Genomic DNA, 72,089 nt, shown 5'->3' with positions numbered 1-72,089 from the left:
CGAAGTCAGAATTCACATTTACTGAACTCTGCATACCACTGTTTCTCTTGCAAATTCTACAACAAATGCAATCATTTCCAATACATTAGGTCTAAGAAGTGGTCGTGTGTTTTGTTAATTCAAGCGGTATTACCAAAAACTCACATTGTTTGTATCTAGTTTGGAAAGCAATCTTCGATACTACAACTTATAACTCCGGGTTGACAACAATCTAATAAAAAATCAATCTTTCAAAATACTGTAGCTCCTTTGTACTAATCAAACACGTCAGTTATATGAAGTATCATGTACTTATTCTTTATGGTGAATCTATTCAACTATTTGTAATCAATATACAATCTCATAGCTTCAGTTTTCCTTTTGAAAAATAACATTGAAACACTCCAAGATGACACGCTCAATCGAATAACTTATCTGTCTAATAATTATTACAACCATGCTTTCAATTTTTTCCATTCTGTTTGTACCATTTTGTATGGTGCAATAAAGATCGGAGCAATTTTGAGTGCCACTTCAATAACAATTTCACTTCCCTTTCAAGTTTCAACCTCGAAATTCTTTAGAAATCACATTAGTAAATTCGTTATTTGTCAAAACTTGTTCTATCTTTGATTCTGGTACTTTGGAATCTAAAATGTAGTAGAATACACTTTACAACCCTTTCTTTTTAGTACTCGTGTTAATATTGATGATATGATATTAAGAAAACAATCAAGTCTGTTTGTCTCAACATTAACCAACTCACCATTCTGATGCCTCAACACAATTTGTAGCCTCTTTTTTAGATCGAACAACATAAGTTCTAACTGGTGCACGAGCTTCAGATCTTATCATCATATCTTTAGTTCTATCTTGACTGGTTCCAACAGTATTATTAATTATTAGTTTCTTACTTCTATGTAAAAATTAACATCGATTTAACAGTCTGATCACTAACATCATTTGATTTTATCAGGCAATCCTTCATCAAGCGCTCGGTGAAGTCACATCTGAAACATGTTCTCATTGTCACTCTATATTTTCTTGAAATGATTTTTGTTGCAATTTTCATAATTTAGTTTATTTGTGTTCTAAACACTACTCGTACTAACCGCTGATATAACTTGAGGCTTCGGATACTCTGTTTAGACATATATTTCCTCAGATTTCCTTTAGGGCGAAGGATAAACTTTTGAAATCTCTCATCTGCTTAGATAAAGAGTTGGGGATGATCTAGTCACATTGTGTTTTTTTCAAATGTCTCAACTTTTTTACTTAACTCAATCTTTTCCATTTCACAAACTTTACCATCTCTGAGCTCACTCATACAGTACAACAAATTCTTTCAGCTCTAATATCCTTACAGTTATTCGGATGTCCCTTGTTCAAGTCTCATTCAACACTAATGCACATACCGATTTTTTGGTATCACTATTGTTAGGGTTACCCACCAGTATTACACTTCTTTTTTCCATAACAATATTGTGCATTTCAACTTGTAATTCTTCTATTCCTCAATTACAAATTTTACCGATTGAGGTCGGTTAACATTTATCAAATTTAGGTTTTGAGGACAATGGGGTGCCACAAAAGGCACAATCGAGGATGAAGGTTGTTTTAACGATTGTGGAGCTAAAATGGTAGCTTTTAAGTATTGGGTAGACCATTAATTTATCAATTAGAAGAAGGCATTTTCTTGCCTCATTCCTTAGAACTTGTGGAACGAACACTCTATAACAATTCCCTAATTAGAATTAGGAACATATCTATTTACTTACCAAATATGACTCAATTTAGTTGTAACACCCCTAACCCGAATCTATCACCGGAACAGGGTTACAGACCATTATTGGAGTTTACAGAATAGATAGACAAAAATTTCACATCATATAATATTCATGTCAGAAATCAATCAAAATCATACATAGTCCCTTATATGAGCCCTTGAGACCAAAATACACACTAAAAACAAGTCGGGACTAGATCGGGTAATCAAAGAATTTTTTAGAAAATATTTAAAATTTTCAAAGTTGCAGGGAACACACGACCATATGACTCACATGGTAAATAGACATGCCCATGTCTCAGGCCGTGTGGACATTTGAAATAGGGACACACGGCCGTGTCCTAGCTCGTATCCATGCCCGTGAGAATATACTGACTTGGGTCACACAGCCAAGCCACACGCCTGTGTGTTAGACCGTGTGAGCAATTTAAGCATGATGACTTGTGCAAATTAAAAGATACAGGGGACACATGGCTGAGACACACATCTGTGTCTCTGCCCGTATAGACAAAAATAGGCCATCTTCAAGCCACGTTTCTTACCCAATTTGACATTAACCCGAACAAAACAATTTGCACATCCACAAGCCATATCAAGGCATTCCAAACAAGTCAAAATCAAGCCTTAAACATGAATTATCACAACATACAACGAATGTGCCCTTAGGCACCTCAAATGAAAAATTAATAACATGTCAACCAAATATTCATATTTACCTAGATAACCAAATGCATATATGCATAATTTTACGAAGTATACTATTTCAAACTAATCATCAATATACCTATAAGTTTTTCATCATTCAATCATATCAAATACACATTAAATATGATATGGATGGCTAGTCTCAACAAAACATTTATATGCCATTACTGGCCAAAATAACCTATAGAAGCCATTATAACCGAAATTAATTTATTAAAAGTACCAAAATGGCTGATGGATAGTGTGAAATAACTCCGACCAGCTTCCAACTCGATCAATATTTCGATTTACTATAAGACACGAGAAAACAACACAAAGTAAGCATTTAAGCTTAGTAAGTTCATATAATACAAAATTTAACTTACCATTTAATAACATTTAAGGTAAGCATACAAGACATATCCAAACCATTTTGGCCAAAAGCTTAAGCACATATCCTCAACATGTTAGCCATGTAATTCACATGTAAGATTTAACACACATTGAGGAAATCATCAAGTAATCACAATTCATGAATTTCATGTATATACCGGTAATTGTTCATATCAAAATCATTTAATTTCATAAAAGACTATGCCCATTGAACCATTTAGAATATCGTCGGATACATAGGTAGTACACACGAGGTGTATGGAGCTGTAATCCGTCAATTCATATTCATGTATTGTGACAGCCCAAAATTGACCCTAGTCGGGAAGTGGTTTCGGGACCGCTAAACCGAGTCGTAAAAATAATTAACCGTCATAATTGATGCTCATTATATGTACATGTGCATGTGTGAAAATTTCGTGTTTGAATTTTGTTAATTGTAAGTGAATTTCATCAAATAGGACTTATGTGAGGAAATTTTAAAATGTGATAGGTCAATGCGTAAGGACCTATTAGTGCATGTGGAAAAAGGGGGACTTGCATGTCAAATTCCCCCCTAATGAGTAGTGGCCGGCCATGACAAGCATGGTAGACCAAGTGTGATGGGCAAGACATGTCATAGACATGTTGTGTTAGTGCATCATGAGTGGAAACATGTCACAAACATGTTATGTTAGTGAGGTATGTTAGGAAAAATAAAATAAGGAGCATGGGCATAAAATAATGAAAGGGAATATGATGGAAACAAAAAAAAATGTGTGTGGTTGTCTTCCCCCCCCCCATTGCCGTGAGTTAAAGAAAAGAAAGGAGAAAATTTTGTTCATCCTTTTTCATCTTCATTTGGCCGAAAATTCTAAGGAAGGAGGAAGGAGTTCTTGCTTCATGTTTGATTTGGAAGAGGATTAGGAGGAGGTTTGGCCATACTTATATCTAGATTAAGGTATGTTTGAGGTTGTGCCATGAGATTCATGCATGTATTTAGTTGCTAGCTTGAGTTCTAATTAGCCCATGGTTCAAATCCTTGCTATGTCATGGGGATGATATTCGGCCTAGGTGGATTTTGTGTTAATGCCATTGCATGCTAAATATGAAGCTTGTTAATGATGCATGTGATGGTGGATTGATGATTCTTGAATCTCCTTTTTAGTATTTTTGAGTGAGCACATATGTGCATTGGTTGCTAGATGGGGAAGAATCGGCTAGCAAGTTGTGTGCTAAGGCCGAATATAACTTTTGTATGTTAATGAGCAATGCATGTGTTAAATTGATGGAAAGGGAGAGGATGCTTTACTAGTGTATATATGTGTGTATTAGCCAAGTTTTGAACTTGAAACAAGATGATATTTATAATCAATACAAGTAACCATACTTGTAGGAAGTATTAAGCATATAATCGGCCCCAACATAGACATGCATATTCGGCCATAGGAAGAAGATTTGGTGTTGCATGTATTCGGTTGGAGGCAAGCATATTGATGCTTTTGTCTTGGCTTAGAAAATTCGGCCAAGGGGGAAAATTAGCTAAAATGTTGAGTTTGATTCATGATTCCGTACATATGTGACTTTAATGTCTAATGTATAAATATGGGCTAAGTGCCTTGTGTTCCTCTTTTCGATGCTCAAATGATTAAATCAATTTATTTGTTTAATTAAGCTCAAGAGCAAAGGGGAACTAAATCCGATAAAGGGAAGGAAAAAGTGGTCGAATAGCCATCGGAATCGTTCGACAACATCCGAGGTAAGTTCTTGAGTAAGAGAGCTTAAATTAAGATTTGATTAGATCATGTTTTAAGCAAATCAAAATCATGCTCTTTGTGTGTGGCTATTGAGCCGAAATTACAAGAATGATAAGTGTCTTGTGTTTGAGTTTTGCTAACGAAAATGAAATATGAATGTGCCATGATTTATTGTTAAATGTGCATGGTTATTTGAATGATGTCCAGGCTAAGTCCCGAAGGCTTTGTGCTAAGTGACCATATCCGGACTAAGATCCGAAGGTATTTGTGCGAGATACTAATTCCGGGCTAAGCCCGAAGGCATTGGTGCGAGTTACTAAATCCGGGTTAAGTCCCGAAGGCATTTGTGCGAGTTACTAAATCCGGGTTAAGTCCCGAAGGCATTTGTGCGAGTTACTATAACCGGGCTATGTCCCGAAGGCATTTGAACGAGGAGCTATGTCCGGTTAAATTCCGAAGGTACGTAATTTGGGAATGAATGATCTTGCTGTAAAAATTTCAGTTAATACTCTAGAAACATCCCAACATTGAGGTATTTTTCGTATGTGCTTGAATTTAGTTGAGCCCTTACAAATAAGTATTCGCTCAGTTGATAAACGAGCTACCGGCCTTTGGCTAAGTTGATCTTTTGTGTATGTACATAAGGGTTGGTAATGTGAAGCAAGTATGATATCGAAAATTTGTGCATATGAAATTATCCGTTTAGCTATATGAATGCTATACTTTTGTTGTGCTGGAATTCCTTGCTCAAAACTTACTAAGCATAAATTGCTTACTCCGTTTCATTGCTCCTCTGTTTTATAGATTTGGTTCTCCAACTATCGGACTCGGGATCTTGAAGTCAAAGTCGCCCACACTATCAAAGCCCCCCTTTTGGTACAATTTTGGTTGAACTTCGAAATGGCATGTATAGGACTACCCGTTTGTTGTGGGTCATGGACCCTTTGGACTTGTATAATTTTGGTTAGCCATGCGAAAATGGCTTATATATGTTTGAGTGTAATGTTATAATCATTTGGTATGGATATGGTTATTGAGAGGTGTGGATAGGCTTGACAAGGATTGGCCATGGGAATGGTTAATCACTATCATAAATTGTGCTACTTATGCAAAAAGGGCTAGTTGAATCATGGAAACTATGAAATAGGTAAAGTCTACCTTAAAGGCAGATGCTGACAGCAGCAGTGATGTAGATTTGGAAATTCACTAAAAATAGTAGGAATGGAATTAAATATTGAATAAATTATGTAAACGAACCTTGATGAATGTATTTTCATAGGAAAGTAACGAAACAATCATACGGACAGTATATTAAGAGATATTCAGGTTCTCGTGAGACAGGGCCAGAACGGTTTCTGGATTCCCTGTTCCGACTTTGGAAATTCATTATAAATTAACCAGAGATAATTAGAAGTCATGCCATATATGTATAGATTCCTCTATGAGTCTAGTTTCTATAGAAACAAACGGCATCAGTATTGAAGCTCTGTGCAGGGAGATATCCAAGTCGTATTGCGCAAAGGTCAGTGTAGTCGATCCCTGTAACATGGGAGACTTTGACTAATAAACTGTACTAATTGGCCATACCAAAAATTCTAGAAAAAAATATGTAGATGGGAATATGAGTCTAGTTTCAGGGAAAAATCACAAAACTGATTTTCGAGTTGTGAAACTCAAGATATGATTTTTAAAGCGACTAGTACGCAGATTGGCAGTGTCTGGGAAATATTTTTTTATAAGGGGTTTAAAGTCTGTTAACACCTCGTGTTCGATCCGGTGTCGGTCTTGGGTTCGGGGTGTTACATTTGATTGGTATCAGAGCTACGGTTTAGTCGATTCTAGGACTACCGTAATGCGTTGGGTCTAGCTATACATGCCATTTTATGTGATTACTTGATAGTGTGGTGATTTCTGACAATTGTAAATGTGTTTATTTATGGTAATGGATCCCGATCCCGACCGAGAGGTAGCTGATGATCTTGAGAGTGTAGCGCCTGCTCCCGCACAAGGGACAGCGCCGGCGGACTCTCAACCTAATGCTAGTAACCCGAATGATGAAGCTAGACAAGCTTTCTATAGCGTGATGAATGATTGGTTCAACCAATACATTCGAACTAATACGGCTATTCCACAACCTCCCTTCCCGACTAATACAACCCCCGCACCTACAATACCTCCGGTAATTGACCAAATAAGGTCAAATAAGCCCCCAGCTGACAGAATCCGAAAACATGGGGCTACTGAATTTAAAGCTACGGATAGCGACGATGCCGAGCAAGCTAAATTTTGGTTGGACAACACTATCCGGGTACTCGATGAGCTATCTTGTACACCCAATGAATGCCTAAAGTGTACTATCTCCTTGCTACGTGATTCTGCCTACTATTGGTGGAGTACTCTGACTTCTGTTGTGCCCCGAGAGCAAGTAACTTGGGAGTTTTTCCAAACTGAGTTTCGGAAAAAGTATATCAGTCAGAGATTTGTTGATCAAAAATGGAAGGAATTTCTTGAGCTTAAGCAAGGTTCCATGTCGGTTACTGATTACGAGCGAAAATTTGTTAGACTTAGCAAATACACTCGGGAATGTGTTTCGTCCGAGGCTATCATGTGTAAACGCTTCGAGGATGGGCTGAATGAAGATATAAAAATGTTCGTTGGCGTTCTTGAAATACGAGAGTTCGTAGTACTTGTCGAGCGAGCTTGCAAAGCCGAAGAGCTTAAAAAAGAAAAACAAAAAGTTGATGTGGAAACTGGAGAGTTTCGTAAAAGATCTTCGGGAAAGTCTCTTCAACAGGCATCGAAGAAATTTCGAGATGATGTGGGCTGGTCGAGAGGCACTTCGGGCCTTTTTAGACGAGATCATGATCGACCCCCTGTGGGTACACGAGGCACTTCGGTCGCCAGTGTTGGGAATGAACGTCGAGACAGAACGAAATGTCGATATTGCGGTAAATGGCATTCAAGGAGTTGTAGATTCCCTGACCGCTCCTGTTACAAGTGCGGATCAGTTGACCACTTCATTAAAGATTGCCCGAGGTTGTCTGAACAGAATGTAAATCAGAGTGGGAAACCGGGTGCTACCACTGCTCGAGGTAGACCATCTGGAAATACGGGCAATGCTAGTGGTGGTCAGAGAGGATCTAGAGATGCTACGACCAGATCCGAGGCTCGTGCGCCTACTAGAGCTTATGCTATACGTGCCCGCGAGGATGCTTCTTCGCCTGATGTTATTACCGGTACTTTTACTCTCTTTGATACTAATGTCATTGCTTTGATTGACCCCGGTTCTACTCATTCTTACATATGTGAAACCTTAGCATCCAGTAAGACTTTACCTATTGAGTCTACTGAGTTCGTAATTCGAGTGTCAAATCCCTTGGGTCGTTACGTGCTTGTCGACAAAGTGTGTAAGAAATGTCCCCTAGAAATTCGAGGTTCCTGTTTTCCGGCGGACTTGATGCTTTTGCCGTTTGATGAATTTGATGTTATTCTTGGTTTGGATTGGTTGACCGCGCATGATGCGGTTGTGAATTGCAAAAGCAAGACTATTGATTTGAGGTGCGCAAATAACGAAGTAATCCGAGTTGAGTCTACGGACTTGAAGGGGATGCCAGCTGTAATATCAGCAATGTTGGCCCAGAAATATGTAAGAAAAGGGTGCGAAGCATACCTTGCGTATGTACTTGATGACAAAGAATTAGAAAAGAAACCTGAATCTGTGCCAGTGGTTTGTGAATACCCGGATGTTTTTCCTGAAGAATTACCGGGTTTACCACCTGTTCGGGAGGTAGAGTTTGGTATTGAGCTTGTACCTGGGACTACGCCGATTTCGATAGCTCCGTATCATATGGCACCAACCGAGTTAAAAGAGTTTAAAGCTCAGTTGCAAGAATTGACGGATAGAGGTTTTGCTCGACCAAGTTTCTCACCTTGGGGTGCACCAGTATTGTTCGTGAAAAAGAAGGACGGAACCATGAGGTTGTGCATTGACTATCGTCAACTGAATAAAGTGACGATAATGAACAAATATCCGTTACCGCGTATCGATGATTTGTTCGACCAACTGAAGGGAGCCTCAATGTTCTCAAAAATATATCTGAGATCGGGCTATTATCAGTTGCGAATTCAAGAATCGGACATACCCAAAACTGCCTTCAGGACGAGATATGGTCACTACGAGTTCTTAGTGATGCCGTTTGGGCTCACTAATGCCCCTGCGGTATTTATGGATTTGATGAATCGGATCTTCAGACCATATTTGGATCGGTTCGTAGTTGTGTTCATTGATGACATCTTGGTCTATTCAAGAGATGAGACCGAACATGCTGAGCACCTGAGACTGGTGTTGCAAATTTTGCGGGATAAGCAGTTATATGCTAAGTTCAATAAGTGTGAGTTCTGGTTAAGAGAGGTTAGCTTCTTGGGTCATGTGGTATCGGCATCGGGTATTCGAGTTGACCCGAACAAAATTTCAGCCATACTTAACTGGAAGCCTCCAAGAAATATTACCGAAGTTCGGAGCTTCCTGGGGCTCGCCGGTTATTAGCAACGATTTGTCAAAGGTTTCTCGATGATAGCCACACCAATGACGAAGCTACTTCAAAAGGATGTTAAGTTCGAATGGACGGAGAAATGTCAGAAAAGTTTTGATCAACTAAAAACTTATTTAACTGAAGCTCCAATTTTAGTGCAACCCGAATCAGGCAAAGAGTTTGTCATTTATAGTGACGCATCCCTACTTGGGTTGGGTTGCGTATTGATGCAAGAAGGTCGAGTGGTGGCCTATGCGTCGAGACAATTAAAGCCACATGAGAAAAATTATCCGACCCATGATCTTGAACTAGCTGCCATCGTATTTGCTTTAAAAATATGGCGACATTACTTATTTGGTGAAAAGTGCCATGTATTTTCGGATCACAAAAGTCTCAAATATTTGATGACTCAAAGAGACTTAAATCTGCGACAAAGACGTTGGCTTGAGTTGTTGAAAGATTACGAGCTTGTCATTGATTACCACCCGGGAAAGGCTAATGTGGTTGCAGACGCCTTAAGCCGGAAATCATTGTTTGCTTTACGAGCGATGAATGTGCACTTGTCTGTTCTACCCGACAATGTGTTAATAGCTGAATTAAAAGCCAAACCATTATTGATTCATCAAACTCGTGAAGCCCAGAAAGTTGATGATGAATTGGTTGCAAAACGGGCTGAGTGTGCTCCGAACAAGGAATCGGAGTTTCAAATTGATGATGATGATTGTTTGAGGTTCAGAAGTCGTTTGTGTGTTCCAAGGAATTCGGAACTCATTTCGATGATTCTGAACGAAGCCCATTGTAGCCGAATGTCAATTCACCCGGGGAGTACGAAAATGTACAACGATTTGAAACGTTGGTTTTGGTGGCATGGTATGAAATGAGACATCTCCGACTTTGTTTCGAGATGTTTAATATGTCAACAAGTGAAAGCGGAACATCAAGTGCCTTCAGGATTACTTCAGCCGATCATGATACCTGAGTGGAAATAGGATCGAGTCACAATGGACTTTGTGTCCGGACTGCCATTGTCAGCAAGTAAGAAAGATGCGATTTGGGTTGTTGTCGATAGGATGACTAAGTCGACTCACTTTATCCCCGTGCGTACGGATTTTTCATTGGATAAACTAGCTGAATTGTACGTTTCTCAGATTGTGAGATTACACGGGGTACCTATTTCTATCGTGTCGGATAGAGATCCAAGATTCACCTCACGATTTTGGAAGAAATTGCAAGAAGCTTTGGGTACCAAGCTGCATTTTAGCACTGCTTTTCACCCCCAAACCGACGGTCAATCCGAGCGGACAATTCAGATACTTGAGGATATGTTGAGATGTTGCATCCTCGAGTTCAGTGGTTCATGGGAACGGTATTTACCTTTGATTGAATTCGCTTACAACAATAGTTTTCAATCAAGAATTAAGATGGCACCTTACGAGGCTTTGTACGGTCGTAAATGCCGTACACCATTGTTTTGGACCGAGCTCGGTGAAAGTAAAATTTTCGGAGTTGATTTGATTAAAGATGCCAAACAGAAAGTAAAGGTAATCCGTGAAAGTCTGAAAGCAGCCACAGATTGTTAAAAATCGTATGCGGATTTGAAACGAAAAGACATTGAATATCAGGTGGGAGATAAAGTGTTCCTTAAAGTTACACCTTGGAAAAAGGTACTCAGGTTTGGCCGTAAGGGCAAGTTGAGCCCGAGATTCATTGGGCCGTACGAAATCTCCGAACGAGTTGGTCCGGTTGCGTATAGATTGATTTTGCCCCCTGAGCTTGAAAAGATTCACGACGTCTTTCATGTTTCGATGCTTCGACGCTATCGATCTGATCCATCGCACATAATTAGCCCATCAGAGGTTGAAATTCAAGCCGATATGAGTTATGAAGAAGAACCGATGTGTATCCTAGCTCGTGAAGGGAAGGAGTTGCGAAACAAAAGGGTTCCGTTAGTGAAGGTGTTATGGCTCAAACACGGGATCGAGGAAGCTACTTGGGAAACCGAGAGCTCAATGAAAGAACGATACCCAAACCTATTTACCGGTAAGCTTTTCGGGGACGAAAATTTCTTAAGTGGGGGAGAGTTGTGACAGCCCAAAATTGACCCTAGTCGGGAAGTGGTTTCGGGACCGCTAAACCGAGTCGTAAAAATAATTAACCGTCATAATTGATGCTCATTATATGTACATGTGCATGTGTGAAAATTTCGTGTTTGAATTTTGTTAATTGTAAGTGAATTTCATCAAATAGGACTTATGTGAGAAAATTTTAAAATGTGATAGGTCAATGCGTAAGGACCTATTAGTGCATGTGGAAAAAGGGGGGACTTGCATGTCAAATTCCCCCCCTAATGAGTAGTGGCCGGCCATGACAAGCATGGTAGACCAAGTGTGATGGGCAAAACATGTCATAGACATGTGTTAGTGCATCATGAGTGGAAACATGTCACAAACATGTTATGTTAGTGAGGTATGTTAGGAAAAATAAAATAAGGAGCATGGGCATAAAATAATGAAAGGGAATATGATGGAAACAAAAAAAAATGTGTGTGGTTGTCTTCTCCCCCCCCCCATTGCCGTGAGTTAAAGAAAAGAAAGGAGAAAATTTTGTTCATCCTTTTTCATCTTCATTTGGCCGAAAATTCTAAGGAAGGAGGAAGGAGTTCTTGCTTCATGTTTGATTTGGAAGAGGATTAGGAGGAGGTTTGGCCATACTTATATCTAGATTAAGGTATGTTTGAGGTTGTGCCATGAGATTCATGCATGTTTTTAGTTGCTAGCTTGAGTTCTAATTAGCCCATGGTTCAAATCCTTGCTATGTCATGGGGATGATATTCGGCCTAGGTGGATTTTGTGTTAATGCCATTGCATGCTAAATATGAAGCTTGTTAATGATGCATGTGATGGTGGATTGATGATTCTTGAATCTCCTTTTTAGCATTTTTGAGTGAGCACATATGTGCATTGGTTGCTAGATGGGGAAGAATCGGCTAGCAAGTTGTGTGCTAAGGCCGAATATAACTTTTGTATGTTAATGAGCAATGCATGTGTTAAATTGATGGAAAGGGAGAGGATGCTTTACTAGTGTATATATGTGTGTATTAGCCAAGTTTTGAACTTGAAACAAGATGATATTTATAATCAATACAAGTAACCATACTTGTAGGAAGTATTAAGCATATAATCGGCCCCAACATAGACATGCATATTCGGCCATAGGAAGAAGATTTGGTGTTGCATGTATTCGGTTGGAGGCAAGCATATTGATGCTTTTGTCTTGGCTTAGAAAATTCGGCCAAGGGGGAAAATTAGCTAAAATGTTGAGTTTGATTCATGATTCCGTACATATGTGACTTTAATGTCTAATGTATAAATATGGGCTAAGTGCCTTGTGTTCCTCTTTTCGATGCTCAAATGATTAAATCAATTTATTTGTTTAATTAAGCTCAAGAGCAAAGGGGAACTAAATCCGATAAAGGGAAGGAAAAAGTGGTCGAATAGCCATCGAAATCGTTCGACAACATCCGAGGTAAGTTCTTGAGTAAGAGAGCTTAAATTAAGATTTGATTAGATCATGTTTTAAGCAAATCAAAATCATGCTCTTTGTGTGTGGCTATTGAGCCGAAATTACAAGAATGATAAGTGTCTTGTGTTTGAGTTTTGCTAACGAAAATGAAATATGAATGTGCCATGATTTATTGTTAAATGTGCATGGTTATTTGAATGATGTCCAGGCTAAGTCCCGAAGGCTTTGTGCTAAGTGACCATATCCGGACTAAGATCCGAAGGTATTTGTGCGAGATACTAATTCCGGGCTAAGCCCGAAGGCATTGGTGCGAGTTACTAAATCCGGGTTAAGTCCCGAAGGCATTTGTGCGAGTTACTAAATCCGGGTTAAGTCCCGAAGGCATTTGTGCGAGTTACTATAATCGGGCTATGTCCCGAAGGCATTTGAACGAGGAGCTATATCCGGTTAAATTCCGAAGGTACGTGATTTGGGAATGAATGATCTTGCTATAAAATTTCAGTTAATACTCTAGAAACATCCCAACATTTAGGTATGTTTCGTATGTGCTTGAATTTAGTTGAGCCCTTACAAATAAGTATTCGCTCAGTTGATAAACGAGCTACCGGCCTTTGGCTAAGTTGATCTTTTGTGTATGTACATAAGGGTTGGTAATGTGAAGCAAGTATGATATCGAAATTTTGTGCATATGAAATTATCCGTTTAGCTATATGAATGCTATACTTTTGTTGTGCTGGAATTCCTTGCTCAAAACTTACTAAGCATAAATTGCTTACTCCGTTTCATTGCTCCTCTGTTTTATAGATTTGGTTCTCCAGCTATCGGACTCGGGATCTTGAAGTCAAAGTCGCCCACACTATCAAAGCCCCCCTTTTGGTACAATTTTGGTTGAACTTCGAAATGGCATGTATAGGACTACCCGTTTGTTGTGGGTCATGGACCCTTTGGACTTGTATAATTTTGGTTAGCCATGCGAAAATGGCTTATATATGTTTGAGTGTAATGTTATAATCATTTGGTATGGATATGGTTATTGAGAGGTGTGGATAGGCTTGACAAGGATTGGCCATGGGAATGGTTAATCACTATCATAAATTGTGCTACTTATGCAAAAAGGGCTAGTTGAATCATGGAAACTATGAAATAGGTAAAGTCTACCTTAAAGGCAGATGCTGACAGCAGCAGTGATGTAGATTTGGAAATTCACTAAAAATAGTAAGAATGGAATTAAATAGTGAATAAATTATGTAAACGAACCCTGATGAATCTATTTTCATAGGAAAGTAACGAAACAATCATACGGATAGTATGTTAAGAGATATTCAGGTTCTCGTGAGACAGGGCTAGAACGGTTTCTGGATTCCCTGTTCCGAATTTGGAAATTCATTATAAATTAACCAGAGATAATTAGATGTCATTCCATATATGTATAGATTCCTCTCTGAGTCTAGTTTCTATAGAAACAAACGGCATCAGTATTGAAGCTCTGTGCAGGGAGATATCCAAGTCGTATTGCGCAAAGGTCAGTGTAGTCGATCCCTGTAACATGGGAGACTTTGACTAATAAACTGTACTAATTGGCCCGACCAAAAATTCTAGAAAAAAATATGTAGATGGGAATATGAGTCTAGTTTCAGGGAAAAATCATGAAACTGATTTTCGAGTTGTGAAACTCAAGATATGATTTTTAAAGCGACTAGTACGCAGATTGGCAGTGTCTGGGAAATATTTTTTTATAAGGGGTTTAAAGTCTGTTAACACCTCGTGTTCGACTCCGGTGTCGGTCTCGGGTTCGGGGTGTTACATGTATTCTCATACGAGCTACAAACGGGAAGCTCCTCCGAGCTGAATAACGGGAAGCTCATGTGAGCTGAATAACGGGAAGCTCTGCGAGCTATATAACGAGAAGCTCATAAGAGTTTTGGTGTGCCCGCGACACATGTAGGACATCAACCAAAATCGATAACCCTAATGACATTGCCATTTGTATCCTATGAATTTCTTAAGGTTCAAATGAAACTTGGTAATTGTTGGATATACAACCGATAATTATTCATGGAAATAGTACAATTCACAAACAATAATTCAATTTAATAAATATGAATGTACAATTTAAATACATGAACTTACCTCGATAAGTATACGTAGATATGGAGGTAACTAATCCGATATTTTCTCTTTACATCGATCTAGCTCTGTATGAGATCTATCTAGATCTATATGAATGAATTTAACTCAATTAAATATAATTCATATTAAATTTAGTCCTGCACATATTTTTGGAAAAATTACTATTTTACCCCTATACTTTTAATTCTTTACAATTTAGTCCCTAGACTCAAAAAATGACTTTTATGAAATTTAGTTCTTACTTAGGCCTAGCCAATTTTCATACATATTAATAGCAGCCTATGTATTTCACAAAATTCAAAATTTTACCATAAATTTAATATCTTTTCAATTTAGCCCCTAATTGATAATTTCATCAAAATTCTCTTTACAAAAGTTGTTTATCTAACAACAACCTTTCATTTTCTATCATAAAACTTCAAAACTCAAGTATGCTAATCAATGGAAAAACTCTATCGGTTTTGCAAATTAATCCCTGAGATAGCTAGATTAAGCTATTACGATCTCGGAAACATAGAAAGCATTAAAACAGGATAAGAATACATACCTAATTGAGCAAAATAAGTTTGCTAATACTCAAGCTTCCATAGCTAGGGTTATTTTATGGTAGATGATGATAATAGATTTTTTTTGTTTATTTTATTAATTTATTATAACTTTAATCATCATTTTCCAAAATTAACCTTAACATTTCATGAAATTTCCAATGATGACTATTCATGCTTATCCACTAAGCATTTTAATGGTCTAATTATCATATAAGGACCTCCAATTTCAAATTCTATAGTTATTTAATACCAATAGCTATTAGAACTCAACTTTTGCAATTAATGCAATTTTATCCTTTTCATCAAATTAGGTATGTACATGATAAAATTTCTTAACGAAATTTTTATACATTATTTCTATCATACTGTAGACCATATAATAATAAAAGTAAATTTTTTTCAACTCATATTTGTGATCCCGAAACTATTGTTCCGATTTCACTGAAAACGGGCTATTACATTAATCCAATCATCATAATACATAAAAATAGAGTCAACTCAGATCTGAAGACATCACACTATCACAGGTTATTATGGCATGTATTTCTAGAATCGATACACACTATGTTCAGTCCTAGAATCGACTGAACCTGTAGCTCTGATAGCACTAAATGTAATACCCATCACCAGGTCCAATCGTCAAACCCAAACTATGAGATGCTACGAATAATTTTGGAATAATCACATGCAATTTCAAACATTTAATAATCATATTAATACACACATTAATTATTACAATTGAAAAAAAAAACTAAATCGAGCTTTAAAATACAATAGATTGGATTCAGGAATGAAAAAGGACCAAACTATAAAATTTTAAAACTTTGGAACTAAGTATTGACACTAAAGGAATAAATATTGATACTTTTATGGTAAGTATTGATATTATAGTAAGTATGGATACTGTTTTGGCAGTCTGCAAATTTGAAAACACTGTTCATTTGGTCAAGTATTGATACCTTGGTCCCTTGTATCGATACTTTTATCGAGATGATCAAAAATTAAAAGTTTGAAAATTCATTTCATGCCCAAACCTATATCTTAGCTCATAGATACATATAGGTACACAATTAAACTACAAAGAACTTATTCAATCCATACAAACACACAATTAAACTACAAAGAACTTATTCAATCCATACAAACATACAACCAATATGCCAAAACATAAGCACCTACTAATTCCTATGCATAACATAATCTAAACTTTTCCACAAAACATCAATCATTTAGCAAGTTACCATATATGCCTTTATACATGAATAACTATACCAAAACACACTCATTAACTTGCAAAAGCATAATCATCCTATTTACATATTACCTTATATCACATATTTATAAACATGTTATACCATTAACCATCCATCACATATGTTTCAACCACATTAACCAGATTACTCAACCATAATTATTTTCATGATATATCATTTGATAGATATATACTTCAACTATGCCATTCAAGCATTACAATTTGACATCAAAACATATCAAATTTACTTAAATAAACTCAACCTCTTCAACCAAGTCTTTTATCCATAACATAACATCATATAACCTATGTAATTGTATTGTAATAACCCGTTTTCAATGAAATCAGAATTGTGGTTTCGGGACCAAAAATTCAAGTTGGAAAGAAAATTTATTTTAAAATTATTGCATGATCTGCATCATGATAGGAAAGATGTATGAAAATTTCGATAAGAAAATTTTACCAATTTCATGTTTAATTATGGAAATGACCAAATTGCAGAAAACGTAAAAATTGAGTTCTAGTAGCTATAAGTATCAAATAGCTATGAAATTCAAAACTTGATATCCTTATATGGAAATTAGACTATTAAATGGAGTTAGAAGATATTTTTGATGAATAATCCATGAAAAATTGGAAAAAGAAAAGGACTAAATTAGAATTTAGAATAAATAAAGATGATAATAGTTTAATATCATCTTATTTCATCTTCATCCCCAAATTAAAAATACATAGAAACCCTAGGAAAGAGAGAGAAATTCAAGCAAGCTTTCTTGGCTTAATTGGGTAAGCATTCTTGTCATGTTTTTAGTAATTTTATATTTTCGAGTTCGTAATAGCTTAATCTATCTATTTTGGGGATTAATTTGTAAAGATATCAAAGTATAAAAAGTTTTTCATGGATATAAATGCTGAAATTTTAAAATTTATGGTAGAAAATGAAAGGTTGTTGATAGATAAACAACTTTTACGAAGAGAATTTTCATGAAATTGTGATTTAGGGACTAAATTGTAAAGATGTAAAATTCATGAAAATTTTTTTATTTTTATGAAATATATATGTTGTAAATATTATATGTAAAAATTGGTTAGGATTGGAATAAGGATTAAATTGCACGAATTTCATTTTCCGAGCCTAGGGACAAAATTGTCATTTATGAAAAGTAAAAGGGCAAAATGATAATTTTTCCTAGGATGTGAATTGAATTAAATTGAGTATGAAATGGATTAAATTGACACTAAATTCATTTATATAGATTCAGAAAGACCTAATACTGAGTTGGATCGAGGAAAACAAAAAATATCAGATTAGTAAATCCTTGTGTACGAACGTTTATCGAGGTAAGTTTGTGTAACAAAATTGTGTACATTTATATGTTTGAATTAAATGTTAAATATGTGAATTGTATAATTTCCATGTATATGAAATTTGATTGAATATCTGATAATGCCCGATAAATGTTAAGTCCCATTTGAACAAATGAAAATCGATGGATACAAGTTTTCCGTAATGGTTATGGTCTTGCATATGTTGCAGACACACCATAGCTCAAAAGAGCATCCCGTTAATAGCCTTCTCAAGATTACCATATATGGTTCTTGCGAGCTTCCCGTTATATCTCTTCGGAGCGTTCCGATAGGTTGTGATGTTACATTTTTTGTGGACACACCTTAACTCTTATGAATATCCCGATTATAGGCTCTTCGTTAGCTTCTTGTTAAATTGGCTCTGTGAGCTTCTCGATAGTGCTCACTTAATCTTCTTTATATATGGCTATCTAGAGCTTCCCGTTACATGGCTCTTTGTAAGCTTCCTGATAGGCTCTTCATAAGCTTCTCGATATGGTTCTTTGTGAACTTCCCAATTATGGCTCTTATAAGCTTCCCATTATATACCCCAGATAAGCTTCCCGATAGGCTCTTTATGGGCTTCCCAAAATGGCTATGTGTGAGCTTCCCGTTACAAGGCTCGAGAGTATGCTTCCCGGTTATGTGCCCCAATGGTCACCCCCGTATATGATTTTGCTTCCCGGTTATGTGCCCTAATGGGCACCCCCGTATATGAATTGACGGATCAATGATAAGTACATCTTATGTGTACTACTTGGTATCTATCAATATTTCAATAATTCAATGGGCAAAACTCTTGATATGAGAAAATATGAGAATTAAATGAATTATATCTTGAATATCCCTAAAATACCTAGAAATGGATGCATGATGAGCTCATATCTGTTTTCTTGATAATCATATAAAACTTCATGACTAACTTGTTTGGTAAGAGCATGACATAGTTTTAGATGCATATTTGTATGCTTACTTTAAATGAATATGATTGGTAAGTTAATTTCCTGTTATACAAACTTATTGAGCATTTGAAATGCTTACTCGATTTTCTTTTCTTTGTTTCATAGTGCTCAAAAGCTTATAAAGGTTGGAATTGGTCGGAGCATCATCACACTATCCTTCAGCTAGTTTTAGTATAAATAACAAACTTATTTTGGTAAAATGACATGTATAGGCTAACTTGGCCAATGTTGACATGTAAATGGTTGTTTGTAATCTAGCTATTGGAATGGGTAATAATGGTATATTTAGTGAATACATAATTGATATTATAATATGGTTAAAATATGTGTGCTTGGTATGGTTAGATTGAATTATGGTAAACATATATGTCTTTCAAAAGGTAAGTTTGAATACATGTGAAGATATATCATGAATAATGTTAATGTTGGCTTAATTTAAATGTCTTGAATTGGTTTGGAAATGTGTTAAAATGTTAATGTAGGTACAAGGAAAATTTTGGGTGAAAAATAAGGCTAGAAATTGGCCTTATTTTGTCCACATAGGCAAACACAAGGGCGTGTGTTTTAGACACACGGCCATGCGCACGGGCGTGTAGTTTGACCGTGTGTCCCATGTATCTTAAAATTGAGAAGTAGAATACTTAGAATTAGTCACAAGAGTAGAGACACGGGCATGTGTCTTGGTCGTGTGAAACCTGTACCTAATTTTTTAAAATTAAATTAACCACACGGCCCAGCACACGGGTGTGTGGCTGACCGTGTGACCTAAGTCAGAGAGTTAGACAGGTATGGATACATGCTGGGATATGGCCATGTGACTCACATCGAATGCCCACATGGCCTGAGACATAGGCATTTTATGGGTCGTGTGAGCCACACAGCCTGGCCACACAGGTGTGTGTCCTTTGTATTTAAGAAAAACTTTAAAATTTTGTGAAAAAAATTCTGAGTTTCTGGTTTAGTCCCGATTTGATTCGAACGTGTATTTTGGACCTTAAGGACTCAATTAAGGGAAGATATGATTGATTTTGAATATGAATATTAAATGACATAAATTTTTGGTAATTGATCTGTAAACTCCGATAATGCTCCTTGACTCTGTTCCGGCGATGGATAAGGGTTAGGGATTTTACATGTATACTCAAAATACCATTTTAAATACCAATTGCACAATTCAACCATTTACTAATGCATATGTTTTCAACAAGCATATTCTTTACCATAATCACACCAAAAAGAATTTCAAGGCATACCACTATATAAGTAAACCAAAACTACTTCTAAGTACATGTCACAAATAACCAAGCCTTAATATGGTCAAAAGACTACAGAATCAATACCGAGATAGTGTGATCTTTTTAACGATCCGCTTGACACGTTTAGCAAGTTGACACTACAGGGAAAAAGGAAAAAAGGGAGTAAGCATTACAATTGCATAGTAAGGTCATAGGCATTAAAACCAATTAACTTACCTCCGGTTATAATCATACACTACATGTTACTTAGCTTGGTAAAGTTTGTCTATCATGAAAAAACACATATAAAAAAGGTGAGTTCAACATTTATCATACTATAAATTAACTCAATCATATAACATTTCAATTCACTTAATTCAACATTTCAATTCACTTATTCAACATTTCATTATCATTCATAAAAAAAACAATCAGTTAATCATTTCATTATCTTAATCATATCATACAATCTATTTGCCCGTAATACATCCAATTTCAAATTAATGCCAAACATTATTTTTCATTTCATAGTTTAAATTCTCAATCAAATTCATATTAAATCATATAAAATTTATTCTCATTTTATATCATTTCATCTTTATACCAAATATATATATCAATTGTCAATTTAATGTCAATTACTATTTCATTCCATAATACGAATTACAAAATTACATTTCATCTCAATTTCCAAATTCATGGATTCATTGAACATAATCAATCAATGTTCCCAACTCATTCCACAATTTCATATTTCATTTCACATTTCACTTCAATTTCATATCATTTTCCATTTCAAATATTAGATATTTCGTTTTTACCATTTATTTCCCTATTAACACGACTCAATCTCAGACAGATATATTGATCCAACCAATACATTAGTTTGGCATCCAATGCCTTATCGGATAAATCTAAAGCAAATAGTGTTCCCAGCGCTATCAATAAGGTTGACACCCAGTGTCTCATCGGTATAACCAAAGTAAATTAGCACCGAGTGCCTCATCGACTCGTAGTTGAAGAAACCCTGAACTCTTCCTATCCTATGGAGCCAACTATATTCGACTCTACCCGAACAATTAATAAGGTATTCATTTCATATTTCATTATCAACCAAAACTCTATTCATATTTAATTTCATCATGAGTACATTTATCTACATATGAAAATAATAAATCATCTCAACATATGTTTAGTTTCATATTATAACATTATATTATACTTTCACATATATTCAATTTAGTCATTATCACTATCAACCAGTCTAAATCAAAGCAATTCATCTCATTTCATCACACCATCAGATAACATATTCTATTTCAATTCAATTTAAGGTCAAATCTATAATTATTTTAATTTGTAATTCATCGTATTCAATTTAATCCTCTCACCCACCTTTTTGTACCGAATTGTAAACAATTAAAATTTTAATTAAATATCAATTTAGTCTGTAGCATGACACGTCTCTGTTTGCTGAATAGACCCTTTTATTGGAATCTTTGAAGAGTATGATTATAAACAAGTGAAAGGGGGTCTTACTTGCTTTATGCGAATCAGGGTAAAAGTGTATATAAGATCCCCTTTGAAATGTAAGAAGAAAATCTAGGTTTCCACTCAGAACCACAATTATGTTCGTTTTTGTTATGAAAAACTCACACTTTTTTATTTTCTATATGGGAACCTGGGGCACAGTGATAGTCTTTGCCTGGTTAGGCTTTAGAGGGATATGGATAAGTCAGATTTGGGATTTGGATATTTCAGTTTGGATGCCGGGAAAGAAAGCTACCACAGTAAAAAGCATTTGGTTGGGCAAAGGAAATAAGGACGGTTTATAAGGTAGCTCTTCTCATAATCAGGGAGAAGCTGGAAATGTTAACAATCGTCTCTTTAGGAATCCTTTGGAAAGAGTAACCCCAGTGCTAGGAGTAAATCTGGAAGGTGATAGCATGGGTTTTTAAAGGGATCGAATGGATTCTTCTTTAGCTATAGGGCGTGATCCAATGATCCATGATCTTAAAGAGAGTCTAATTGGGGATTTCGAGGGTAAGAAGAGGCAAAGAGTTGGGGATTTCTTTGAAGGTGTTTTTGAGAGTTTGGATTCTGTAAGGAAAGGTGATAGGCGACTGATGGCTTATCAAAATAAATTATCAGTGACCGCCAAGGGGTAGGTAGGTCGACCGACAGCAATGAAAATCATGTGCTATAATATTCATGGGTTGGGGAGCTCACGGACTACAAGAAGGCTCAGGCATATACTGAGACTTTATAATCCCTAAGTAGTCTTCTTTATGAAGACTAAGTTAGATTCAAAACGAATGGAATTGATTCGAATGAAAGGTGGAGTTGTGCATGGTATTGAGGTGGCGGCGGAAGGTACTAAGGAAGGACTTTGTTTAGGTTAGAAAGCTAAAGTTAATATAATTCTAAGAAGCTATTCAAGGAACCATAAAGATGTGGAGAATAGATGAGATTTCATAGAGGATACTTGAAGAATGATAGGGTTTTATGGGTACCTAGATGTTCGATTTCGATCAGAACCATGGGATCTTTTACGAAGGTTAAGTTGGGAGAGTATGTTACCTTGGTTAATTTGTGGGAATTTCAATGAAATTCTTTATTCTTTTAAGAATAATGGAGGAGTTATTCAAGAAGAAAGGCGAATGGAAGATTTTTGGAATGCGCTTCATGAATGTTAATTGGATGACGTGGGATATGAAAGGCCATGGTTCACTTGGGAAAAGGAAAATTTTTTATGGAGAATAATATTAGAGAGTGACTAGATAAAGTGGTAGCGAATGATGCTTGGAGAGCGTTATTCCCTACATTCTCATTAAAACATCTTCCCCATTCATTCTCTAATCATTTCCCATTATTGTTAGTATGTTTGAACTAAGTATATTGAATGAACTTGTAATGTTGAATGGAATTATGTTTGATTTGTGATTGTGGTACCGTTTTTTGGTGCATTGATTAGTCTTATATGTTGATGGAATTGGTATGTTTTAAGTGTGGTTGAAGTGTGTTTTAGTCATGTAAATGTTTGTGTAATTGGTGTGTCTTGGTGTACAAGATTTTGTTTTGAAATGGCTTGTTTTAGAGGCAACTTGTGCTGCACACGACCTAGGACACGGGTTGTCACACAGTCGTGTGCCACAGACGGCCATTCCACACGGTTATGTGTCATTATTATTTTAAGTGCGAGTTTTACACGATCTAAGACACGACCGTGTCTCAAGTCAATATGTAACAAGGTCTGGCACACGGCCTATGACACGACCATGTGACCCAACACCAAATGCACTCACGATTTGGCACATGACTTGCGATACGACTATGTGGCCCTATTTTGAATACCCACACAGGCAGATACACGGGCTAGGACACAACCGTGTATCCAGACTTCGAATGTCCACATGGTCTGGGCTATGTCACACGGCTTGGCCACACAGTCGTGTAATCCCTATTTCTCAAATTTTCATGTTTTTCTAAAATTATTTATTCTGTTTCAAATTAATCCCTGATTGTTCCCAAGTTATTTTTCGGGGCCTGAAGGCTCAGTTTAAGGCCCGAAAGTGTATTTTTACTATGATTATATTAAGTTGTTAGATGTTGATATTAAGTTTCATAATTGTTTCTGTTTCGAAGTTAAATGTTTGAATTTGTACGGTAATGCTCTGTAACCCTCATCCAGTGACAAAGATAGGTTCGGGGTGTTACAGTGGCACTTGATAAATACCCTAATTCGTTTTTAGCGTGATCGCTAAAATGAACATACTATCCAAATTCTGATTTTATGGATGCAAATTTAGGTCCTTACCTTTCGTATACCTGGAAAAGTATCTGTACGGCAAAAGGTCTGTTGAAATTAGGTATGAGTTGGCGTGTAGCTTCTGGGTAAGGCATTAGAATTTGGGATGACGCATGGGTTCCAAAATTGTATACAAAACATATCCAATTGGGGAGGGAAAGAGTATCAATTAGGCTGGTATCAGAATTGATAAATCAAGATGTAAGAAGATGGGATGATGAAAAGCTTACATTACACTTGGATGAAGTCACTACGGAGAGAGTGCACTGCATTCCCCATGCTAACCATTTCCATAAAGATATGATAGTGTGGGGTGAGGAGTCACCAGGTGTGTTTATAGTCAAAAGCGGTTATAAGATTTTAATACACGGTAAGGGGGAGGCTATAGGAGGTGGGCGTTACAGGGCTTTTTACAAAAAAAAACTCTGGCAGATCGATTTACTAAAGAAAACCAAAATTACATCCTTGAAAATTTTCAAAAATTACATTCCTAGCTATTACAATTTGTATAGCAGAAGATTGAGATATTACGTCTTGTGCCTAAAATGTGCAAGAGAAAGTGAAACCTTGGAGCATATCTTCAGGGACTGTCAATCTGATGTAGAAATATGGGACAAATTACAAATTTCATGGCCTAATAACATTGCTTATATTTCGCTACAAGAGTGGCTAAATTACATTTTTTTTCTTCGGTTCCTAATCTTACCTGTAGGATTGTGACTTGCACTATATGGTTCATTTGGTCAGTAAGAAACAAACTAATCCATGAGAATAAGGTTATTTTGCCACACGATATTACCTGCAAAGTGGAATCCTACATTTGATAAGTGGATGAATTGCAAAGGAAGTTACCAGCAAAACGAGCAGGCAGTGAACGTTGGAGACCTCTTGAATTTCCTTTCCATAAGCTTAACTTTGACGTAGTGTTCAATGGCTGTGGTAAGCGTTCCTGCACTAGAATAGTTGTCAGAAATTGGGAAGGTAGAGTGGTGGTTTCGAACATAGTAATAAACGACAACATACCTACTAATTTCGCTACGGAGACTATTGCTTGTTTTTAGATAGTGAATCTTGGAAGAGATATAGGGTTTTGAGAGGTACTAATCAAAGGAGATGCTCTATGGGTGATAAAGAAAATGCAAGCTTGTGACATAGATGGTTCACTTATTAAGGCTTATATACATGACGCCAAACATGTGATTTTCATTATATTCAGCGAGATGCAAATAGAGTAGCAGATATTTTAGCAAAAGAAGGCTTAAAGCATGGAGAAAGTACTTATCTAGTGGGTTTGGTGCCACTTTTTGCAAAAGATGCAATGAAAATGACCGCTATAGGCGTCAATCGGGGGACACAGAGAGTCGTGGTGATGTTCCTCCCTATTTGCCTTGATTGTCGGGCTTGCAATGTTTCTTTGGGGACGAGGCTAGATCGGAAATTTGTGAAACAAAAGGGTTTTTTTTTCTAATGGAAAGCGTCATTGTTTTCTCCTTGGGGTAGTTGGCTTCCATGGATAGGGAAATATCTGGCTTTGGAAATGAAGATCAATTAATGCTCTGCTGAATTGTGTGCCAGATTAAAGTTGGGTTATTTTTTTCCTTTTATTTTTTGTTTTGTCTCTTCGTATTTTCTGTTGGACCTTTTGTTTTCTCATATTATTGTTCTTTGGGTTTGTTTTCTTTTGAGTTTATTTCTTTAGGTCGGTTTTGTTTAAATTGATGTTATGGGTTGCTTCAGCCCAATTTTCTTTATCAATAATAATAACACAATTTCCCTTCAAAAAATTTCAATTAAATATAATTGTAATTATAATTCTAAATGCATTAACAATTTAACACAAACATACCATATGAACTTACCTAGTCAATACAACAAATAAATAACTTTTTAAGGACTAATCAGTATTTTTTTTGTTTTTTCCTCGATTTTCTTCAATTTGGTCTAATTTTTGATCTATTCAATATTTCAATTCAGTTTATCAATTCCAAGGATTTTTTATCACCCTATTACAAGTATATATTAATTTAATTTTATTGTTTGAATACCCCTAAATTTTTACATTTTATTCAATTTAGTCCCTAAGACTGAAACAAGTATAACTTTCACAATTGAGTTTTATTTTTCATTCCAATTTCAATTATGTTCTCCTACAGCTCTCTAAAACCTAAATTTACAGAAATCTCATGGTAATTTTATCAACTTTACATTTTAGTCCCTATATGCAAATTTAACAAAATTTACTTTATCAAAAAGTCCTTAAACATTTCATACCTTCCAAATCTACCAATTTCTATAAAAAAAATTCTAAGATTTATCAATGACAAGTTTTAAAATCTTTAACAATTTTGAAATCGGAGATACGAATTAACTGGACCTAATTGCAACAATCTCAAAAATATAAAAAGTACAATAACTGAATTAAAATTGGCTTACCAATTTGAAGGACAAGCTTGACCGAAAACTTGTTTCTCTCCAACGGAGAAACGGTGGAAAAGGTTGAAGATAATAAAATAAAAATGACCATTCACTTCTATTATTAGTTTTATTACACATGAACCTTATTTTAATATAAATTAACATATTATTTAGTTATTTTTCATCCATAAACCGTCTACTCTATTTAGGTATGGCATAACCATTCAATTATTCTTTTAGACCCATTTAGTCCATCTAAACTAATAACGATTAACTTTTACATCTTTTACGATTTAGTTCATTTTCCTTAATTAACTATCTAAACATTAAAATCCCTAGACCAAATTTTAATACACCTATAAAATAACTCCATAAATATTTAATAAAAATATTTATGGGTTTAGTTTACAAAAACGAGATCCTGATGCCTCATTTTTCAAAATTAAATGACTTTAGGGGCAAACCAATTATAATTAACTATTCATTCAGTTAGCAAAAATTATCAAATCAAAATCAAATATAATATTATTTTATATTTGACTCATAAATATTAAATAATAATATTTACGGACTCACTCGTCAAACTTTTGGTCCCGAAACTACTATTTTCAACACCACTAAAAAATAGGTTGTTACATAAATGATTATTTTACCGTAAATTTGACAGAAGTTGTTCTGACAACGAATGTGACATTTCGTAACTCGGACCCGACGATCGAGTTGGGTATTGGGGTGTTACGCAAAACAGAAAAAAAAGAAGAGATTATTCCTAGGCAATCACAGATGTACAATATATAAGATATAATATTTAATAAATATGAAAAAATGAAGCCTAGGCAAATCACAAATTTTGAATTACAATTTGACATAAAACAAATTAAGTTATAACTTTTCCAGGTTAAAAATGAACAACAAGAAATGAATAAACAAATGAAAAGTTTAAAATAAGAAATCCTAGAAGATAGTTCTTTAAAAATTGAACTTGAACCTAGAGATAATACACAAAAATACATTATGATTCTCACTCAAGTATCCATCCAAAGATATTTGATAAAAATAAATCTCATTATAAACAACAAATTTTAATTGGAAACAGTAGCCCTTTTTGACATAAAAACAGATCAAATTTGTATTAGAGAAGGGATAATTTCAATAAAATATTATAACAAAACATCAAGATCTCTTAAAGCTGCAAATAGTAAAAAGAAAACTCAAAATTACTTAAAAAACTCCTAATGCTAAAATTTGTAATAAAGGTATTAAATATCAAACATATTTTTTTATGGTAAAAGATATTACCCAAGATGTCATATTAGGAATCTCGTTCATATCTTTACTCAAACCCCTACAAAGTAACAAATCATTCAATCTCCACCAAAGTTTTAAATATTAAGGTGCAATTTCCTTTTGTGGAAAAACTCAAAATAAGAAATCTTAACCTATTAAATTTTTTGTCCATCCACAATGGGCAAATCAACAATTTGATTAATCATAAACAGAAACAAATTTCTTTTCTAAAAGAAGAAATATGTTTTAAAAAATTATCAAGACAATTAGAAAAAAAAAAGAGAAGTCCAAAAGAAAAACTAAATTAAAGAAGAAATAGAATCAACAATATGTTTTGACATTCCTAATGTCTTTTGGAATAGGCAAAAAAATAAAGTGACATTACCATATGAAAATGATGTTGATGAAAGGCAAATTTCAACAAAAGCAAGACCAATATAGATGAACAAAGAAATGAAAGAATTTTATAAAAAAGAAATACAAGATCTTCTCAATAAAAAATTAATCAAAAAAGAAGCTGTCTTTAGAGTTGTTTAACATTTTATGTGATGAAAAATGAAAAACTCGAAAGAGGGACACCAAGATTAGTCATTAATTACAAATCTCTCAATCAAGCTTTAAAATGAATTAGATACCCAATCCCAAATAAAAAAGATTTGTTGCAAAAACTTTGAAGAAAGAAACAAAACAACATTTACTATACCATTTGGACAATATGAATGAAACATAATGCTTTTTTTACTAAAAGATGCTCCATCTGGATTCTAAATAATTATGAATGATACTTTTTATCCATATTCCCAATTTACAATAGTATATATTGATGGATGTACTAGTGTTTTCTAAAAATTTAGAAAAACACTTCAAGCACTTAACCATTTTTGTCAAAGTTATAAAAATAATAATGGTTTAGTAGTATTTAAATCCAAGATTAGTTTGTTTCAAACCAGAGTAAGGTTTTTAGATCATTATGTTACCCAAGGGACCATTACTCCAATAGAAAGATCTATAGAATTTACCAAAAAATTTCCAAATCAAATCCTTGATAAAGTTCAACTCCAAAGGTTCTTACGTAGTTTCAATTATGTCATAGATTTTTATCCCGATCTTAGCAAAATATGTAAGCCCTTATATGAGGAGCTTAAGAAGAACTCACAACTTTGGATAAAGGTTCACACCAATATAGTTACCCAAATAAAAAAATAAATCACCCAATTTCCTTATTTACACTTAATTGATCTAGTCGTCTCCAAAATAGTAGAAATAAATGCTTCTAAGTTAAGGTATGGTGGGATTTTAAAACAGGTTAAAGGAGGAAAAGAAAAAATAGTCCAATTTACATATAGACATTGGAATCCAACTCAACAAAAATATAGTACAATCAAAAAAGAAATTTTATCAATTTTTTTTATGTATTACAAAATTTCAAAGTGATTTATTAAATCAAAATTTTCTTTTACGAATTGATTGCAAATTAGCAAAAGAAATTCTACGAAAAGATGTTCAAAATATTGTCTCAAAACATATTTTTGCAAGATGACCAGCAATTTTAAGTATATTTGATTTTGAAATTGAATATATTAAGGGAGAAAATAATTCTTTGCTTGATTTTTTCACAAAAGAATTCTTTCAAAAATTCTCCCAAAACACAAAGACAAAGGAAAAGGAAAAAGTATAAAAATCCTCCTCCAAACAAAAATATCATCAAAACCATCAAATCATAGTATGGAATTTGTCTGCAAGAAAAAAAATGAGGGATCGTCATCCTCATAAGGAACCTTCAATAATGCATCACTCCAAGATGCACAAGACACAAATGAAATTAGTTCGTAAATAAAAAATGGATTGAGTCTCTCTCTCAATCCTCAGAAGTGACATTAGTCATAGCCCAATCCAAAGAGTAAACTCCTCTAAAACAAATTGTTGTTAAAGCAGCCAAGATTTCAAAAACTAGAGAGATTGCTTTACACAAATCAAAATCTCTCAAAAATATTTCTCAAGAAACATCTCTTCAAGAAGTATTTTCCAAAAGAAGTAGCATCTTCACATACTGCTTCACAAAAATCCTCGCAATATTTTATAAAAATGTTTTGAAATTCTTTTCATAATCCATTTCTTTTCAAAATTGTGTATGTAACGCCCCGTACCCGAGACCATCGCCGGAGTCGAACACGAGGTGTTAACAAACTTAATTCATTACTTAAACAGCTCAAACAATTTATTTTTAAAATTTTCAGTCAAGCTAACAATCTGCGTCATAGTCGCTTAATAATTCATATCTCGAGTTACAAAAATTGAAATCCAATTCCATAAATTTTTCCTGAAACTAGACTCATATATCTATTTAATAATTTTTTTATAGAATTTTTGGTCAAGCCAATTAGTACATTTTATTAGTTAAATTCTCCCCTGTTTCAGGGTTCGACTGCTCTAACCTCTGTGTATTATGAATCAGATATCTCCCTGTACAGAGTTTCAATGACTATGCCGTTTGTTTCTAATAAAACTAGACTCAATAAGGAATCTGTAAATATAAATAATGACTTCTAATTATATTTTAACAATTTATGGTGAATTTACAAAGTCAGAAAAGGGGATCCAGAAATCGCTCTGGCCCTGTTTCACAAAAATTTAAACATCTCATAAAATATAACTCATTTACCTATTTTGTTCCATCCATATGAAAATAGACTCATAATTCTTCAATTACATATTTTATTCACCATCTAATTATATCTCTACTATTTTTAATGATTTTTCAAATTCATGTCACTGCTACTGTCTGAATCTATTTTATGGTAAATTTTACCTATTTCATGTTTTCCATGGATTAGCTAGTAATTTAGCATACATAACACCAAATATGATCATGATTAGCCATTCCAATGGCTAATCATTACCAAGCATTTCCATACCACTCAATAACAATATCATAAGACCATATATACAAAATGATTATAATGCTATACATGCCATACTCAAAATATGCAAGCCATTATGCCAAGATGGTATACGGATATAGTGTGAGCATGCCTCCGACCGTTCCCGATTTCCGAGCTGGCTTGTCAACACTACAAGGAATGAAAAGGAGGGAGTAAGCATAAATGCTTAGTAAGTTCACATACAAATAGCAAGTAACATAACCATATAAGCAAACATAAAACATCATTTGCATAATCATCACCAAGACATTCATATCATATTTTCATTTATCATCTTACCATATTGTTGTTATATCAAGTTTTCAACCCGAGGGTTAAGTACATACCTGTTCAAAGTATTCATTTCACAACACTTACCAATACGTCCCTTTCATCTTGAGTATTCCTCCATTTGAGTAGAACTTTACCCGTTGAACACATCGGAATATAATTCGGATACATGGAAAGTTTGCACATAAGTGCCACATATGTAGCCAAGCTACTATGTAACCCGCCCATAAGCGAACTCGGACTCAACTCAACGAGCTCGGGCGTTCGCATCCATGAGTGAACTCGGACTCAACTCAACGAGTTCGGATGCCTAGTTACATCTCACGAACTCAGACTCAACTCAACGAGTTCGGACATTCGCATCCATAAGTGAACTCAGACTCAACTCAACGAGTTCGGATGCCCAAACATCCTAGTGACATGTCACTTGTATCCTAATCTATTCCTAAGGTTCAAACGGGCATTTTCCTCGATCACACATCTTTGCCATCTTCCACGGGATATCAAAATTGATACTTCGGTGATAGTTCATACTCATCAAGTAATTCACATAATTACATATTATTCAACAATAACCACAAAGCATAATATTTCATGATAATAATCAGCATCATATCATATAAACAACATTAAATTGCTTAAAATGAAAATTATGTTACTACATTTACACATGAACTTACCTCGTATGCGAAAATGGCTACTTTTACCATTTCGTCCACAACTTGGTATTTTCCCTATTTTAGCCCATATTTTAGTTTTCCTTACTCTATCATTTAAAATATAGTCTAATTAGGACTCAAATTATTCAAATTTATCCAAAATCGTATTTTGGAAAAATTACAAGTTTGCCCCTAAACTTTTGCATATTTACACTTTTGCCCCAAAGCTCGTAAATTAAACTTCAGTCTATTTTCTTATGTTTTATGACATGCTGATCATTTTTCCCTTCTATGGAAACATCAAATTCTCACTCTAACATGTACTTATGACTATTAGGTATTTTTACCGATTAAGCCCTTTTGCTCGTTTTCACTTAAAACCGAGTAGCACAAGTTGTCTAACATAATTTAAAACCTCATATTCTATCATAAAACACCAAAATACACAAATTTCACCTATGGGTATTTTTCCAAATATAAACCCTAGGTTAAATTATTGCTAGCATAAGCTAAATCGAGCTATCGGGACTCCAAAAACGTAAAAATCATTAAAAACGAGGCTAGAACGGACTTACAATCGAGCTTGGAAGCTTGAAAAACCCTATCCATGGTTTCTCCTTGCTATATTCGGCCATGGAGTTGAAGATGAGCAAAATTGGCTTTTAATTTTGTATTTTAATTCATTTTACCCCTAAATGACCAAAATGCCCTTACTACTAAACTTTCCAAAAATTCCATCCATGTCCAATTTTTGTCCATAGACTTAGAAATTGATAAAATTTCTATTTAAGACCTCCTAATTAATATTTCAAAACAATTTCATACTAGAAACTTCTAGAATGCAAGTTTTGCAAATTATTCGATTTAGTCCCTAATTTCAATTTAAGCACTTTATGCATAAAATTTCTTCACGAAATTTTCACACAATCATGCAATCATATCACAGACCTAAAAATAATCATAAAATAATTATTTCTATCTCTGATTTTATGGTCACGAAACCACTATTCCGACTAGGCCCAAAATCAAGATATTACAGTGTATTTCCTTAATTTTTTTCTTGGAATTATGCTTATTAACAAGATCATTACATGAGAGTCCCATTGTTAGTTCGAAATTTAGAATGAAATGGTGGGACAAATTTAATGATGGAAAATATGATTCTAAGTATTTCGATGATCTTTTCAAAAAAAACCTAAGGTTATGCAAATTTGTTGTCCAGGATCAAACTACTGCTAAGTTCCTTCATGCCAAATCAATTGCCAGCAAAATGTTAGCTTAGACCAAAGAAGAATTGTTTTGCAACCTTTAGAGAATTCCTTGCAAAGTAAAGACCAAGATGAACAGGGGTGATTCCGTATAAAACAAAGACAAAGATGAACATGGGTGAACATGAGTGATTCCCTCCAAAAGATGGAAAGCAACAGTAAAGATTCCCTGCAAAGAAAAACTTTAAATTTAAATATTTTTTTAGAATTTTAGAGTTATATATTTTATAAAAAATTATTTTTTTATAAAATAAAGAGAGATGGAGATAATAAAGAATAAAGAAAATATGAAAATAATAGAGGATATACTTTATTGATCAAAAGGGGTGATTATAATGCTTCATCAGAGTCTCTATTTATAGGCATAAGAAGTATTAAAAACAAGAGTAGAGATCTAATTCTAATAACTATTAGAATTTAAAGTACATTAAAACTTTATCTTGATCATGATGGACATCCACTTAATAAGATATTCATTACACTCCCCCTTGGATGTCCATTGGTAGATAATGTGCCTCGTTAAAACCTTAATAAGAAAATCCTTGTAGGAAAAATACCTAATGAAGGAAAAAGAGTACATAATCTATAATACGCATAATATGCTGCCTCATTAAAAACCTTACCAGGAAAACTCAATGGGACAAAACCTCGATTAAGGGTAAAAGAGTGCAAAGCGTATTTACTCCCCCTTATGAAAGCATCACATATTTTCTCATATTCTACATATTCAATCTTGAATACTAGTTTTTCAAATGACTATTTGAATGTATTTGCTAAGCATTTATATTATCACTCTTTTAAGAGTCATGAGAGAGGGAAATTTTGGGAAATATATTTTTATCTCTTCAGGAGATTCAACAATAATCATAACAAACTTTAATCATTATTCTTTTATAAAAACACAAATAGGTATTTTGGATCATTTTATAATCCTCCTTCAACTACTATTCACTAAGTTAAATTTACCACATATGTTTAAATTATTTCAATTCATATAAATGAACAATTTCTCGAGAATTTCAATATGCTTCTAGCATCCTAAATCCTTCAAGGATTTTAATACAAACTTTACTATATAATGATTCATAAAAGGTTGTAACAATAACCATTAGAAGTAAGTTAAATCTTTTATGAATTGTCAATTTAATAATATATCTAAAGGTTATTGCATCCACCATAAAAGAATATTATATCTTTTCATAGTCAATACCAGGACTTAGCGAAAAACTTCATATTTTTATTCTGCTTTTACAAAACTACTGCAATTCCACCCTCACTGGCTTTATACCTTTAGATATTTGGACTACTAGTCCAAAAACTCTACGAATTTAATTGTACTTGAGTTGTGTCTTTCTATTTTGATCAATTTATTCCATATCTATATTTCTCAATAGATTTATTCAAGATCCTCCTTTTATTTCATTATTTTAATAATAATATTGCATGCAAAATCATTGTCGACCTCTTTTATTATTCGGTTCCACATTTTCTCAAATTGACATAACTTATCGAGATCTCTTATTTTCATTATTTTAAAATTCAATTTCAGGTATTTGAATCTCTTTTGAAGTTTTACTTATTAGTTATGTTTTAGGTCTTTTCTGGAGCACCTACCTCCACTATATGACCATCTAGAAGAATTTTCATCTTTGGAATCGTTCAATCAATTATTTATTCTAACTGATTGTCCTATTGGGACTTTGATTCAAATTAAAATATTAGATGGTATACAATAATCGGTTATTCTCATTAAGTTTGTAAATACATCTAACAATTAACTTGTAATGAGTTATCCTTGTTGAACTTCTAGTTCAAATTATTCTCCCCCTAACTCATTACAGGTTATTATTTTTCTCCCCCTAATATCGAGAAAACTATCGAATCAAAATTGTACTCACAAATCATGTCATAATTGAATCTCCAATACATTCAAAACTTCTAATAATACAAAGAAACTTGTGATTAATATATATTCTCAACTTTCTTTAAAGATTCACTCATCTTTATGCGTTATGGTGGAGCAATTGGAACATATACGCACATACAAAAATTCAAAGATGAGAAATATTTAGCTCTTGATCAAAAACCAATTGTAATGAGGAGCATTTTTTATAACTTATTGGCTTGATGCATACAACATGTAAATCAATATGATCACATTTTGAAATAGAAAGTTTAGTTCTCAAAAGTAATGGGTTAGACATTAATTAGAGGTGTTCAATCAATAATTTCTCTAAACCATTATGCGCAAACTTTTACAAAAATTTTTCCAACTCAATCAATAAAATATTGAGATATAAACTCGTTAGTATTAGCAAGATGAATTGTCTTAATTGCATGATTTGAAATTAATTATTTAAACAAGCAATCTTGCAAACAATAGGTTGCAAATTGATAATAAGTATGTGATTATTTTGTAGATGCATTGCAAAATCATATAATATTAAAATCACCCACATGGAGGATGAATGGACCCATATTCGTTTCAGAAATGTAAGACATTAAATCTCAATTTTAGCCAATGAGTTTCTAATAATCAATTTTCATTGAGAACAAGCAACATATGAGAATTCTTTAAATTAAAGAATCTTCTGGTTCTTTAATGAATGTTCATATGAATTCTCAATTAATTTTGCATCATATATAATCTAGGATGGTCTAACTGGTTACGTCAAGTAGTAAATGCATTTGTATTAGTAAACTTCTGGTTTACTTTAACATGTGTTTCAATTGTACTAAACTGTAACAAATTAATAATTTTACTATAATTCATTTTACTTTGTATCCACATATAAGTGCTATTGTGACATTTACTACTAGAAATGTCTAAATCAATGTGAATATTATAATGTTACTAGGTAAACAAAATAAATATAATTTCCAAACAATTATATGCAATTTTCGCTTCAGAGAATATGTCAAAATATTCAAATATCTAAAAATAAATTTGCAACTTCAGGTGCATCCAACCATAAAGAGTTTTAGATAGAATTATCATATTTTATTGCTCATAAATAGATCTTTCACACTCAAATATTTTGCTTCCAACTCCTTAATGGGGATGATGACAAAAGAAGATCGCAAAGATTATAAAATAAATATTAATAACCTAACCCTCTCTTTTTCATCCTTTTGAAATAGATATTTATAGCAATAGTTGTAACAACCTGATTTTGGGCCTAGTAGGAAAAGTGGTTTCGGGACAACAAATCTGACAAGAAAAATTTATTTTTATTATATTTTTATGGTCTAAAATTTCAAGGAATGATTTCTTAAAAATTTTGTTCGAAAATTTCGACGTTTGGGCACTCAATTTAGTCAAAAGGATTAAATTGTAAAAAGTGCAAAACTTGGGTTCTAGAATCTAGAAGTGTCTAATTGCTATGAAATTTTAAATTGGAGGTCCTTAAATGGTAATTAGACCATTGGTTTTGTTAGACAAAAATGGACATGAAATAGGTGAAATAGAATATTTTTCAGTTAGGGGCATTTTGGTTATTTAGTAATTAAAATGAATTAAAAACAAAATAAAAGCTAAAATTTCTTGTCCATTTTCTTCATTGGCCGAATTTTAAATGAATAAACCATGGCTAGGGTTTTCCAAGCTTCGAAGCTCACTTGTAAGTCTGTTATTGCCCCGTTTTTAATGATTTTTACGTTTTTGAAATCCTCGTAACAAGATCTACCTATTTCTACCATTTATTTGAGTTATGATGAAGGCCTAGGGTTTGAACCATGTTATAAATTTGTTCATTTTGATGTTTAATGGTAGATTATGCATGTTTATGGTTGGAGAAACAACTTTTGCTAAGTGATTTTCGGTGAAAATGCTTAAAAGGACTAAATTGTAAAAGTTATAAAATATGTAGTAAAAGTGTGTTCTAGTAGAAATTGTGGGATGTTATAGTTACGAAAATGGTTCAGCTAGGCTTAAAGTACAAAGAAATTGAATAAATTTCATTTTACGAGCCTAAAGGTAAAAATGTAAATATGATAGTTTAGGGGTAAAAACGTAATTTTTCCATAATATGATTTTTGGGTCACAATGAATAATGTGACTAATAAATAAGCTAAATGTGATATTTTTAGATCAAGAAAAACGAGTTTTGGACCTAGAACTGGGGAAAAACGTGTATTTGACAATTAGGTATTTTTCACCATTTTTAGTATCAAGGTAAGTTCGTATGTTTAATAAGCATTTAATTGTACATGTATAAATGTTTAATTGATATGATTGTGATAAATGCCTTATTATTAAAATGAAATGTGAATGGTAAAGAGTACGGTATTACAGAAATGACCATGAGATTTTATGATACACTATGCAATAATATGATCTAAAATATGTCTATGATACTTGATGACATTGTGATGAGCTGTAATTTCATGTTTAAATTTGATAATCTTTATTATTATCATTATGAAGAATTATGTGATTAATCATTATCATGAGTTATGTGATTGGTTCTCTAGATAAGTTCAATGAAGACGTATAATTAAGGAAATCCCATTTGAACCTTAGGAATAGTTTAGGATACAAGTGACATGTCACTAGGAACTATGTGATCTGAGCTCATGAGTTGTGGTCTGAGTTCATGATATATGTGACACATGTTGTGACGGTCCGGGTGTTGGTCTTGTATGTTCTGCTGGTACTGGGTAGTCCGGCATGTGGTGCGGATACCTGACAGCTTGTGTGAGTAGCCCGCGTAGCTACATCCTGATTGACAGCTTGTGTGGTAAACAACATGTGATATGTGATATGAGGTAGCGTTGGCTACATATGGTGCACTTAAGTGCTAGATTCTGATGTATCTGATGGTATTCCAAGTGTTCAACGGGTAAATTATCGAGTAACTTGATGGAAAACCCGAGGGGTAAGTCAATAAGAAGAATAAGTATATGGTTATGTTATGAGATAGTACAGGTACATACTCAAAACTCATGAGCATTAAGCTTGGTATGTGGTAAGATTCCAAATGAATGAGTTATGTCTATGAGAATGATTTTCTATGATGACCTTGTGATTATAGCTAGGTTTATATTTATGACGTAAAAATATATGGTGAATTCAAATGAGAATCATGTGTAAGGCTTTAGGCCAAATTGAATTGAGACACGATGTGCTTATTCTTTTAATGTTGTTATTCAATGAATAATGAAAAGCAAGAAAGATCGGCATAAAAGCCTAATAAAAATGGATATTAAAGTATGGATAGCTAAGAGTTTTGGACCATTGAAGGATGTTAAGCTATATGAATTGGGAAATATGAATATACATAATTAATGCACACTTTTATTATGAATGTTGGAATGATTTGTCAAATGTTGATGGGTTTTATTATGAGAGTTTATGTTTGCATGACTAATGTCAAGACAGGATAACTTTATGTTTATAGATTAAAATATGAGTATTATAATTTATTAATGTGTAACCACGAGAACACATTGATGAAATTGGTAAATACATGTAAATGATTCGCTTATTATTTTCATACGGACTTATTAAGCTATATAGCTTACCCCCTTTTCTTTCCCACCTCTCATAGGTTTATTCAGCTAGCTCGGGTTAGAGATCGTCGGAGATTTTATCACACTATCAAGCTATCATGTTGGGTAAATGAACGCAAACCTTTGAGTCTATGACATGTATAGGGACTTAGTCATTTTGTGTATGTGTCATTATGATATGGCCAAATGTATTGGCTTGTAATGAATAAGGATTTGATTTGGTATGTAGCCATATAAATTGGCTTATATTGGCTTATATTGGCTTATATTGGCTAATAGGTTGCAAGTATATTAATTACTCATATGCCTATGCCAATGTCATTGTGTGATATGGTTTATAATGGTATGTTAATTAAAGTTAGTACAAGGGAATCATGAAAGAGTAAAATTAGCATTAAAATAGTTTTGGACAGCAGCAGTAGTACAAATTTGAAAAATCACCAAAAATTGTGAAAATCGAATTAGATGTTGAATAAAATATGAAATTAAATCTTATTAAGTCTAGTTTTACATAGAAGAAACGATGTAAGCAAAAAAATTTCATTTTATGAGATATTTGAATTTTTGTGAGACAATGTCAGAATAATTTTGGGTTCCCCTGTTCTGACTTTGGAAAATCATTAAAAATTGTATAAAAATACTTGGGGGTTTAAATTTATATTTTTAATTTCTTAATTAGTATAATTTCAAGAGAAACAAATGGGAACATCATCCGAATCCCGTACTAAGAGATAATTAATCTTTAGTGAAGAAAGGTAGAAACTGTCAAACAGCAGAATAGGGACGAATTTGAAGAATCAACTGTACTTATTTGCTAAACCATAAATTCTAAAAATTTTATGGTAGGAATATATTTGAGTCTAGTTTCGGAACTTAATTTAGAGTTCTTTAGCTCAAGATATAAATAATTTAGTGACTATGACTCAAGTGGACAGTTTTGTTATGAACAGTAAATAATTGTTTTCATATGTTTAAGCCTTGATTATGGTTGTGTTGGTAGCTTAATTGTGTCATGTTAAGTTCCCTTGAAAGTATGTATGTGAGTGTGCAAATGAGGGTGGCAAATGGCTTGGTAAATAGCCATTTCCTTGGCCACACGGGCAGAGACACGGCCGTGTGTCTCAACCGTGTGAAGGACACGACCCCGAGACACGGGCGTGTGACTTGGCCGTGTGACCCCAAATTGTGCATGACGTCATAAACAGAGAGTTACACGGGCTAAGGACACGGGCATGTCCCAAGCCACACGGTCGTGTGTATAACCACATGGCCTACCCATAAGGGCGTGTGACTCTCCAAAGTATGAAAATTTTCTAAGAGTAGTAAAAGTTCCAAAAGTTTTCGGTTTAGTCCTGAACCATTCCCAAAGTATGTTTTGGGCCTCGTCGGCCTGTATAAGGGACGATATGTATGTGATTGGATGAATTTGATTTAGACCAAATTTTATGGCCCGATTTGTATGAATATTTATGTTTAAGTCCGGTAACGCCTCGAACCCTGTCCCGACATCGGATACGGGTAAGGGGCATTACAATAGTGGTTCATATGAAATATAATATTTTCCTCATTCACAATCTCAATATATGATCCATTATAAATATCTTTTAAAACCAATGGATTAACCATCACAATATATTAATATATTAGCTCTTTTAGAGCTTTCGACTAATTTTGTACTATCAAATATTGAAATAATATTTGTTTGTTTTAGTACCAAATAAGATAAATACTTTCTATCTATAATAATAAATTTATTACTACATTCTCATATCCTTCCTCAAAGAATATTAGCATAAACAAAATATTTAGACATATGCCACATATGTGGCCAATAATCTTTCATATCACATTGATAACATAAGTTATCTTTACCTTTTGAAAAGTTATCTTGAGAACTCTCATTGTTCTCTTATTTATTACTATATTTCCACTTTTAGTGGCCTATGATTATATCTTTTATTTTCTTTATGTTTGCATTCACTTCAGGGAATGCAATAAATCTAGTAGGATAGACTTCTAAACGCCTTCATTGATTCTTTATTTCATAATTTTCATCACAAAACATGCATGGATTTCAAATCAAAATCTTTCTATTCATGTTGTCATGATTAGTCTCCAATCACATCCTCAACTACAAACAACAATCATGATCTCTATATTTTTATTTTTCATAATTGTTATGTACTACTACATTCACTTCAGGGAATGAAGCAAAACTAGTGGGAAGAATTTCATAGTTTTTCATTAGGAACTTATTGTTTTGTTTAGCCACTAGAAGATATAAGATTGTTCGAAAATATTGTTAAAGTCATTTTCACAATATTGCTACTGCAGGAGCACATTAGATATTTCAATCATATAGTGTAATGTATTCCTTCGGGGAATATATATAATACAAATACATGAGTATCTCATGTTATTTATATATATGGTTTTAATGTAAAACACTTGAAGGTTTTATTTAACATATATCTTCTTAATCTAAAAAATAATATTATATTTTATAAAATTTTGAATCACAATGAACTAAAATATAAGCTCTTAAGGAGCTTTTTACAGTTTGATATAATATTAGCTCTTCAGGAGCATATAATCATTTTATTGTATAATATTAATGAATGTTTAATTTATTTTAAATAAAATGAATAGGTATAAATAAAACATATATTAAACGTAACAAATAATAAATTCATGTCACTAATAAATCATTGCGGTTAGATAATATATATTTTATACATCATACCACAACAAAATATAAAATATTATAATGTCAAATTAAAATAATTTTACAACTATAAAAGTTTAAACATAAACATTTTCTAATCTCCACCTCTTATGACATAATTTCATCTCAAAATTTACAATGATATGAAATTATCACAGACAGGGTGAATATCCCAAAGTTCATGACAAGTAAGCATTTTTACTCACATTCCGCAATAATCATATATCTTAATCAAAATTAAAATTAAATCAATCAATTCTATTAAAAATGATAAAATATTTATCTCTACATAAAAATTCCAATAACTAAATGCGTGAAAGGTTTTATAAATTCATATAGATACGGATAATGAATTATATAACTTGAACTTTTTAATAGAAATCAAATTAAATTTCTAAAGAAGTTGATTAGATTGACTTACGTTACCATGGATGAGGAGTAGTGATTATAAACATCCTTTGTAATGAAAAAAATATATCATCCCCAAGCAAATATCAAAAGCAAACTTTGAGAGTGAATCTTATTTATCGATTTCGTATAGATAAAGGTATTAAGTCTTTAATCATCTTTAAGAACAAAAAGTAAAATAAGTTAATCAAAACGATGATAACATATAATGAAAGAAGAATGAAAAATAATAATTAAATATGAAACATAAAATAAAAGAAACTTCCTATAAAAACTTTGTATCTTGTCGTCAAAGTATGAAGGATAAATTTGATCGTCGATAAAAGGAACTATTACTTTGAGCAAGATCGTGCTGATAACATGTTATAAAATAAAGAGAGATGGAGAGAATAAAGAACAAAGAAAATATGAAAACAATAGAGGATGTACTTTATTAATTAAAATGGGTGATTATAATACTTCATCAGATTCTCTATTTATAGGCATAAGAAGTATAAAAGAAGTAGAAATCTAATTCTAATAACTATTAGAATTTAAAGTACATTAAAACTTTATCTTAATCATGATGGACATCCATTTAATAAGATATTCATAACATTTTTAAACATTTTTAATTTTTTTTTACATTTTCGTAATAATATTATTAATTTCAACTAAATTCTTTTTCATTATCACAATTTTTTGTAAATTTTATTTTTATAATTTTTTTATAATTTATATCCCGTTTTTATATTTTTTTAATGTGTATATACATTTAATAAAAGACAATATTTATTCTTTTACATAAAGACACCACGTGGTGCTTTGTGATTGGTTATAAGATTTTTTTTTAACATCTATGAAAAATGGACTAAAAAATATAATGGATGCATACTTTAGGTATCAATATGGACAAAAAAAAAGTTTAGGTAACAAAATGAAAAAAAAAGAGTATACTTTAAAAGTCAAATAATGAATTAAACCTTTATGTTATGATTTATGATCGATTTGTATTGATTTTAATTTGTTTTTTAAAAAAAATTTGTATGTTGAAAATTAAAATAAATGTCTTTGGAAACCTTATGCAAATCACTATTTATAAGGTGAATAATGTGAAATTATTCAAACTTCTTTTAATTATTGAATATGCTACATATTATATTTATTCAGATTTCTCTTAATTTTTTTTATTTTTAAATTAGCAAATATGTGAAGTTGTATTTGATAATACCTGAATATGTTTGCAATTAATTCAAAAGTTTAAAAAAAATAATTTAATACAATTTCTTTAATGCATTTAAGAATTAAAAATTAAGGAAATATTATTCAAAGGAATTGCTAGGAATACTGTAAGATATATATATTTAGTTAGAATATTTTTTTTAACTATAAATATTTTCATTATTAAGCATTGATGTTAAAATTAAAAAGGGAATAAAATATGTGAGGGTTTATGTTGCAAAATTTTTAAAAAAAATTAAGCTTCAAATAGAACACAATGACAAAGATGAACGATTGCAAAATGAATATTTGAGACAGAACTCTTTAAAAAATTATAAAAACACAAAAAGATTTAATAACATAATTTTGTATTTTAATTAAGCCTCAATTTAAATCCATTAACAAATATAGAGGATTGCATAAATAAAATGGTGGGGTGAAACTCCATCAAGAAACCTATAAAAACACAACTTAGAGATAATATCCCTTGATTTTTATATGCATCATTATATATATATAATTCATTTATGTAGCATTATTAAATAAAACAAATTTTAATTCATATTATATATATTGTTATTTAAAACATAATAATTTTGAAATTAGATTATATATATTAATATAAATATGGATAAATTTTAATATTAGTGATATTAATATGAAAAAATTATTTTGAAAATTAATTTAAAATGTGAAAATTTTTAATGCTGCCAAATGTCAAAAATCTATAATGCTTTGCAATATATAATATACATATATATATGATGTGATATATGATTTTGTACATTTGTATATATTTTTAAAATTAAATAATTAACCGTTGATTAGTAATAGAAGTGTTCATGCGCCAGGCAGAGTCCGATCAAAATTTTAAGCCTATTTATTAAGTTCAATTTAAAAAATGGGCTTAAAATTTTGCTCAAGTCCGGCACTGATAAAATTCCTAAAATTTGGGCCCGGCCCACCCATATTAACTTTTTTATATTAATTTTTAAAAAATATAATATATGAAAAATACTAAAAAATATTAAAATAAATGATTTCCAACAAATTGAAAATAAATTTAAAATATATATATACTTAAATAATACTAAGATAAATGTAATTTAACAAGCAAATGTCTGTAAAATAGTAACACAATTAACAATAAAATAAAACAAGAGTTATATAATATTCAAACAATAACAATAAAATAGTAACAATATAATAGTGAAATAGTAACAAAATAGTGAAAAAAATTAAGAAAATAATAACAAACAATAAAAAAGCAAGAAAATAGTTTAAAAAATAGCAGTTTTTTCTTCTTCTTCTTTTTTACATATTTAGATATGACCGAGCTTGAGAAAAAAAAAGCCTTACTCAAGACCTAATCCTTTTCTAAACGAGACATTTTTTTTGTTTAAATCTATTTTTCAAACTTATATCTTTATTTATACCCTTTTATTTTTTGTCCTAGTCTCATCCAATTCATGGTGATAGTAATCAACAGCCACATTATCATCTATTGGGAATATCACGTTTTTTACACTCACTAAGGAGGAACAGTTTAAGTATTAAAATGAAAAAGAAAATTAGTTAGTAAAATGAAAAAGCTGGTGTACTTCGGGGCCACATAGTGATAATAAACCTTATTTATTTCTGCCCTAAACTAAATATTTTTGTTGGCTACACGACATATTAATTTGTTTCCTCTTTTGACATGTCTTGTGAAATTTAATATTTTCTTCCTACTTTTTATCATCCAGATCAAATCAAACCCTCCTGAATAGGAAAGCTAAGCAATGTAACGAATGGAAACTCCACGCACCAATAACTTGAAACCATCCTCCAGTTTTACAGTTTCCTTCAACGTTATCAAACCATGATCCCTTTGAAAAGATCACTTTCTCACCCACCCTTCATTTTTAACAAGTCCAACTCCAAATCTCTCCGATCCTTGATTAAAAATACTCGTTCAACCAATGAAACCTTCAGTTCCCCAATTCCCATTTTTTATTTCAAGTTTTCTGATTCAACCATGCCGATTTTCGCTGCCAATTCGTCTTCATTCTCAAAGGTAAATACCTACTTCCCAGATTCAGTAAACCAACCAACACTTACTTCCACGGCTCAAACTTTTCCACAAATCAGAACCTTTTGTGTTAAAAGAACAAACCCAAATGCTGAACTTTCAGCTTCAAATGACATCCCAATTGTTTCCACTGTTAGTGGACCAATTCAGACCTCTCAGCCTATTGATGCAGGGTCTTCAATGAGGAAACCAATCAGTTTATGGCCTGGAATGTACCACTCTCCTGTAACGAATGCCTTATGGGAAGCAAGATCAAGCATGTTTGAGAAAAGTGGTGCTGAAAAAGATTCTCGAACTGAATTAGTTGCGAAAACCCCTTCAATGAGCAGGACTAGTATTGCTTATAAGTTTTCTTCTGATTATATACTTAGGGAGCAGTATAAGAATCCTTGGGACGAGATGAGGATGGGGAAATTGCTTGAGGATCTTGATGCTCTTGCTGGAACCATCTCCTATAAGGTCACAATTTTGAAAATAATTTGTAAATATAATTTTATGGCTATATTAAACTTGTTTGAGTTTAGACTCGTGATAGTTTTTGAAATGGGGTAAAATATATGCATGCTCTGAGTTGAGTACTTAATTTTATACTTAGTGTAATTTATTTCTTGCTTTGCACCAGCACTGTCGTAATGGTGATGGTGCTACAAGGCCTATATTATTGGTTACTGCTTCTGTTGACAAGATGGTTCTGAAGAAACCGATCCGAGTTGATTTTGATTTGAAAATATCCGGGGCTGTTACATGGGTTGGGAGGTCATCAATGGAGATTCAGCTGGAAGTAACTCAATCTACGCCAGGTAGTGCAGAATAAAGGCTAGTTGATGTTTGATTTTGTGCTTTCTTACGTAGTCTGGAGTTGGCTGCAGATAATTTTCATTTACATTTGGGGCAGTATGTTTGTTTCTTCTGGTTCTGAATGTCCATGGACCATCATCCTATAGTGGCCTTGTTGAATTAAAAAATGTGAAAATATATTGATTAGTTTAGTTGAGTTTGCAGTTTGCAGTTTGAAAGTTGCCATTGACACCATTATTCGTCTTTTTTCAAATATTGTTGCTGCTTATATGCTGCACACTTGATATGATGTTAAAGGTCTTTCTACTCCGTTGTAATGCCTGATTTTACCTATTTTGATCACCCATGTCATATATCATGCAAATTTTGATCAGAGTGTGATTAGCCCCAAAGATTAATACGAGGAACCTCAGGTCAATCTTTGATATTAGGATGTCATAGAGAGTTTTGGCTTGTTGAGATCAATATCAAAGACTGCCTAACCCTTGTTTTTGCCCTCTTTATATCTTCCAGCTGGTTCAGTAAAGAAAACCCTGAGCTGAACTAGTGTGCTCAAGAGCCTTTTTGCAACTTGCAGATTAATAGTTTCACATGAATTTTAGCCAGTTCACTGATTTGAATTCCGAGTCAAGGGATCTATGGTTGTTCCTTTTCATTTTGCTGGTTTTGTATTCAAACCTGATGAATTGGTCATCTTGCACGGTCAAATAGCAGTCAGCTATATCACTTATTGAGGTGTAATTTGCTCTTTCATTCCACTCAACTCAAACCTATTAGGTTATATCAATGTTCACAGTTGACTTCTCTTTGGCTCAAATTTTCTGCTCTTTTATTGGTCCATTATTGCGGGAAGCTTGCAGCATCTGTTTCAACTTTCAAAGATCTGTATTGTAGACCTGGGATATGTGTACCAAATGAATTTCTTACTTTCAGATATAGCATTCTCAGATGCTGCTGAGTGCTGAGTAAACTAATTTTTATGCTTTTTACTTTCTGAGAGTCACATACAAAGCCCTCAATTTTGGTGATATTTTCCTTTGCCTAGATTGATTTTCTCCGATTTTTGGGTTTGTGTTTCTGAAATGAAATGAACAAACTAAGAAGTAAAACCTGAAAATCACCGGTTCAATATAATCCCTTGTTAAAAGTTTTTGGAACTAATGTACTTGATTTAAATGATTTCTCGGTATCTTAAGTTTCTTTGGAGTTTAATAGTTTTCTATTGTGGTTAGCTACTAATATAGTTTTTTCATTTTGTAGATTCTCCAGATCCCTCTGATTCAGTAGCTCTTGTGGCAAACTTCACATTCGTTGCTCGTGACTCCAAGACAGGAAAATCTTCTCCACTTAACCAGATCTTGCCTGAAACTGAACATGAAAAATTGCTGTGGAAAGAAGCAGAAGAGAGGAACAAAATGAGAAAGCAGAAGAGAGTAGCAGAAAAGAAGGATGTTGATAACAGAGATGAAGACAGACTTAACGCATTGTTAGCCGAAGGGCGGGTTTTCTGTGACATGCCAGCATTGGCAGACAGAGATAGCATTCTTATAAGAGATACTCGTCATGAGAATTCATTGATGTGCCAACCACAGCAAAGGAATATTCATGGTCGAATTTTTGGAGGATTTTTGATGCGGAAAGCATCTGAACTGGCCTTCTCAAATGCTTATGCCTTCGCTGGTGCAGCACCTTGTTTTATCGAAGTTGATCATGTCGACTTCTTTAAACCTGTAAGTAAGCTAGTACTGTCAAGTAAGATGTAGATCGAACTTCAACAGTAACTAATCTCGACACAACATAAATTGCACCTTTTCTCCCTCAGATTTTGGTAGCTTCTCAGGTATAGCGAGGTGGCCTTGTGATAGTTAATGTTATGAATAATAGTTAAGTTAGTGATGTTGATGAAGTTTGAGACTAGTTTCACACAGTAAGATAAAGAGGGTTTTCTCGAATCAGCTGCTTTGGGAAACTTCCTTTCTTAAGTTGAAGGTTGAAACTGTTCAAGAAATAATTAAAACTTTCAGAAAAATTCATTCTTGCAGTTGTTTATAAGTTGATGAATACGCCACCAATGGATCCATTATGTAGAAAGCTGTGCTGAAATTTACTAAAATCTTTTGTTTTATTTATATATGAAATTATCAAGGGAACAACGCTTATTTTAATGGTTTTTTTTTTTTGGGTGATGCAGGTGGATGTTGGAAATTTCCTCCGTTTCAAGTCTTGTGTTTTATACACAGAACTTGAGAACCCTATGAAGCCTCTGATAAATGTGGAAGTTGTAGCTCATGTCACAAGGCCTGAGCTAAGGTGCAGTGAGGTGAGTACCCGAAACTATATAAGAACGAAAGAACTTTGTGTAATAATTGTTTGCTAGAATAAAACATCTGCCATCATGCTTCCTAGCTGTTATAGCACATTCGATCTCAAATTAAAACTTGATTGACTTACAGTGATCACTGACCAGACCCCATTCTGTAAATGAAAAGAACGAACACTTGAATTCAACAAGTTGAATAAAAAACAATGGTTCTACATATGAATGCACATTAGTAATCTTAAATGATCTGAAGGTCCAGATAGAACATCAAAAGCTAGTTAAGAGTTGCAAAATAATAGCTAATACTTAATTACCTCCTCATAAGTATTGTGTCCTCCAAGTTCTTTCATTTAGTGTTTGGATTGGGATGCAGTATTTCTCTTCAGTAAATATGATCCTATATGAATAGGTATCCAACAAATTCTACTTCACATTTACTGTCCGCCCCGAGGCCATGAAAGAGGGATTGAAGATTCGAAATGTTGTTCCAGCTACTGAGGAGGAAGCACGGCGTGTGCTTGAACGTATGGATGCTGAGAGGTCCCAATAGTGCTGTTTTGCTTATATTCATTTGAATCTTTCTCTGTATCTTAGAGAACCCCATAGTCGATATGCAATAAGTGAATAAGCCCAGTGTCTGTAATTCAACACATTTTTTCATTGTCAAGATCCAATGATGTAAACTTTTCCATCTCAATCTCCCAAAAAGAAAAATCAAGGTCGGACAAGGGATCTTGTTTTTGTGTACCATATCATATTTATATTATCTTTGAACAATCTCTGCTCCATTATAACAAAAGGTTTGGCAGGCGTATCTTAAAAACACAGCAGATGTCTACTATCATTTAGCATAAACTTGAAACTTCGTAACTAATTTATTTACAGGAAACATCCAACTTTATAGGTACACTATATTAGCTCCTGATAAATATATATGTATGTTGAGATTTGCTCACAAGCACATTTGCATTGACTGCCGCATTCTGAAATGGGTGCTGTTAGAAGTTAAGATTCAGGGATAAGGAACTATGATGAAAGATATTTACCCACAAGTACAAATGCGGATGTGAGACATTTATCAGGAACTATGATGGGGTTTCACCATCAGAGGAACTATAATGCTGCCTTACATTGAGGCCGGGAAAAACTGGTGGAGGGGGAGGGTTTTGTAATGGACGTGCCGAACTGTATATCGCTCTCTTATTCACCTTTGCAACCTCTTTGCACACTTGATCAAGAATGGAAAGGAAATCCCTAACGACCATAAAGATCCGGAATGGATGAGCTTCTTCCTGGGCTGAGTTCCCATGGAAATACCCTGTTATCTCCTTCACCATAGAGAGAGCAACTCTATCTTGGGCTTGGATTCTTACAATCTCTTCCTCTGCCTTCTTCAGGAACTCATTCATCGACTCCGAGAATTTGCAGCTATTGTCTTTCAGAGCAATCCCTTCATTGAGTTTTATAACTTCTCTGATTTTAGAGATACCAGTAGCAAGTTTTGCAACATCGATACTGAGAACATCGGAATCCATCGCAGCAGCCTTTTTCACATTGGTTAGCTCCCCACTTAGACCGGAAACTACTAGCAGACCCAGCTTCCTTATTTCAACATCATCCTGAAAATCAGACTGCTGAGTTTTCTCAGCTTTTGGATTTTGATTGGCACCAGAAAGGTGTGAACCTTCCGCTCTGATGATTTCCTGCACAACAAAATGCAGAAGTGTGGTTTTCCCATCCGTGCCCTTCACATCAACAAGTTTTAAGAGTGTGTCGAGCTTGAAGGCATGCGCATCACCACGGTTGGTGCCAACATTCATGCGGTTCCCAGTTTTGAGTACTGCCTCCAAAAGCTTCAGAAACATTCTGCTATTTCTCAACTCTCCACAAGCAGCCTGCAGAAAAGAAATAAGTCGCATAAATTACAGAAATGCCAGAAAACAGCAAATTGAAATATCGAAATCCTTCATCTAAAACATCAAAACACCAGTTTACCAAGAGTAACAGTTATGAAAAGGATGCAGAGCTCAGGAATACAAGTGGCACAAAGCTTTATCTAAAGAAAAATGGAGAAATAGTGCACGGTTGCCCCATAATGTTATTGGATGCAAAGATCACAATCATTGAGTTAAATCCAAGCATAAGGTTTTGCATATTACTCACCTGTAAAGTTTCAAAAGATCCTTTCAGGTACTCAATTTCAGAGTCAAAATTAGCAATGTAAAGCAAAGCATCAACCCTCTCGAAGGCAAAAGGTATGTCAAGCACTGCCTTGAGGAATTTCTCGGCAGGACCTAGCTTAAAAGGGGATTCATCGTTTAACTCCTTCAGTTTATGCTCTTCTTCTTTGGTTGGAGCCATCTTTAATAAGCTTTCCAAGAGCTCAATCCCAAGAGTGTCTGAATTGCCTGTTCGCAAAGGGAGATAAAGCAGTTTAGATATTGAATGGCAGGCAAGGATGGGGAGGGAAACGAGGTAAAGATGAAGCAGGCAATGGTGCAAAGAGAAAAACTTGGTTGTCCCTTCCAGAATATATATTTGCAACTGTAGTTTGAAAGGCAATAAAGTATATAGAGTTCTGATCTATAAATAGCAAGATTTTCAGCAATTATGAACTGCATGAATTGCACCATATTTTCTCCGCGGATTGCCACCTCAACCACATCAAAATGTATAGTGAAGTGGACAACAGACAGCAAGTGGGTGACACCATAGAAACCTATGCTACACGAGGTGCAGTTTTGACGAGAGTCGAGACCTCCTAAGTTGGGAAAGACTATTCATTTAAATCATGAATTACTGCAGTTAGTCTCAGTTTTTATTTATGAGCGCTTGGTTTGAATGCCGAACTCAATATTTTATGGTTACAGTGCAACTAAATCATTTCGAGACCAGAGTTCTTATGCACTGGAACATGTCTCTAGACTCTAGAGAGCATCTTAATTTCTTGTCAAGGAAAAAATAATATTTCTCCTTTATTGATCTATCTTTTACAGATCAATTGTATTTTCTATGAAAATGAAAGGATTACCTTCCATAAGTGCTTCACAGACTTCATCAATGGTCACATTTAGTGCCCTCAATAAAATGGCAATGTTCTGCGATTTCTTTGGATCAAGCACGCGATTTTCCTGATTCACGGCAGCCAGAATCGGCTTGCGGGCATTATCTTTAGTGGCCAAATTTGAATTATTCACCATAAACAGTGTCTCAATCATTTCCTCATTCAATCTGCAAGCATCATTATAGCATTCTACAACTTCAAAAAAAACCATTGAAAAAGCAATAAATAGACATTACATAGACATAAAAGTAATTCAATGCCAAAAGAAGAATAAACTATAAGCAAACTAGATAATATTATTACGACAACATGGCTCACAGCACCAAACTAATTAAGTAAAAGAGGGAAGTGGGTATCTCACTGAAAAGAACTTGCTTTTATCTGATCCCACACCATGGCCCGATCCGAACTCGCTCTAACTTTATCCCAATGTAAAGGCTTGAGTTTGGGTTTTAAGGTCTCTTCGCTCCTCCCTAAGCCTTCATTGTTCTCCGACTGCCCATTTCCCACCATTGGCCTAGAAGGAGCAACAAGTACCGGAGGCCCCCTAGAATTAGTCTCCGAAACAGAGTTCACTGCCACAGGAACCTCCCAAAAACGCGACGGAGGAAGCGGAGGAGGTGGCGGCGGTATCTTTTTAAGCACAACCATCGATGGAGATTCCTTGTTCTGCCCCGAAAGACTTGAGCCTCTATCCGGTGAATCCCTATCTGAACACGACGAGGATGAAGGAGGAGTTGAAGATGGGGTTTTTACTCTCACAGTATAAATGGGAACAACAGTATCTGGAGACTTGGATCTCTGACTCGAAGGGCTTGAGTTCAAGAATGAATTTGAAAGTGAACGACAGGTAGATAAAGGGTAAGAAGCTGTTCTTGAGTTGAAGCTTCGGCTGCCAAAATTCTCACCATGAAATTCCCTTCTTGAACTTGATTCTATTCTTACTGATGGAGGTGGACTCTCTCTTCTACCAGGAGACCCTCCTGGCGAAAAAAACTCATCTTCTTCATCTTCAACATCGTTCTCAAAACTACCCATTTGTTCATTTTGGAGAAACTGTTCTCCACTTTGGAAAGTTTGGACTTTTGGCAATGGTGGCAATGGATTCAGTTCTGGAGAGCCAAGCTTTTGATACGGAGAAGATGGACCTCCCAACTTGCTACCTCCATTGCTAGAGAGGATAACTTTTTGTGGGTCGACTGTAGAGTTTACAAGTGTTCCTAAGAAAAGAAACTCGGAGCTGCGGTTGGTTGAGACATAGCGGGGCGGTTGTTGTGCTGGAGGTGGAGCTGGTGGCTTTTGGGAGGCATCCGAGGGAGGAATGTTGGGAGGGAATAAGCGCATTGAGTCTGAAAGGGAAGCTTTATCGTCGGAGTTGGAAGTGTTGTTGTGGTGGTGGTTACGATGGCGGAAGAAGAGGGTGAGGGCGACGATAGCGAGGATGACAGCGGCCGCAAGGAGGGCGGAGGAGAGGGAGATGAGGACGATGTGCCGGCGGTGGGACGAGGGTGAGGGAGAGTCAGGTACGAGCAGGGAGGATATGTTGGCGGGAAAAGTTAGTACCACGGAGGGTGGCGGAGGAGAAGGAAATGAAGGAAAGAAAGGCTTTTGAGGAGTGGAAGGGGGAGTGGTGGAGAAAGGATATTTGGGTGGTTGTTGCTGGCTGTGATAAGGCGCCGGTTGCGGCTCGGGGAATACGGTAGAGCTAGGAGGATAGATGGGTGGGGAGGAAGTATAAGGGAAGAAAGGCTGGTGGAGCAGACGGCGGTGGCAAGTGAAGCAAGTGGCGGTTGTGGTGGCGGAGAGGAAGAGGAGAAGGAGGAGGTGGGTCACGGTGGTTATCGGCATTCTTGATTTTTGAATAAAAAATTGAGATGATCAGATTGAAACAAAAGAAGAGAAAAGCTAAATTTGTTTGCAGATTAACAGCATTTTGAACAAAAATCCAACCTTTTCAATGTAAAACAGTCAATGATAATAAGAGTGAATATAGAGAGAAAGAAGATTGTGAAGCAGGAGGCAGACATGGGAAACTTAAGAGGGAAGTAGACAAAGTCAAGAAATGTATTTGAAGAAGATAACACAACGCAAGAGGTTAAAAATCTCTGACAGACAGCGATTTCCCATTATTGGGATTTCCCCATCATTTCTGTTTTTATTTTTTATTTTTATTTTTTTTTGAGATTCTTCATTCTTGCAACTCTATCCTCCGCCTTTTCTTTCGTTCGACTCTCTGTGACTCTCTTTGAACGAAAAAGAAAAACACCAAAAACTATCGAGCTTTTTAAATGCGTTACTATAATTTTGGCTATTATACTAATAAACCACTTAAACTACTATATCTATAATCTATAATTATATATTAAACAACACACCCTTTTTTTTGCACTTTAATTTTTTACCTTTATATTTTTATAATATTTTTATAATATAATTAATATCATTAATTTTTAATTAAAATGTCATGTAGTTATATATAATTTAAAAATAGATTTATAAATTTAAAAAATAAAAGGATTAAATTCGTAAAAATAAAAATAGGAAGATTAAATTACAAATATACAAAGTATAGAGACTTAAAGTTATGATTTTTTTAACCAGATTGAATCAGTACGGGTATCGATTCAAAGAGACGCATTAGACTAGTTGACCTGCAAATTGATATGAATCGATTGAATTGATTTTTTTAAAAAATATTCTTTTTCTTTTTAATTATTTATTCAATCAAACCATACAAACCAGTGGCCTGACCAGTTTGACCACTAATCTAGTTCTGGAAATTTTACTTAGTATATATTAATTTTTAAAATTTTACTCTATAATTTTATATAAATAAATAATCAACCCAACGAGAAGCGTAGGTAAAATATACTAGTATTATTTAAATAACCCTTTAAATCATTTTTTGTTAACATTTATCCTATATTTTTTTCTCTATAAAAGTTATTGATTTTGATATTAAAGTAAAATTATTTTGAATTTTTAAACTAATTTGCATGCTAATGTTTCCCGTTGAATGGACTTTGCCTCCCACTAAATTATGCAATTTCAAGCCTTTGTTAGAAGCTTACCAGGGTACCAAGACGCAATTCAATAATATGCGGAAGGGGACCTCGTAGTTGTGCTCAGGGATATCACTCTCCGGAAGGTGTTTAAGGATAGGTTTGGATAGGCAGTGGGGTGCAGTGCGTTTAGCTTACTTTTTGTCTCACACTACAGTATCTAGTGTAACGCCCCCACGCCCGAGACCGTCGCGGGAGTCGAGTATGAGGTGTTACTAAGCTTAATTTAACATTTTTAGAACTTTGGATTATTTGTTTCTACATTCACAGCTTTTAAGCTACTTGCGTCACAGTCACAAGAAAAATCATATCTTGAGTTACGAAACTCGAAATCAAGATCCGTAAATTTTCCCTGAATCTAGACTCATATACCTATCTACTAATTTTTTTATAAAATTTTTGGTTGGGCCAATTAGTACAGTTTATTAGTTAAAGTTACCCCTGTTTCAGGACTTGACTGGTCTGACCTCTGTTTACTACGAACCACTTTTCTATCTGTAAAAAATTCATATGACTATGAGGTTTGTTTCTCCTAAAACTAGACTCAATAAGGATTCTGAGAATATAAAATACACTACCTAATTATATCTTTAAAATTTATGGTGAATTTCTAAAGTTGGAACAGGGGATTCAGAAACTGCTATGACCCTGTTTCACTAAAATTCAAATATCTTGTAACATATAATTCCTTTACCTGTTTCATTTGTTTCATGTGAAACTAGACATAATAAGCTTCAATTTGATATGTAGTCCATCACCAAGTTCAATTTCTATGATTTTTAGTAAATTTTTAAATTCCCGTCAGTGTTGCTGCAGTATTCTGTTTATGGCAAATTTCATCCCTTTTATGAGTTTTTATGCACTAAGTATCTTAATAATTTTCCTTAACATCAAATATAATCTAAACTAACTATTTTCATAATTTATCATTATCAAGCATTTCCTCAACCATTCCATCACCATACCATAAGATCATTTACACAAAAAAGGTATATTGCTATACATGCCATACTTAAATTTACAAGCCATTACCAAAAGTCTTCCGGATAGTGTGACTGAGCCTTCGACCTATCCCGACCCCTGAGCTGGCTTGTCCAAAACTACAATGAGTAAGAAGGAGGGAGTAAGCATAAATGCTTAGTAAGTTCATATGCAAATAATAAGTAACATAACAAACAGTCATACCAATCAACATTAGCATGTATCACTAAAACACATATCACATTTTTAATCATTTTTCATCATCTTATTACCTTATCGTGGTTGTATCAATACTCAACCCGAGGGTTAAATACATACCTGTCCAAAATATCCATTTCATATCACTTACCAATACGTCTCTTTACATCTCGAATATTCCTCCATTTGAGTAGAACTTTACCCGTTGAACACATCGGAATATAATTCGGATACATGGATAATTTGCATATAAGTGCCACATATTCAATCAAGCAATCATGTAACCCGCCCATAAGCGAACTCGGACTCAACTCAACGAGCTCGGGCGTTCGCATCCATAAGTGAACTCGGACTCAACTCAACGAGTTCGGATGCCTAGTTACATCTCACGAACTCGGACTCAACTCAACGAGTTCGGATGCTCAACCATCCTAGTGACATGTCACTTGTATCCTAATCTATTCCTAAGGTTCAAACAGGATTTTCCTCGAACACTTATCCTTGCCGTCTTCCGTAGAATGCCGAAATCAATACTCGGTAACAATTATATTTAACAAGTAGCTCACATAATTTACATATTATTTGAAATTAACCACAAAGCATACATTTCATAATGAAATTCAACATAACACATAATTAATATCAATAACTTAAAAATAACAATTATGCTACATTATTTACACATGAACTTACCTTGGTACCAAAATACAAAGATTTTGCAATTTAGTCCACAATCTTTTCTTTTCCTCGATTGAGGTCGATTCCACATCTTTCTTGATCTAAAATAACACATTTAGCTTATTTAATACTCACATTATCAAATTAATCCTTAACTCAAAATTTGGCAAAATTACAATTTTACCCCTAAACTTTTGCATATTTACATTTTTGCCCCTAGGCTCGGGATTAAACTTTATTCCTTATTCTTATGTTTTACAACATGCTGATCACTTTTCTCTTCTATGGCAACATCAAATTCTCACTCTAACATGTACTTATGACTATTAGGTATTTTTACCGATTAAGCCCTTTTACTCGTTTTCACTCAAAACCGAGTAGCACAAGTTGTCTAACATAATTTAAAACCCCATATTCTATCATAAAACATCAAAATACACAAATTTCACCTATGGGTATTTTTCCAAATATGAACCCTAAGTTGAATTATTGTTAGCATAAGCTTAATCGAGCTACCGGGATCTCAAAAACGTAAAAATCATTAAAAACGGGGCTTGGAATCACTTACTATGGATCTTGGAAGCTTGAAACAAACCCTAGCTATGGATAACCCTTGAAATTTTGGCCTAATGAAGAAGATGGACAAAAATTGGCTTTTAATTTTGTTTTTAATTCATTTTAATAACTAAATGACCAAAATACCCTTACTACTAAACTTTCCAAAAATTCCATGTCCTAATTTTGTCCATGAACTTAAAATTGGTCAAATTGCTATTTAAGACCTCCTCATTAATATTCCAAAACAATTTCATAGTAAAAACTTCTAGAATGCAAGTTTTGCAACTTATTCGATTTAGTCCCTACTTTCAATTTAAGCACTTTAGGCATAGAATTTCATCACGAAATTTTCACACAATCATGCAATCATATCATAAACCTCAAAATAATTATAAAATAATTATTTCTATCTCGGATTTGTGGTCACGAAACCACTATTCCGATTAGGCCCTAATTCGGGATATTACAACTCTCCCCCCTTTAAGGATTTTCGTCCTCGAAAATCTTACCTGTAAACAGATGTGGGTATTGATTTCTCATAGTTTCTTCGGATTCCCATGTAGCTTTTTCTACTCCATGCCTTTGCCACAACACCTTCACAAGTGCAACATTTTTATTCCTTAGTTGTTTGACCTCTCGAGCTAAAATCTTAATCGGTTCTTCTTCGTAGGTCATATCTGGTTGTAGTTCAATTTCTGTTGGTGAAACTACATGTGAAGGATCCGAACGATACCGACGTAACATATATACATGGAACACATCATGAATCTTCTCTAATTCAGGTGGTAATGCTAGCCGATATGCTATCGGTCCAACTTTTTCAATTACTTCATACGGCCCAATAAAACGCGGACTTAATTTGCCCTTCCGTCCAAATCTAAGGACTTTCTTCCATGGAGACACCTTTAAAAATATTTTATCACCAACTTGAAATTCAATGTCCTTTCGTTTTAAATCTGCATAAGATTTCTGTCTATCTGAAGCAGCTTTCAAACAATCTCGAATTACCTTCACTTTTTCTTCAGTTTCTTTTATTAGATCAACTCCATAAATCTGATTTTCCTTGAGTTCAGTCCAATACAAAGGCGTTCGACACTTACGACCATACAATGCTTCATAAGGTGCCATTTTCAAGCTCGTCTGATAACTATTATTGTAAGCAAATTCCACCAACGGTAAGTATCTTTCCCAACTTCCTTGAAATTCCAATACACAACATCTAAGCATAGCTTCAAGAATCTGAATTATTCTTTCTGATTGTCCATCAGTTTGTGGATGAAAAGCAGTACTGAAATTTAACTTCGTACCTAACGCGTCTTACAACTTTTGCCAAAACCGCGAGGTAAACCTTGGATCTCTATCTGAAATAATCGATAATAGTATTCCGTGTAATCTAACAATTTCTCTAATATACAGTTCAGCCAACTTGTTAAGAGAATAATCCGTACGTACCGGGATAAAATGAGCCGACTTAGTTAATCTGTCAACTATTACCCAGATGGCATCTTTCTTTCTCGGAGTCAATGGCAATCCTGAAACAAAATCCATAGTAATCCGATCCCATTTCCATTTAGGAACCATAATAGGCTGGAGTAATCCTGAAGGTACTTGGTGTTCAGCTTTCACCTGTTGACAAATTAAGCATTTGGACACAAACTCTGATATATCTCTTTTCATTCCATTCCACCAATACATTTTCTTCAAGTCATTATACATTTTCGTACTACCCGGATGAATCGAGAAATAACCACTATGTGCTTGCTGTAGGATCTTTTGAATCAATTCCTTATTCCTCGGTATACAAATCCGATCTTTAAACATTAAGCACCCATCAGAACCAATTCTGAAATCTGATCCCGTATCAGCTTCACACTGTTTTCTTTTGGCTAGCAAATCTTGATCATTTTTCTGAGTTTCAGAAATCTCTTGTAAAAACATCGGTCTTGCTCTTAACTCTGCTAGAATTGAACCGTCATCTGACATTTTCAACTGAGTGTTCATAACTCTCAAAGCAAACAACAACTTTCTACTTAAAAGCATCGGCAATCGCATTCGCTTTTCCCGGATGATAATCAATAACAAGCTCATAATCTTTCAATAACTCCAACCATCTTCGCTGTCTCAAATTCAAGTCTTTTTGTGACATCAAGTATTTAAGACTTTTGTGATCGGTATATACTCGGCACTTTTCACCATACAAATAATGTCGCCAAATCTTCAAAGCAAACACCACTGCAGCCAATTCCAAATCGTGAGTAGGATAATTCCTCTCATGAGGTTTTAACTGCCTCGAAGCATAAGCCACCACTTTTCCTTCTTGCATGAGTACACACCCCAAACCATTTAGAGAAGCATCACTATACACCACAAATTCTTTACCTAATTCGGGTTGTACCAACACTGGTGCTTCAGTTAATAACTTTTTCAATTCTTCAAAACTCTGTTGACATTCTTCCGTCCATTCAAATTTAACATCCTTTCGGAGTAGTCTAGTCATAGGAGCAGCAATTATAGAAAATCCATTTACAAACCGCCGATAATACCCAGCTAGCCCCAAGAAACTTCTAACTTCAGTTACGTTTTTCGGTGGTTTCCAATCAACAATGGCTGAAATTTTACTAGGATCAACCCGTATACCATCACTTGAAACAATATGACCAAAAAATCCAACTTCCCGGAGCCAAAATTCACTTTTACTAAACTTAGCATACAGCTGCTTATCTCTCAAAGTTTGCAAAACTATCCTCAAATGCTTAGCATGCTCTGTCTCATCTTTTGAATAAATTAAAATATCATCTATAAACACCACAACAAATCTGTCCAAGTATGGCCGAAATATGCGATTCATTAAATCCATAAACACAGCAGGAGCATTTGTCAACCCGAATGGCATAACTAAAAATTCATAATGACCGTACCTTGTTCTAAAAGCAGTTTTAGGCACATCCGACTCTTTTACCCGCAGTTGGTAATACCCAGATCTCAAGTCAATCTTTGAAAACCATGTCGCTCCTTTTAGCTGATCAAACAAATCATCAATTCTTGGCAACGGATACTTGTTTTTTATTGTCACCTTGTTTAACTGCCGATAATCAACACACAACCTCATAGAACCATCCTTCTTTTTCACAAATAACACAGAGCACCCCAAGGTGAAAAACTCGGTCTCACAAAACCTTTATCAGTCAACTCTTGCAACTGCGACTTTAATTCCTTCAACTCTGCTGGTGCCATTCTATATGGAGCAATCGAAATCGGAGCTGTTCCCGGTATCAAATCAATACCAAATTCTACTTCCCTGACTGGAGGCAAACCCGGCAATTCTTCTGGAAATACGTCCGCAAATTCACACACAACCGGCACTGATTCAACTTTCTTTTCAACTTCTTTTGTATTAATTACATACGCCAAATAAGGTTTTCTCAGATATCTTTGAGCCGACATTGAAGAAATCACACTAGGCAATGCCTCTGATTTATCTGATTCAACCCGCAGAGTTTCACCATTTTCACACTTTAATTCTATAACCTTTTCTTTGCAATTTATTTTAGCATCATGCAATGTCAACCAATCCATACCCAAAATAACATCAAACTCATCAAACGGCAACAACATCAAGTCGGCCGGAAAGTAATGATCCCGAATCATTAAAGGACATTTCTTACATACTTTATCAACAGTCACACATTTGCCTAACGGATTCGACACTCTAATCATAAATTCTGTGTTCTCAATAGGTATATTCATACTAGACACCAATTTCATGCACACATATGAATTAGTAGAACCAGGATCAATCAAAGCAATAACATTAACATTATAGAGAGAAAATGTACCGGTAATCACATCAGGTGAGGAAGCATCTTCACGCGCTTTAATAGCATAAGTTCTAGCCGGAGCCCTTCCTTCAGGTCTAACCGGTGCATCCCTGGCTACATTCTTACTGCTTGTTTCACTTCCAGCTTTTCTCGGATACCTTCCCCTCGAGTCTGCACCACTAGCTTTTACATTCTGAAATTTTTCTTTCTCAGCTCTCTCTCTGGGCAGTCTCTAATAAAATGATCCGAAGAACCACATCGAAAACATTCATTTGCTCTGCACGGACCAAAATGATTTCTACCACACCGCTGGCACTCGGGTTTAACAAATCTCGTATTTCCCACACTAGCCGTAGAAGTAGTCTGAGATTTAGGACCCACATTCTGCTTCTTAAAATTTCCATATGATTGCCCAGCTGAAACTTGGGAACGAGGATTCATATTTCTTGACTTTCCGGGTTGCTGTGAAGGTGCATTACTCATTGGTCTTTTCTTCCAATTTCGTGTTTCAGATTCTACCTTTTTCTTTTCCTTCAGTAGTTCTTCAGCCTTACAAGCTCGATCAACCAGTACTACCATTTCTTTCAGTTCAAGGATCCCGACAAATACCTTAATGTCTTCGTTGAGCCCGTCTTCAAATCGTCGGCACATCTTGGCTTCTGTAGGAACATATTCCCTGGCATACTTACTCAATCGAACAAACTCTCTTTCATATTCTGAGACTGTCATATTACCTTGCTTCAGCTCAAGAAACTCTTTACATTTCTGATCAATAAACCTTTCACTAATATATTTCTTCCGAAACTCTTCTTGAAAGAATTCCCAAGTTACCCTCTCTTTTGGTACCACCGAAATCAAAGTCTTCCACCAATTATAGGCTGAATCTCTCAACAAAGATGTAGCACATTTCAAACATTCTTCAGGTGTACAAGATAATTCATCAAATACCCGGATAGAATTTTCAAGCCAGAACTCTGCTTTCTCTGCATCATCATCAATATTTGCTCTAAATTCTTCAGCCCCTTGTTTACGAATTCTGTCAACGGGGGTTCTGTGAAAGTTTATCATATCCATACCTTGAGGCATCGGAGGTACAGGTTTAGGAATTGGGGGAGGTGGGGGAGGTCGTACATTTGGGTTCGTACGAACGAACTCAGTGTACCATGCACTCATCATTTGGAGAAAGGCTTCCCGATCCCTTTCTCCTCCTCCCTGACCAACAGTAGGAGGTGGATTTTCAGTCGGCGCTGCTCCTTCAGCCGGAGCTGGCGCATTACTCTCTACTTCATCTGTCACAGCTGGATCGGGATCCATTTACTATACAAAAATCTTTTAAAAAGGTCAGAAGTCGTCACACTATCACAATTCATACATATGGCATGTATAGCAAAATCCGTACATACAACACGTAGTCCGAGAACCAACTAAACCTGCTCTGATACCACTAAATGTAACGCCCCCACGCCCGAGACCGTCGCGGGAGTCGAGTATGAGGTGTTACTAAGCTTAATTTAACATTTTTAGAACTTTGGATTATTTGTTTCTACATTCACAGCTTTTAAGCTACTTGCGTCACAGTCACAAGAAAAATCATATCTTGAGTTACGAAACTCGAAATCAAGATCCGTAAATTTTCCCTGAATCTAGACTCATATACCTATCTACTAATTTTTTTATAAAATTTTTGGTTGGGCCAATTAGTATAGTTTATTAGTTAAAGTTACCCCTGTTTCAGGACTTGACTGGTCTGACCTCTGTTTACTACGAACCACTTTTCTATCTGTAAAAAATTCATATGACTATGAGGTTTGTTTCTAATAAAACTAGACTCAATAAGGATTCTGAGAATATAAAATACACTACCTAATTATATCTTTAAAATTTATGGTGAATTTATAAAGTTGGAACAGGGGATTCAGAAACTGCTATGACCCTGTTTCACTAAAATTCAAATATCTTGTAACATATAATTCCTTTACCTGTTTCATTTGTTTCATGTGAAACTAGACATAATAAGCTTCAATTTGATATGTAGTCCATCACCAAGTTCAATTTCTATGATTTTTAGTAAATTTTTAAATTCCCGTCAGTGTTGCTGCAGTATTCTGTTTATGGCAAATTTCATCCCTTTTATGAGTTTTTATGCACTAAGTATCTTAATAATTTTCCTTAACATCAAATATAATCTAAACTAACTATTTTCATAATTTATCATTATCAAGCATTTCCTCAACCATTCCATCACCATACCATAAGATCATTTACACAAAAAAGGTATATTGCTATACATGCCATACTTAAATTTACAAGCCATTACCAAAAGTCTTCCGGATAGTGTGACTGAGCCTTCGACCTATCCCGACCCCTGAGCTGGCTTGTCCAAAACTACAATGAGTAAGAAGGAGGGAGTAAGCATAAATGCTTAGTAAGTTCATATGCAAATAATAAGTAACATAACAAACAGTCATACCAATCAACATTAGCATGTATCACTAAAACACATATCACATTTTTAATCATTTTTCATCATCTTATTACCTTATCGTGGTTGTATCAATACTCAACACGAGGGTTAAATACATACCTGTCCAAAATATCCATTTCATATCACTTACCAATACGTCTCTTTACATCTCGAATATTCCTCCATTTGAGTAGAACTTTACCCGTTGAACACATCGGAATATAATTCGGATACATGGATAATTTGCATATAAGTGCCACATATTCAATCAAGCAATCATGTAACCCGCCCATAAGCGAACTCGGACTCAACTCAACGAGCTCGGGCGTTCGCATCCATAAGTGAACTCGGACTCAACTCAACGAGTTCGGATGCCTAGTTACATCTCACGAACTCGGACTCAACTCAACGAGTTCGGATGCTCAACCATCCTAGTGACATGTCACTTGTATCCTAATCTATTCCTAAGGTTCAAACGGGATTTTCCTCGAACACTTATCCTTGCCGTCTTCCGTAGAATGCCGAAATCAATACTCGGTAACAATTATATTTAACAAGTAGCTCACATAATTTACATATTATTTGAAATTAACCACAAAGCATACATTTCATAATGAAATTCAGCATAACACATAATTAATATCAATAACTTAAAAATAACAATTATGCTACATTATTTACACATGAACTTACCTCGGTACCAAAATACAAAGATTTTGCAATTTAGTCCACAATCTTTTTTTTTCCTCGATTGAGGTCGATTCCACGTCTTTCTTGATCTAAAATAACACATTTAGCTTATTTAATACTCACATTATCAAATTAATCCTTAACTCAAATTTTGGCAAAATTACAATTTTACCCCTAAACTTTTGCATATTTACATTTTTGCCCCTAGGCTCGGGATTAAACTTTATTCCTTATTCTTATGTTTTACAACATGCTGATCACTTTTCTCTTCTATGGCAACATCAAATTCTCACTCTAACATGTACTTATGACTATTAGGTATTTTTACCGATTAAGCCCTTTTACTCGTTTTCACTCAAAACCGAGTAGCACAAGTTGTCTAACATAATTTAAAACCCCATATTCTATCATAAAACATCAAAATACACAAATTTCACCTGTGGGTATTTTTCCAAATATGAACCCTAAGTTGAATTATTGTTAGCATAAGCTTAATCGAGCTACCGTGATCTCAAAAACGTAAAAATCATTAAAAACGGGGCTTGGAATCACTTACTATGGAGCTTGGAAGCTTGAAACAAACCCTAGCTATGGATAACCCTTGAAATTTCGGCCTAATGAAGAAGATGGACAAAAATTGGCTTTTAATTTTGTTTTTAATTCATTTTAATAACTAAATGACCAAAATACCCTTACTACTAAACTTTCCAAAAATTCCTTCCATGTCCTAATTTTGTCCATGAACTTAAAATTGGTCAAATTGCTATTTAAGACCTCCTCATTAATATTCCAAAACAATTTCATAGTAAAAACTTCTAGAATGCAAGTTTTGCAACTTATTCAATTTAGTCCCTACTTTCAATTTAAGCACTTTAGGCATAGAATTTCATCACGAAATTTTCACACAATCATGCAATCATATCATAAACCTCAAAATAATTATAAAATAATTATTTCTATCTCAGATTTGTGGTCACGAAACCACTATTCCAATTAGGCCCTAATTCGGGATATTACATCTAGTCTCATTGCCACTGTTATTTTTACACTAAAGCAGGTAAACGCATCGCCTATCCAAACCCACCCTAAGTATTGTTTATTCAATTAGGGTGCGAATGGTTTTTGTAGTGTTCATTTTGAGCTAAGGTTTGTCGATGATAGGTCTTAAAAGCTTCGTAACCAATCGTGGCCCTTTGATGTTGATCACACCGTGGCCCATATCTTTCGGGGGTTAACTATAAAGCTTTGACAATATATAATGATCTATTGGAAGTGCTAGGACTGAAAGTGGGGGATTTCAGATGATATGCCTCATACATTTCCCTTTATTCCTTCAAGGGGAGGGGTGATCAATTGGAGTAGGGACTAACACAAGTGTTGTTACTGATGCAGGACCATTAAACCATCCTTTTCACGTAGTCAATCTCGACCTTTAGGTGAGGGAATATCTTCTACAAACTTTGCTACAACTGGGATTTCCTCTGATGAAAAGGAGAAGTCTCATTTATGTTGGAAAAATCGGTTTAGAAAATAATTATTATAAGTACAATAGAAGTTTTAAAATTTTTCTAAAACCAAACTCTTTTGTGATATTTAAAGTATAAACCCTAACTAGAATTGTACATGTGCTTTGTGCAAGGCGAACTTAAGTCGATCTTAGCTTTCAACTGAACGGCCTTCTCCACTATCCTTGTAACACGAATTGCGTTGAGTGTGGGCTAGAACAACATGAACCAAAAACACAGAAAAGAAACAATTTACTTACTTTTAATAGGTGACGACACACCAATGTACGAACACTAAACGAAAAATTAGCAAGAAATATAGAGAATCAAAAGTGGCTTCAACTACAAGTGTGACAGGTCAGTTGTAATATTTATATGTGTTACAATGAAACACACGAAGTATTCTAAGGATCGAACCCAAGAGATTGTCAATTGTAAATTTGTTTGTCAGATTAATTACAAGCTAAGCAATTACTAGTCTATTTGAATCAAAAATTAGTAACGCAACCAAATATGAAAATATATTAAAGCTAAATTCTAAATTAACAAATAAAAATACCAAACTGACTTTCTTCCATTTTACTAGAAACAATGCAAATGGGTTGGAATGATGGTTGAATGATTCGTTAATTAATAACTAAGCTAATAAACCTATGTTGATTATATTATGTGCCACTTGTTGCTAGGAACCTCCTCTTAGTCTCATCCTAAACTAAAAGATACCACCTTAGCTCTCCTCTCAGTCTCACTAGGCATATAAATCTCCTATCGATTTCACTACTCGATTCAAATGCATCAAAGTCCTATACGATAAAGTCTCCTCTCAAACTCATCTATCTAACTCTTCCACTAAAGGCGTCAATTCTAGTGTAATGTGCAATTCAATACAATTGAACAAAAAAAAACAAATCATAGATAATGACTTAGTTGAGTAACCCACACATCAATCAACCAATAAAACGATTTAGTAAATAATCAAACTTAAATCTCATACAATTATTTTAACAAACACATGGTATGCATAAAATATAAAAGAGAAGGATTTGAGAAAATGCTCATTAATAGATTAAAATTCAGTGAAGCCCACAAGCTTGATCATCTCCATTAACAGAGTTCTCGACAAAAGAGAAGAAAATCTGCAGCCAAAATCTATTCTAAAGAAAGCTTTTTTGTCGTAATTTTATATAAATAAATAATCAACCCAGTAAGAAGCGTGTGTAAACTACACTAGTATTATTTAAATATCACTTTAAATCACTTTTTGTTAACATTTATCCTATATTTTTATCTATAAAAGTTATTGATTTTAATATTTAAGTAAATTTATTTTGAAATTTTGAATTAATTTGCATGTTAAAATGAATTTGGAGAGAATAGTTTATTAAATAAAAATAATAATATTTTTTAAAAGATAAAATAAAATAATATTTGCTAATTAAATGATAATTGATTTAATTTATAATAAAAGTCTATTATTTTTGGACAATAATTAAGAGAATAAAATAGCATTTTCATATTATTAAAGATAATAAAAAGGGAAATAACCAATAGTAAAAATTAAGTAATTGGATAAAATAATTTGTCTTTTTTTTTATGATCTCATTATGAATTGTGATCATATCTAATCTTTTTGACACAATGCCTAGAATTACCTATAGCCTCTCCCCAACCCATAAATAGAAGCATAATAGGCTTTAGCATACTCGAACTCACGTCCTCCTGCATGGACAACAATGTCCATACCAATCAAATTAAACTCAAACGGCAAATAACTTATCATTTAAATATAAGTCAAAATTTCACCCCGAAAGAATCATTACTTTAGTATTTCTTGGCTTTCAATATAATATTTTACAATACAATGGTAAACACCATTCAGAATTATATAAATATTATTATAATCAAATAATATTAAAATTATTGACTATCAAATAATAATAACAAAGCATCTCCAATAATAATAAAAGTCATATTTTTTTTTTGTAAAGGAAACAAAACCTATTAAAAAATGTTAAAATCAGTTTATTCCAGTAATTCTTTAGATATTATTTTAAATGAAAATTATTGCTAATGTATATATTTATAATGCTAAATATTAGTATTAATTGATATATAATTATTAATATTAATTGATATATAATTATAACATTAATTAAGTGATAATTAATCTAAAATAATAAGTGTAATTTAATATGAATTCAAAGTCTAATGGAGTAATAGTAACTATTACATTGATAATGAAAACATTATTAATAAATAAATTTATACATTATAGATTAAATTACTAATATCTTGATATAATATATATTGTTAATCTCATACAGTTAATTTTTATTAATTTAAATTTGATTTTAACATTATTAATTATTATCATATTTAAAATAATTTCATAATTATATAATATATAAAAGACTTGGATTTTATTTATTTTTAATTTATCCAATTATATTCAAGGATTTTATAGATTTATAATTTTATTAATTAATATTATATTATGTTATTTTTAAGTATAACTTTTAAAAGATAGGACCAAATTAATTAATTTAACATTAATTTATTATCATATTAGTTAAACTACCTTTATTATTATCACATAATAATACTAATAATTTATTATAATGTTAATTTAGTAACATAACTAACAATAAAAGGTTTTCTTATTAGTTCAAAAGTTTTTCTAGAGTCGTGCTTATATATATATTACAGATATAGATGTTGATGGTAAAAGTGTATAGAATTTCTATTGCATCAACAAAAAATTAGGTTAAAATGCCCAATAAGCCCTCCAAAAATAATTAAAAATCATTAAGCCTATCAATGAAAGTGCATCCAATTGAGCCGTTTGAATCATGGTTTGTAACATCCCTAACCCGTGTCGGTCGTCGAAACAGGATTACTGAGGATTACAGATAATTCATGTCAATTACTATTCATTTTTTGAGATTATTCATAACATCCCTTAAATGGACCCCCGAGGCCCATACAAGTATTAGAATCGAGTTACGACTAAATCGGGAACTCCAAGAATTTTTCGCGAAATTTCTAAAATTTTCCTAGATGCAGGGCACACACGCTCGTGTGGTCAAGGGACACACCCATGTAACCCCAGGACACGCCCGTGCTGCAGGCCGTGTTAGACCCCATGTAACTCTCTGACTTGTGCCACACGGCCAACCACATGCCCATGTGCTAGGTCGTGTGGTTAATTTAATTTTCCAAAATTAAGTACAGGTTTCACACGGCCAAAACACACGCCCGTGCACACATGGCTGAGAACACGCCCGTGTCTCTGCCCGTTTGCTCAATTCTGAGCATTCTGTTTCTCAAATTTTAAGATGCAGGGGACACACGGCAAAACCACATGCCCATGTGTTAGGCCGTGTGTCATACACGGTCAAGACGGACGCCCATGCGTCTACCCGTATAGACAAAATAAAGTCATTTCCTAGCTTTATTTCTCACCCAAACTTTACCAATAACCTACACCAAAATTTACATTTATATATCAACCAATCCAAACATTATAACCAAACTAATTCTAACATCTAACATGGTATATCATTATATGCATACATATTTATAATCTTATCTTCGATAAATATATTCATGTAGCATAATTCAATCAATCCATAATATATACTTATGTTATTGCCATAGAATAACCTTAATAGATATACCAAAATATAACCAGCCAATGACTAGATTACAAACTACATTTATAAGCCAACAATGACCAAGTTACCTATACATGCCATTATACAAAATAAGTCTTCTATTTATACCAAAACAAGCTAGTGGATAGTATGATGATGCTCCAACCGATCTCTAACCTTCGTAAACTTCTGAGCACTATAAAATAGAGAAAATAAAATCTAGTAAGCATTATATACTTAGTAAGTTCGTATAACAAGAATTGAACTTACCAATCTCATTTCTTAAATTTAAGCATACAACAACATGTTTTCCATCAACTTGGCAAATTGCCTAAGCACGTGCACTCAATCAAAAAAGTTAGTTACATAAGTCTCATGTATATCAAATAAGCATGGATGAGTTCATCATGAAACACTTTATCGAGTAATTCAGAATCAATCAAGACATAAATTTATTTATCTTATCATTTCCTCATGTTGAGAATTTTGTCTGTTGAATTATTGAAATATTGATGGATACTCAAATAGAACACTCAAGGTGTACAAATCTGTAATTTGTCAATTCATAATCAGGAGTACCCATTGGGGCACATATTCAAGGAGCACACTCTCGAGCCACATGTCAGGATGCTTAAACGAGCCATGTAATCATATAACAGGACACTTATCCGGGCTATTAGGAAACTCATAAGAGTTTTACTCAGGGAGCTCATAGAGCTAATCATATATCTTCAAAGAGATACTATCAAGGAATACCAGATAAGGCAACAAAGAGTTCAAGCGAGCTTAACAGGACGCTCATGAAGAGCTGCGGTAATGTGCAACAAATGCAAGCTCACTATCGATCAGGATGCTTATAGGAACTATATATCAGCATGCTTGAAAAGCTATATCGGGATTACTCGTCTGAGCTAAATCCCGTCTGTAACATATGCAGAATCAAATTCATATACGAAAAATTATATGTATCCATCGATTTTCGTTACTCAAGCGGAACTTAACATTTTAATACCCTTTTCAATCATGTAATCATTTCATGTACTTATAACATTCATATAAATTACATAACATATACCACATTCAAATCAAATACAACATTCAATTGTAACATATTAACATGCACAATTAAGTTATATGAACTTACCTCGATAATAGTTCGTATAAGAAAATCTATTAATCTGAAACTTTCTCTTTTCCTCGATCTAGCTTCGAATTTAAGTTATCCGGATCTATATAAATGAATTTAATCATCAATTTATCACAATTCATACTCAATTGGACTCAATTTACATTCTAGGAAAAATTACCATTTTGCTCCTAAACTTTCCATAAATTCCAATTTCGTCTCTAGGCTTAGAAAATGAAATTCATGCAATTTACTCCTTATTTCGAGCCTAACCGAAGTTTTAGTATAAAATTTACAGCACATGTATTCTATAGAAATCAAAATTTTTCTTCAATTTTCACAACTTTACAATTTAGTCCCTAAATCACAATTTCATCAAAATTCACTTTGTAAAAGTTGTTTATCTATCAACTATCTTTCATTTTCTACCATAAATTTCAAATTTTCAGTACATTCATCCATGGTAAAATTTCAATACTTTGATAACTTTTCAAATTAATCCCCAAAATAGATAGATTAGATTATCCTGATTTTAAAAATATAAAAATTACTAAAAATGGGACTTGAATACTTACCCAATTAAGCTTGATTAGTTTCTTCTCTCTCTCTTAGGGTTTTCATGCAAATTTTAGGAAGATGATATAAAATAAGATGATATCTCTATTATCATCTTTTAATTATTTTAGTTTTCAATTTAGTCCTTAGCCTTTTCTAATTTTTCCATGGATGAATCAAAAAAAATATCTACTAAATTTTCTTTAATGGTATAATTACCATATAAGGACCTCAAGTTTTAAATTCCATAGCTATTTAATCCTTCTAGCTACTAGAATTCAACTTTTACATTTTATGCAATTTGGTCCTTTCCGTAATTAAACACATAATCGGTAAAAATTTTCTTATCAAAATTTTCATATGACATTCCTAACCTAATGCAAACCATGCAAGAATATTAAAATAAATTTTCTTTCCGGGTCGGATTTATGGTCCCGAAACCACTATTTTGGTTTCACTAAAAATGGGCTGTTACATGATTTGTGCCCAATTGGGTCCCTTAAATTCATTTTTCCATCAAAGCCCCTAACAAGTTATAGGCTTCTCTTGAAGTCACTATGTTCAATCTTTTAATCAATTTAACATATGTCTATGCCAAGTTAATATCAATATTACAATTGCAAGCATTGTTCCTATAAGATTATGAACGATAACAATATATGTCTATATCATTACAAATTTAACATCAAAGAAATTAAACATGCACCATTCAAGTTTTATGTCCATTAATCACAGCCCCTTTAAATTTTAATAATTAACTCAATTACTTACTAATGTTGATCAAGCAACAACAAGCATTAAACATGAAAATCACTTGAATAAATAAACATCAAATTGCATCAAGCATCATTAGCAAAGTATTATAATCTCATATTAGGGTTCCATAATCATTTTAGCTAATAAAATTTTAGCTAATAATCATCAAACTAAAAAAACTCAAACAAATTTTATCCATGATTTCAAACAACAGAAAAAACAAAATAATAGGTAAAGACAAAGGTGAAGAGATGTGAGTCAATTGTCAGTGGTTCTCCGCAAGTTGTTTGCATCTTGTTCTTCCTCCTCTTATCTACTTTTTTTTCGACACTCTTACTTTGAAAGTTTTTATTCTATTTGTTCTATCTCGGATGCTACCTTTTTATTTTTTGAAGAGTACATAGAGGGTTCGAGCTGAGTCCTCTTCTCTACGCAGCATGCCGAACCTAGATATGAGTGAGACGCTAGTGTCACCTGCTGAGACTGGGTCTCAAGATCACATGGTTGGGGAAGACGCATTGTCCTAGGCTATGTTAAGGATACTGGAGAGGGTCGCTGGGCCCAAGCTAGATCTGGGCGCCGAGGGCCGATTAGAGAATGACTCCGGCCTAATAGAGCTGAACTTTTTAGGGGTGTCACTAGAGTTGCCCTTAATGTGGCTAAGTACTGGATGGAGGCTACTGAGAGGATAATAGATGATTTAGACTGTACCTATGAGCAAAAATTGAAGAGTACAGTCCTGTTACTTCGCGATGAGGCCTATCAGTGGTCGCTAACCATTGAGGAGGGCACTCAGCCCAATCGTCTGTCTTGAGAATTCTTTAAGTCTGTCTTCCAAGGGAAGTATATGGGAGCAAGTTACATAGATGCTTGTAGGCGTGAGTTTCTGAACCTCACTCAAGGAGACCGATCAGTTGTCGAGTATGAGACTAAATTTCTCAAACTGAGCCGTTATGCACGAGGTATGGTGGCGTCTAAATATGAGAGATATGTCCATTTTGAGGACAACCTTAAGGATAATTTGAGGGTACTGATAGCTCTGCAGAGGGACCGAGAGTTTTCCATTCTGGTAGAGAATGCAAATCACTGAAGATGTTAAGCGCACTGAGCGTCAAAATAGAGATCGTGAGAGGGGTAAGAACAAGAGGGATTCAAAGCCCTCAAGTTCAGTACAAAGGCCTAAGAAAAAGGCCAGG

General features: G+C 33.9%; 2 protein-coding genes across 2 annotated transcripts; one reads left to right on the top strand and one right to left on the bottom strand.

Moving 5' to 3' along the window:
* The first annotated feature begins 44,256 nt into the window (after nt 1-44,256).
* On the top strand, nt 44,257-48,562 carry LOC107924087 (acyl-coenzyme A thioesterase 9, mitochondrial). The gene is made up of 5 exons (XM_016854364.2): nt 44,257-45,126; nt 45,290-45,467; nt 46,726-47,195; nt 47,657-47,785; nt 48,195-48,562. Exons 1-5 carry the CDS (start codon nt 44,458-44,460, stop codon nt 48,333-48,335), a joined length of 1,587 nt encoding a protein of 528 aa, XP_016709853.2. The 5' UTR covers nt 44,257-44,457; the 3' UTR covers nt 48,336-48,562.
* A 39-nt stretch (nt 48,563-48,601) lies between these two features.
* On the bottom strand, nt 48,602-53,090 carry LOC107924086 (formin-like protein 2). Its single transcript, XM_016854363.2, has 4 exons — nt 51,211-53,090; nt 50,817-51,016; nt 49,949-50,193; nt 48,602-49,680 (listed from the first exon to the last, which is right to left on the bottom strand). The coding sequence occupies exons 1-4, from the start codon at nt 52,695-52,697 to the stop codon at nt 48,871-48,873; spliced, it is 2,742 nt and encodes a 913-aa protein (XP_016709852.2). The 5' UTR covers nt 52,698-53,090; the 3' UTR covers nt 48,602-48,870.
* Nucleotides 53,091-72,089: the final 18,999 nt, after the last annotated feature.

Source organism: Gossypium hirsutum, chromosome A10 (assembly GCF_007990345.1).
Source record: "Gossypium hirsutum isolate 1008001.06 chromosome A10, Gossypium_hirsutum_v2.1, whole genome shotgun sequence".
Classification (NCBI taxonomy): domain Eukaryota; kingdom Viridiplantae; phylum Streptophyta; class Magnoliopsida; order Malvales; family Malvaceae; genus Gossypium; species Gossypium hirsutum.
Note: the sequence above shows the minus strand (reverse complement) of the source record. Positions and strands in the feature narration are given on the sequence as shown.

What these genes read in the sequence shown, in the direction of transcription:
- LOC107924086 (XM_016854363.2), bottom strand. Translation starts at nt 52,697, where the DNA reads ATGCCGATAACCACCGTGACCCACCTCCTCCTTCTCCTCTTCCTCTCC. An exon ending in ATAAAAGCAAGTTCTTTTCA is followed by an intron (nt 51,017 to 51,210) that starts GTGAGATACCCA and finishes TGATGCTTGCAG; the next exon opens with ATTGAATGAGGAAATGATTG. An exon ending in CTGTGAAGCACTTATGGAAG is followed by an intron (nt 50,194 to 50,816) that starts GTAATCCTTTCA and finishes CTTTGCGAACAG; the next exon opens with GCAATTCAGACACTCTTGGG.
- LOC107924087 (XM_016854364.2), top strand. Translation starts at nt 44,458, where the DNA reads ATGATCCCTTTGAAAAGATCACTTTCTCACCCACCCTTCATTTTTAAC. An exon ending in AGTAACTCAATCTACGCCAG is followed by an intron (nt 45,468 to 46,725) that starts GTAGTGCAGAAT and finishes TTCATTTTGTAG; the next exon opens with ATTCTCCAGATCCCTCTGAT. An exon ending in ATGTCGACTTCTTTAAACCT is followed by an intron (nt 47,196 to 47,656) that starts GTAAGTAAGCTA and finishes TGGGTGATGCAG; the next exon opens with GTGGATGTTGGAAATTTCCT.